This window comes from Sorghum bicolor, chromosome 2, assembly GCF_000003195.3.
Source record: "Sorghum bicolor cultivar BTx623 chromosome 2, Sorghum_bicolor_NCBIv3, whole genome shotgun sequence".
Lineage (NCBI taxonomy): Eukaryota > Viridiplantae > Streptophyta > Magnoliopsida > Poales > Poaceae > Sorghum > Sorghum bicolor.
Window position 1 is genome coordinate 61,676,028 of NC_012871.2, and position 71,203 is coordinate 61,747,230.

A 71,203-nucleotide genomic window follows, 5' to 3' on the forward strand; every position below is an offset into this window, starting at 1 on the left:
CCTGAGACAAACCCCTTCTTCTTCTTAGCCTCCTTATGTTTGCGGTTCTTTTCTTCACTGGAGATAGCAATGTTCACTGCCTCATGATAAGATATATTGCCACATGATGCCATCATCAGTTGAAGCTTTGTATTCAAGCCTCTCATGAAACAATCCTTCTTCTTTTCATCAGTGTTGACTTGCTCAATTGCATATTGGGACAGATGATTAAACTTTCCAATATACTGTATAACTGAGTCATCCCCCTGACGGAGAGCTAAGAACTCTTCGAGCTTCATTTTCATAACTCCCTTGGGAATGTAATGAGCCCTGAAGGCTTCCTTGAATTCTCCCCAAGTGATTCGGTGGCGGGCTGGTTGAACAGCCAGTAAGTTTTCCCACCAAACTCCTGCTGCTCCTCTCAGCTGCTGAGCGGCGAAAACTGGCTTCTGGGTTTCAGTACAGTTGATGAGACTGAACTTTTGCTCCATAGTACGAAGCCAATCCTCAGCTTCAAGAGGTTCATCAGCTTTTGTGAAAACTGGGGGACGAGTATCTGTGAAGTCAACATATGTGGTTTCCTCTCGGTTATGGCGACCACGGCCACGCTGACCAACATTCTGGTTTTGTGCTAACAGAGTTGTTGCATTGACCAATGCTGCAATTGCATCAGCCAAAGAGGGTGGAACTGGTGGTGCATTAGGAAAATCATCCCCACCCTGGGACGAACTAGCTCCATGGTTGTTAGCAGACATCTGTTTAAAAACACATCACACTTTAATTAACATACTTACTTAAACATCATACATCATGGCTTACATAGCACAAACAGTTCATCTTATTTATCATACAAGTCCGCTCCTGGGCAGGACTTCCGAAACCACTATCTTACACACTTCCCATACTAGAGGTTTTCTGACTAACTAAGTTACAAAGTCAGAAGATCACACTCGGTCATACTTCTTGCCTTCTCAACACCTAGTCGTCATCCATCTCCGACTCACTGGTGGTAACACCCTCATCTGGAGTGGGAGTTCCTGGTTCCTCTGCTTCATCCTCAGAAGTATCACTATCCACTTGGATGACAACTGGTCCTTCCTCTGCTGCTTCAGGAGCCTCGGGTGGATTGAGAGCATCCTGCAGCTGGTGCACTTCCTCATGGAGGGTGTTGGCATAGGCTTCCAGATTGACCACATACCCCGCCATATGGTACAGCTGAACTTCCATGTTGATGTTGTCAGTGAGCATCAGGCGCAGATCATTCTTCATAAGCCTGTAAGTCCTTGGCGAAGGAGGACCTCCGCTGGTGTCACTCCCGTTTCCGTCGCTGGAGTTATCAGTGCTGCTGTCGCTGCTGTCGGAGGGTGGCGGATCCCTTGATGCCAACTGGTGCCTGGGGACACGACCTCCGGTGGACTTGCGAGCGGTTAGGCGGGTACGAGCCATCTGCCAAAATATTTTTATTTTGAATATTAGAACTATATATGTTCCAAGGTTAAAGGATAGAGTTTTACAATTAGATGGACATATTACCTCTAATTATTAACAACTTTAAGGAGGAAAGTTAATTACATGTTATCAATAATGATGCATGAAACGTACTTACGAACCAAGCATACATCAAACAAATAATTAACTTTAAGTTAGGCACTTGATATAAAAGTGCATAAACGTTCTTTTCATAAATAGGGCAATATTATAACATTATAAGCATTGTTCCTTGTATATAAATATCACCATAATTATACTAAGAACATATCCATTTAGATAGAAGGATAAGTCTAAAGAATGAACTGAGACAAGTTAGAAGCATAAGACAAGCTTAGAAGCAATTTGGACTCAAACTAATTTGAAATTTGGTTTGACTCAAAAACTTTTGAAGTTTTCAAAACCGAATACTGCTATACTTTCTAAGGGAAACCTGCTCTGATACCAGCTGTGGCAGAACCTCCTGAATTAAGTGGCCCACATGCACACATCATTGTCCCAAGGACTTCTGATCGACGTGCACGAGTTCCAAATGACTCAAGAAGTCTGTCGGGTGTCCTCGGGAAACCCGAATCATCCACATAACAATCTTTTCAGGAATTCCCTCATCAAGCATCACAGTATTACAACATTTCATAGATAAGAGAAATCAGAGTAAAAGCGGAAAGGTTACATAACATAGATTGAAACTTAAGTTCATAGTTTACAAACCATAAATATTTGATACATAAAACTTCGGAACTTTATATTACATAAACCATAGATCACGCAACAAGTTTTTACTTGCCCAAGGTCACACATCAGGTTCATCATCACCACTCTCCTCCACAAGAGTAAAATTACCATGACCATCAAAAGGATAATCAAGAGGTTCACCTGCAACATGGGTTAATAAACCCTGAGTACAAAAGTACTCAACAAGACTTAACCGACTATAAAAGAGATGGAGACTCAGGTATGCAGGCTAAAAGGATTCAAGGTAAGGCTTAATCAAGATCAAGTATTTCTTTTGCATAAAAGCTTACTAAGAGTAAAGCCTACTTTCAAGTTTTAATTCAAGATTTTCACTTATAACTAACCAAGATCATTATCCTACTTTCATAAACAAAACATCTCTTTCTTATACCAAAGATTCACTTATTACTACGATGATGGTACGAGGATTGAGGCTCCATATCCGAGGAAACACGGCGATTCGAATCGATTAAACCCAGCTGGGGATTCAGTACCACACGACATATGTAGAACTTAATCTTGCATATGTCAACCTTTTCTATAGATCCTCCCATACAAGAACGGGTCCAGCGTCACCCGAGAGTACAGTACACCACCATCCTACAGCCAATCTAGATGTTTCCCGGTCATCTCAGATCCGTAAGGTGGGTACACGCTACTCTCGCCATCTTTCCACTCCCAGTACGCGGTTAGCCGTTCTCAAGTATCGGAATAGCTATAGGTAAGGCTTACCAGCGCATGTGGGCTGTACTCAAAGGTCTCAATCACAACAGGCCAATCAACGGTACGGTCCTTAATCGACTCAGTTGGAGACACTACTTTAAGACTCCATTCTTAAAGCAAGTCCACCGACCGGTCTCAAGTTCAAACATTATTAACCATAAAAGTATTCCACAACGACCCTTCAAACGTTCTCATTTGAAAACTTATCTAATAAGCAGGGCTAAGCATACTAAGCATTTTCATAAAGCAGGTATCAAGGTTAATATGGAAATCATCAAGGTAGATAATGCAGCAAATAGGATTCACTCAACTCCTATTCACCTAATGCATCATATTAACTCAAGTGATATAAATAACTTTATGAAAATACAAGAATAGGGTTTAATGTCCGGGGCTTGCCTTGGTCGGAGGGGACGTTCGGAAATTCAACAACACCCGAATGATCCACAAACTCGGAAGAAACCCACTGTGGATCAGATTCTTCCGGAGCGTATTCTATACGTAAAAGTGCATATGCATGATTATGATATACTCATGGCATGATAAAGACAGGTTACATGTTCTTGGATGATAACAACAAAATATGATTATCTCGAGTACACTTTACCTTCATGGTAGAGAAACAAACTAACTTAGTGAACAAAGCATAGATTACTACTAAGCAAATTTTATCATCTTCATTAAGCAAGGTGGTGAATCTATCATACCATAAAGATTATTTATATGAAAATAAACCATAACCAGGGAGCATATCATGCTAAGTAACCATGGTTGTCAAACAATCCAAAATATCACCCAAATCCTAAAGGGATTAATTATTTCTATTTCTTTTATAAGCATTTTAAATAGCTTTATCAAGAAACAGAGCATACTTGATCAAACAGAGCTGAAATTAATCATGAAGCTAAATAACAGTAACACAAGCTCACATATTAAATTTCATGATTTTTTGGATAAATCTATAAATTGTTAAAAATCATGGAATGTTTATTTATTATTAAATAGAGGCAATTTAAATATACATGCAAACTATCATAAAATAAAGTCTAACATTTTTCCTGTGTTCTAACAAATTTATGTAACTTACACAAAAATTTTCATCATTTTTGGACCAGCAATTAATTTATTACACAATTTCAAACATATATCATAAACTGCACAAAAAGAAAAAGAAAAAGAACTGCACAGTGGACAGCCAGAAAATGGGCCGCAGACCAGCCCACTCCCAAATCGGCCTGCGCGAACACTGCGCGCGCCCGCGCCTTCGCCCCCCCCCCCCCCTCAGGACGTCGCTGACAGCGGGCCCCCGCTGTCAACTTCGCCTTCAAGCTCCCGCCGGCCGATTCGACGGCGCGACCGAGCCCACCCGCGCCATCATCGTCCTTCGCGACTCGCTGGTCGCGTTCCCCACATCAAGGCGCACCTCTGGACCCCCTAAACACTCGCTCTCCCCTAGTCTAGCTTCCACGGCCACGGACGCGGCGGACGGCCACCTCGGCCGAGCCAACGCCAGCCACGTCGAGTAAGAAGAACGCGAAAAGGATGGCGCATAAGTATCGGTGGCTCACCGCGACTTCAGCGAAGCAAACGACGGCGGTAGAGGAGCTCGGAGCAGGCCTAGCCGCGGTGAGGTACTCGCGACGGAAGATGGCCGGAGCTGAGGAAGAAAGGCTCGACTGAGAGCTTCAAGGGGTTAGAGCGCGGGGTGAGGGATCCAGGAAGTAGCTAGGACGTGGGCGAAGCGGACACGGTACACTGGGGAGATGGGAAGGGCGTGCCGACGGCGAATTTCGCGGTGGCACGGTTGTCACTTATCGGCGCCCTCGGAGGTAAACGGAGACGCGTCGACCGGTGACGCGGCTTACAGCGCGAATGGAGGCAACGGCCGGCTTCCACGTCGCCTGGCGACACAGGCAGCCAAGCAGCTGCGTGCCCTCACGCACGCAGGCGGCGATGCACGGGCGGCGACCGCAATGGACAGGGCGCCGAGGTCCACATCGGCCACTGTAGCCAACCATATCCCCCTCCTTTTGTCTGTTTTGCAAAAATTTCGACCAAAAAGTGAACTGAAGCCAAATTTTTACCAAAAAGAAACTTGTGCAAAATTTTGTGAGCTACAAAACATATTTAGGTGTCCCAAGCTGATTTCAAATGGAAAGGGATGAATTTGAGCCAAACAGTTGGAAATTCAAGCTAAATTCCAAAATTTTGAATTGGGGCAAAACAGAATTTCTAAAATTACTTTTGATTTTGTATAACAACTTGAAAAACTTCCAACATGAAAGTTGTTCAACTTTTCAAGCCCTACAACTTTCATGTTGACCATTTTTCAAAACTCCAAACAGATTTTGAATTGGGGATTTAAGTTTGAAAAGGGGACACTTTCCGGAAATCTGTATTTTTAAAATTACTTTGGATTTTGTACTAAATCTTCAAAAACTCAAAACACCAAAGTTGTACATCTTGACAAGATCTACAACTTTGCTTTTGAACTCAACTTCAAATTTTGCTTGGTTTTTGAATTGCATAAAAGGGGACAAATCTAAGGTTTTGAAAACTAGGGTTTCCCCCCCTAAGCTTTTCGGAAAAACTTTCACCCAAGGTTTTTAAACTCCAAAACAAACATCCATACATAAAATAAACACACTTTACTTCCTAAACACATTCATCCAATTTAAACTTATTTTAAGTTAATGCATTAGTGTGTGCTTAACGAATTTACGATGCAATGCTCATGATGACATGTCATGTTTTAGTTCGCTTAACACGAGAGTGTTACAATATAACAAGGGTATTTTTTTCCAATACTTAAGAAATTTAGTTTTCATTGGCACAACAACATCACCAAGCTGGTTATCATTTTCATAATTTCCCAGGTGGGTAGCAATCTCAAGAATGTGATGCAGTACTAGTGGACTAGTGGGGTAGTACACACCAGAAAGTGCAACAGTTGAATCATAGAACAATTCAAGAAACTCCAATACCTTTTCAGCAATGTACCAGTGTTGTTCATTCAAGAGTGCATATCCCGATTGAGAGTTAATGAAAGCAGAAAAGACAAATCTATATGGCATCAGATGTTTAAGCATAAGATATGTGGAGTTCTATCTAACATCCATGTCCAAACAAAATTTACGTGGCCTCATATCCTTAGCAAGACAGTAGTTCTTGAATGGAGCAACACGATGATTAGATGAATTTAGAAAATTAATTGCAGTTCTAAAAACTTCTATGTAAGGTTTAAGCCTTTTCAAGCAAGATTTGACAATCAAATTAATTATGTGGCAAGCACAGCGCTGATGCACAACATGATATATTTTTTAGCAGGATCCCTAGGATCAACATCATAGCCCAAGTAACCATCTAGCATAGGTGTCAAACTACTCATAGCAGTTGTATTAGCAGAAGCATTATCAAGGCTAACAACAAACACTTTGTCAATTAGGCCCCAATCTCTAAGCACACAAGAGATAACTTCAGCAATGTTAATACCACTGTGAGTCACTTCAATCAATTTAAAACCAATGACAGATTTTTTAAGTTCCCAATCATTAGTTATATAGTGTGCAACAACAGTTATGTAATCTTCCTTAGAATTTCCAGACCAGATATCAGATGTCAAACAAACAGAGCTCACATCAGGAAATACTTCATTTTTAAGGTGCATTATTTTCTCATTAAAAATCTTAGACAGGTCTCTAGAAGTGGTATATCTAGACACTCTCTTATATCTAGGATTGTGAGCACGCTGGATATACTCATCCCAAGCATTATTATCAGCAACAGAAATAGGCAGATCTAGTCTAGCTATCAAACGACAAAGCTCAATCCTAGCAACTTCAGGTGAATACTCCCAATTCCTATAAGATCCATCAGGGTTTAAAGCAAGCCTAGTTTGAATCATACTAGCATGATCAGATTTCTTTTGGCATGATGTATGATGGCGTTTTAAGTGACCAGTTCCATTAGCAGAAGTAGCAGACAAACGAGACTTACAGAGTTTGCAAACAGCAAAACAATGATCCTCACCATCAACAGTATCATGAACTTCATCGTAATGTTCCCAGACAGGAGATCTACGCTTACTGTTGCTGGTAGATGATGCAAGAGAAGCAGCGTCGCTAAGAGAAGGGGCAGTAGAAGCAGGAGCACTAGGCGCTGCCACTGCAGGAGTGCCGGGCGCTGCCACTGTAGGAGCACCGGGCGCTGCCACTGCAGGAGCACCACGGCCTTGGCCAGCAGCACCAGCACCAGCCGCATTGCCACGGCCATGGCCGCGGCCACGTCCAGCACCAGTCGCAGTAGAAGCACGACCAGCACCAGAGGTAGCCGATGGCACTGCACCGAACAAAAGGTCAGCGACATCGGACATGTCGTCCTCGTCTTCTCCGGGCATCCCACAATCCCTGAGCTCATCGGCCAAGGTTGGCAAGTACGAGTAGCCGTCCTCACCATCGTTGTTCGCCATGTCCTCACCACTCGGCACCGTTCCTCAACGCCTCCGACGGCACCAGCTTCACGCTGACGACCTGCGAATAGAGAAAGTCAAGGTTAGATGGATGGATCTAGGGTTTACTCGAAGAAGGGTAACAAGAAGACGAGCGGTTGTGCTTACCTGCTCGGAGACGGAGCCCGGCGCCGAAGAAATGGAAAAGAAGAGCGGCAGATAGACGGGGAAGAGTTGAGGCAGAGCCCGGCGACGAAGAAATGGAGCAGACGAGAGCGGCAGAGACAGAAAACAATGCAAGACGAACGAGGAGCCGGAGTGCAGGAAGACGACCGGTGGCCGGTGGGGAGCGGCGGCGTAGGCGGAGATTAGGGTTTGGAGCAGGGTGCAGAGAAGCGGCGCGAGTGGGGAGGGGGAGCGGCGCGGGTGGGGATGGGGAGCGGCGCCGAATGAGATTAGGGTTAGGGCGTCCCCTCCCCCGGCCGCGACGCTCGGCTTATATACGGCACGGGCCGCTAACGGGCCGGCCGTTGTTTGCGGGCCGTACCGTGCCGCCCGTCGTGCCGAGGCATCGGCCCAGGCACGGCCTGCTACGTGCCGCGGGCCGGCACGCGCCTGTTTCCAACCGTGCCGGGCCAGGCCGAATTGCCGTGCCACGGGCCATGCCTCGGGCCCACGGGCTGCATGCACATCTTTAATGGTGAGGCGGACTCTTTCGTTGGCTGCCATGGCAAGCCCGCTGCAGCTGTTCGCGCTTATCAGTCCGGTCTCGCGCCATGGCTGCACGGGAGCTCCGGCCAGGCCTTTACCGACGTTCGTGTATACTTGCAATTGGGCCCAAGGCCTCTTCAAACGTATATAGTGGCATATTTCTAACGGAGGAAGAATTGTAATGATGTTCAACATAAGTGAATAGTAATGATATTTTCTAAACTTTGAAAATTGTAATGGTACTAATCTAAGAAACTCTAATTTTTTTTTTTTGAACTAAACAAGGCCAAAAAGTGGAAAGTGGCTGCAAGTGCCGACGCATTGACCACTCTAGACAGGCTTGACTTGACTGGTAGGCCATGCGCGGTTCAATGGGCTCAAGCCAGGTAGCCATGAGCCGCGGCACGCTCGCACAATGGCTAGCCTGTTTGCTTGTCTTCTAAGTCGTACTTTTCTGTCAACCTATAATATTTTTCTCTATTAATAAATCATTGAACAATATTTTCAGTCATAGCTTTTCAAACTAGCCAACCGGCTCGCCAGTGCCCAAGGGCCAGTGGCACGAGGGATACCGCAACATGTTTTTTTTCTTTCTTCTCTTGATTTGTCTCTTTTTAGTTGTTCAAAATTCGATGAAGGTTAAATTATAGATTGCTCAAAAATATATAAAAAAGAATATTTTTCACGTTTGTAAGAGTATATTTTGTTATGGAGGAAGGCAAGAAGCAATGATTGAGAGCCTTTGATAGCGCGGCACGTACGACCTCATATGTAACCAAAAGAGGTTGTAGGAACCTTCGTGTCTCCTGCGCGCAACAAACGGGATGCCGACGGCAAGAGATATCCCGAGTTCCATGACATGTTCGATGAACCGTACCAGTTCAAAAAAAAAAAATACGGCATCTGTCGGCAGGTTGCCCACGATGATAAAAACAAAAACAAAAGAAAAGAAAATGGCATTGTCCAAGCACCATGATCAGTGAACCTGACTGTAGGAATGGGGTGACCGTCTTGCCCAGTTGCCCACTCCAGGAAACAGGATCGCCATCGTCTGTTCGGAATCGCCCTGACGCTCTTAACCCGTCACGCCGTAACGGGGCGGCGACGTGGTCAGCGGCTCAGCGGGCAGGGGTTCAGGGTTCACGACCTCATGTCACGTCGAGTTTCCATGTGCGAGGCATTTTTTACCCGCAAACCGTAAACCGAACCGAATCGACTGAAATTGCGGTTTATTCGATTTTCGGGTGTGGGTTCGGTTATGTTTTTTTTGTGGTATTCGGTGTTCGGCCTCGGTTTTGGTTTTATACTGAAACCGAACCAAATAACCGAATAAACCGAAACTCCCTCCGTCACTCCTTCATCCCGGGTTAATAATGAAGAACTTTTGAAACTATATTTGCTGCCTTGTTGATTTGTGTATTGTGAGAATGTGAGATACTGAGATGCATTACTTTTAAATTTTCATGTTAAGATGTTGTTTTAATACGTTGTTGCTTGCAATCTGCTGCTGTTTAAATATGCTGATGCCATTATGTTCGGTTATTACGGTTAAAAGTCGAAAACCGAATTTATAAATTGAACCGAAATACTGCGGTTTTTATTTTTCTGGACAACCAATTAGTGCTTTTTTTGCTGGAAACCGAAATATTTTTAACCAAACCGAATCAAACCGAATTTGCGGTTATAACCGAAGGCCAAGGCGAGCTAGCGAGCAGCGGGTCGCTCAGAAAGTCCTGGGGCACACGGTGGCGCAGGCGCGGGGCCAGGGGCAGCCGGGCAGGGGGACCGCGCGCGCGTCGGCCTCTGCCCTCTGCCCTCTGCCTGCCACCGACTCCACCGCTCGGCCGTCGTCGTCTTGCGGCCTTGTCATCTGAAATATGACGACCATCGCTTGTCGAGGCTGGTGCAGGGTGGCAACTACCTTCCCAACCGTTTGAGATAAGAGCCCATGCGTCATCTTAATTAATCGAACTTTGTTTCACCAAAACTGCTATACTAACTCCATGCTTCAGCCCGATGCAGGCCCGGTAAAATAGATTCAGCCCGATGCAGGCCCGATAACACAGCCATACTGACTCAGCCATCCGCAGCTCCCCATTACCCAAACTTTGGTCAATTTTTTCCCCTACTGATTAAAAAAAAAATACGAGTTCCGAACTCCCGATTTCCCAGATCCCCTATGCGCCGCTCAGCATCGCGAGCCGATAGGCGAACGACCGCCGACTGCCTGCTCCCTCCTTCCCTCCGGCCGTGGCGCTCCATCCACGCGGCCGCGCGCGCCGCCTCCTCGGCCTCCCCACGCCGCGCTGCTCCGAGCTCCGTCCGACCGTCCCGCACGGCGCACGCGGTGACGCGGCCACGCCTCCGCTTCCTCTACGCCGCGCCGCCCTCCTCGACTTGGATCTTTCCTCCGCGCTGCTCCGTCTCCCGCGCTTCCAACCTCGCTCCTCGCGACTCCTCGGCTTCCCTCATGCCATGCTGCCTCTCCATCCCCGCGCCGTCGGTGCAGAGTGCTTCCATCCCCGTCGCTGTCGGCGCCGCCTCCTCGGCTTCCTCCTCTCTCCTGTTTTCGGGCTGCGGGCTGGCCCGACCCACGCCACGGACCGTGCTTTTCGGGCCAGCCCGGCCCGTCACTGTAGCCCGTTTGGACATCACGTACGTACCATGGCCACTGCAGAGCACCAGCACCGGCACGGACGTGGCGCCGCTCGAGGTCCAGACAAACCACCAAAATTAATCCGGAAGCTGTCAGTCGAGCGCATGGTCACGCGACATTCTTGAAGCTCAGTTCACCTCACCTCACCGCACCCCGTGTCAGTCTCCCTCCTCGAGATGCCGTTCCCGTTCCTGCCTCCACGTCGCAGTCCGCCCCAGCGACCTCTATTAAACGGCAACACCTCATGCTGCCCCCGTTGCCACACCCGCCGCTCATCATGCGCTGGCGAAGGCGATTGAGCGAGTTGAGCTCCTAAAAGATATTTTTTTTTCAGTATTTCCGGGAGAATATAATGCGGGGTGGCGGCGGTGCTTCCGGGCTTGCGTTTCGGGGCGTGGTGGAGGAGGAGGAAGAAGAGGCAGTGGTTTCGGCGCCGGAGAGGCCAATGCAGCGGCGGCGGCAGCGGCGGAGGTGGGGAGAGGAGGTGGACGACGGCTACTCGCCGAGCTCCACGGGCGGCGGCGGGAGCAGCTGCTGCGATTCCTTCGGCTGCGACTCGGTTGGTCCTGGACTCCTGGTCCTTCTTTGCTAAGCTTCTGCCCTTTCTTTCTGATGCTTTCATTTTGATGGCCGGACCCATGGACGAATCTACTTTTTTGCTAGCTGGTATCAAAATGATGCATGCATTGAGCGCCATGGGGGGAATGGGAACATTTTTGAGCTGGCATTCACCTTTTGGAGTGAAAAGATTGAACCTTCAGCACATGGACGTGATCGCAGATGGAAAAGATTTAGTTCTTCCCTAGCTTAGCTGGTGGCAATTACTAGCATCATGGCGCCATGCCGATCTAGGTTGCCTATGCTATGGCCTGTCTCAGCCTCTCAGGTGACCGCAACCCTTCCACAGAGAACGAATGGTACAGAACGAATTTGTTATCAGCGAAATAGACAAAGTAGGAGGGCCCGGAAAATTTTGACTTGATCTATAGGCATCATCATCACCATCTTAGATCCTTATAGCAACAAAAAGGAGGGTGGTTTTTTTTTCTGATGACAAGAAAAACGAGCGCCATTGGATTCTCTTAACCTTTTGTTCCCCTTTTTTTCTGAGATCTACTTTTAATCACTGAGGCTACGCTATGATGATGGTTGCCTGCAGCCTTTGGCCGGGTTCGTGCGCCCAGATGGTGACCCAGATACAGATCTGGAGACAGATGGGTTGGCCACTTCCTCCTCCAGTGGTAAGCACAACGCTGTGACCAGCTCACAGTTTGGAGTCTTACTAGTGTCTCAATCGGTCTGAGAGCAACCTGACCGCCCTTTAAAACGAGCTAGTGTTGTGTTAAGCTTCTGCAGCCTTTACCGAGCGGCAGGACGACGAAGCAGAGGAGGTGCTGTGCGGGGTGAAGGAAGAGGAGTGGGCTCAGGTACAAGAACCGGCCAAGAATCCGGCGGCAGGCCGTGCCACCGCAGGTACTGTATTAATTTTGAGTCTTGCAATCGGTTGAATTGTGCGGGGTTCCCAATTTTGTATGCTTGTATGTATGTTGTTCGACAGAATGCCATAACCAGCGGTACCGGACGGAGGCTGCTGTTCTTTTGCATGGTAGGAAGGGGTCGAAGCAGCGGCCAGCCTCACTTGACCTTGGTAGCCCTGGATTTCATGGAGCCACGTTTTCTCCAAGTTTCGTGATTGGTGGTGTGGGGTTGATGAACAAAGGACTTGGAGCATCACTCATCAGGTCAGACGTGTTTCATAGTCCTGGGACGCCGAACTATCCACGACACCGTGCATCAGTGTTGGGGTGCCAGAAAGGGTGGAGCTCTGAGAGAGTTCCACATCCTTCTAAAGGAAGTAGGAGATATCCAGGCAGCAGTATGGCATTTCCCTACAGCAATGGGAGGACATTGCCCTCGAAATGGGAGGATGCAGAGAGGTGGATCTTCAGTCCCAATTCCAGTGACGCGCTTGGAAGAACTACGGTTGCTCATGCTCGGCGACCAAAGTCTAAAAGTGGTCCCCTGGGGCCTCCAGGAAGACTTGGTGGACAGTATTCATCTGTTTCTTCAGTGTCATTGCTTGATAGTGGGAGAGCTGGACCTATTACAGCAAATTCACCTTTCATGGCAGGAGTACTAATGCCCGAACATGTTTGTGGAGGAAAAAATACAAATGGAACCTATTCAGGTAGACCAATTGGTGACGAAATCAGCATTGGAAGAGGAGTCAAAATTTGTCCACTGAATGGTGGATCTCATCCCATTCGAACTTCCAGAGTTCGCCAGCGATTAGATTATGCACTCGAATCATCTGCTTCATTGCCTAGCACGCGAGAATCTATCCAAGGTATTTAGAAATTGTTTCCTGTGCACAAAGTACCTATCCATCATTAGTTTTAGTTTTAGCCTATTGTTTAGTGTTGACATTTGGTTTCGTAGTAACTAACAAAGCACAGAACACTTTGTTTGAGTTATCATCTATGTTTGTTGAAGCATAGAAGGCATTGTAAAATCCCGCATGGATTGCATTATAAAACCAGTTTTTTTTTCAGTAATAAGTTGAAAGTTATTTACCTTAAGTTGTGCTGCAGATCTTCATAGAAAGTTATCATATTGTAGACTGCAAAGTCAGTAAATCTTGATCCGCTGCCTCTTTGTTGTTGTCTTGTTCAGACGAGCAGGTTGAAATTACTGAAGATTCAGCTTCTACTATTGCTTCTATAATTTCTAGGAAAGATGCTGCAACCCAGACCAGCCCAGAGCTAAGTAGGTCCTCTTCGCCCAACACTAGACCAACATTTAATCGTTCCCTGTCGACAGAACAAGTGAAAGAGAGCGGGAGCTGTTTCTCAGATCTTGATATCAGGGATGTTCAGATGGATGACCGAGTGACTTTGACTAGGTGGTCAAAGAAAAATGTAACACGGTCGTCTAACAAGAATTCAACAAACATAATAGAATGGAAGGAAAAGACAGTGGAGTCAAATTCTTCATCCTGGGGCTTTGCGGAAGCGAAGTGCATATCTAAGTAAGATATCAGATCACTACATATTCAATTATTTTGCTGCTTGAAGCCTAATTTCCTAATATTTGCTGTCTTATGCGTCATGAAACCTCCTGTCATGCTTATTTGTTTTAAATGTGTCAAAGACTTAACCATTTCTCAAGATTTTTTAAAAAATATTTCAATATATATTTACCCCAACAAATTGTGAAAGCTGACAAGTCTCTACAATTATAAGGATTGATAGAGAGGACACAAAAATTACTGCATGGGAGAATATTCAAAAAGCAAAAGCTGAGGCAGCAATTCAGAAGTTAGTGGTATGTTCTTTGCTCTAATTCGAACTATATTGCACTATTTTTAACTGAATTGATGCTAGGATTGTTTGCAGGACATTTTGTTTATATCTAATGCATCTAGTTGATCCTGAATTGTACCCACACTTCTATGATATCAGATTAAGCTCGAGAAGAAAAGATCATCTTCCCTGGATAAGATTTTGAACACCCTCAAGTCTGCTCAAAGAAAAGCCCAGGTGATGCGTGAGCGTGAGCGTGATGCAGTAACAGCAAACCAAGATGGAAAAGGCTCTAGGAAGGCAAAAAAGAGAGTGCAGCTTAGCAAGAATGGTCAAATCAGTTCACTGAGTGGCTGCTTCACTTGCCATGCTTTCTGATACATGTAATTCCAAAATTGAGTAAGTTGCCATCAGACTGTTAGGGCCTGTTTAGTTCGCACCCTGAAAAGTTTTTTTTTTGGGGGGGTACTGTAGCACATGTGTAACTATATTAATTAGTGTCTAATCATGGACCAACTAGACTCAAAAGGTTTGTCTCGCAAAATACATGTAAACTGTGCAATTGGTTATTTTTTTATCTATATTTAATGCTCCATGCATGTGTCCAAACATTCGATGAGATGGGGTGAAAAGTTTTTGAGTGGGAACTAAACAAGGCCTAATGTGCATTGAATGTATTTTTGTATTGAATTTTCAAGTAATTTGATGTTCTGTTCCTTGAAGCATCATCTATACCACACTCTTTCTATTACATCAGGCAATACAGTGCCATGCTGACAACAACGAAATTGCCAACCAACCTTTTGCCTATAATATGCTGACCACTTTAGTAGACTCATATTTGCATAGTGTTCAAAATTGTTGTAGCCGATGTGAACTCATCATGGTTATTTTCACATCTTACAGATTGTGCTAAAAGTTCTCTATTGATGTATACATAATTTTTATAATTATTCCCACATAAACCACCCAATTTTTTCACATTTGTGATTACATTGATGAGCTCCGTCAGATTTATATATTCTTTTAAGGATATACACTGTTCATTATATTTGCAATGCAGGTCTTGAGGTTGTAAAATTGCATTCAATAATATACTTTTTATCTGTTTCTCCATAAATATAAAGACAGATTTTAAGCCTGTTAGTGTTACTTGTGGTCAAAATGCCATGTATTTCAACACCAATTTCGTTTTGTAGAATTGCCGACTTGTTTATGCTTTAATATCAAGACATTTTATGTGCAGGAATAAGGATATGAGAAATTCCTTTGTATCCCCTACATCACCTTCATGTTCTCCACATCAAAATCTGGATGAAGGTCAGAGATCCATCACATGTCAGTACATAATATCGATAATCATTCAGCTGGAAATCACAGACTCAGATCTTTTGAAGATGCTTAGCTACAGGCTTCAGCTGCTATGATAGGAAAAGGAACAATGCAATATCTACAGTGCTTCTCTTTGTTAGTTTCGATTCTGCCAAGGGGACAAAGAAAATGGAGCACGAAGGAAAGGAGGAACGGTTCTGCCTACACCCCATGTGCCCAGTTGATGCCTCCTTTATCATTGTTCCATTGCCTGGCCTGCCTTGTAGCTAGGCACTGTGAGCCTGTGAGGCTCTGATGGCGATCTTGTTGCCAAAGCTGTATCGACCATACTATGTGCAATTCCGTTCCGAGAGACAGCAAAATCTTCAGGTACGAAGAGAAAGCATGGCCTGCTTGTGCAGTTGTGCGTGTGACTATGTGAGTACCATGCTGGCTACTGGAAGGGAACTACGCCCCTTTGTTCTTTTGTTTGGTACAGTGCTTTACGATAATGCCATGGTGCCATGCGGTGACTACTTTGCGTTCGCTTTTCCGCAGCGTCGGTTTGTGCCTCTTCTAGGAAACTGAGATGTTAGTTTGACCTGGAAAACTTCGGAATATCACATATATACAGATGGCCATATGGGGATGATGAAAATATGATCATCACTATGCCAGGCATTACATCCTTTTAAAAAATGATTTGTTGTGGGGTGTCATTTTACGGCAGTTATTCACATCTAGAATGTTAGGCCTTTTTAACATATTCTTCACTTGCTTGGCTTGCATATTTTACATTATCTTCGAGTGGACCATTTGGTCGGATAGGATAAGATGCTTTTGAGTCACTACGCTAGTTTGTTGTGCACTTAAGCATTTTTTTTTCGCTTGTGCTACGTGCATGTAGGTGTTGACGGCTGGCGTTTCCGTATTTGACGTGTGCATATATTGATCTGTATTTTTGTTCTCTTCAATTCCTGTTGCCTGGATCTGGTATTCTTTTGACATTCCATGCTATTATCTGATCTCTCTATCTAAATTGGACGCCGGACAGAAGATCAACATTGACCGACTTTGGAGTTTGGATAGAACTTATGGGTCCTTTTCGACGTGAAGTTTCAAACACGGTTTGGAAAAAAAGGGCATTAATCTTAATCTATGTGCTCTTACATGGGCTACCAAATTTAAGATCATTTACTTATGGTTAATCTTTTTTGAACAGGTTTCATGGATAAATTCGGGCCACCACTAATCAAAAGTTCTTATTTTTCCTTCTCTCATTTGCTTATAACACAATATCTACATAGATATCACATGTTCTGTCCAGTAGGAACATTTAGCTTGTATGTGTTTTTCTGGCTGAGACTACCAATTATTGTAAGTGTTTTTCTACACTAATTTATATATAGTTTTCTTCACCTCACAGCGCACCTTCGTATGTCTGAAATATGTTTAAAAGAAACATTTAGCTTGAGATATGTAAAATCTTGCTAGAATTTATCGGATTCTCAATCCTAATCTTACTTTGAGTTATTCATGTATAATATTATTAATAATGTATATGGGGTCCCCGTGTATACTTTAAGTTTTTCCATATAATAATAATAATAATAATAATAATAATAGCAAAGTTGGGTAAGTTCGATACTAAATTAATGATAGTCTTATTTTCAATAATGATGTGATTTAGAAAAAAAATAGAGGGGTATTTAGGTTACTTTTCATAGTAACATATATGGGTGTTATATTAGATTATTTTTATAATGGCAATGTTAATTTAGAAACAAATTAGATACAATGGTATTGCTACTAACAATGACCAAACCTACATAAACGACTTGTTCGTTTGGCTGATAAGACATGGTAGAAAGTATTGTTGGTTGTTTTATTGTGAGAGAAAAACAATGCTAAAAAGTTGCTTCTTTTTTAGGATTAGCTCGTCATGTGAGGATCAATGTGGGTGCTCTAAAAGTACCCTCTAATCAGTAAGAACTATTCCATCAAATCATGCTCATGCTCTTGAACGAGCTACTAATAATAGAAGACATAATAAAATCAATCAAAAAATTTGAGACCCATAGTTTATCAGAATTGCTTAATTATTTTGGTTCTCTCACATTTGTTCTACACAATAAAGTAGCCTCGTCTCTGGAATATCTGCACCATTGTCATCAATCTAGAAGAGATATTATTATTCTTAAATCGAATTTTGAAAAGACCTTTGATAAAGTTGAACATGATTTGATTAAGATAATGGAGCATAAAGGTTTTCCTGATAGATGGATTGCTTGGATGAGGCTGATTTTCAACTCTGGTATCAGCTGTCATGTTTAATGGTGTATCAGGGAAGATTGCTTGGATGAGACTGATTTGAGAGAGAACAATGTAGCAAGTACGGTAGCTACACAGTACTTTGAGAGAGAAGAATAAGCGTCTGCAGCAGGCGCAACCAACTATTCTTGCAGTATGGGTAGAATTTCTAGAGGTTATTGCATGACACAGATCGAGGCGCCCAATAACCTTGTGTGATAATATTATGAAGTCTCTTGTTCATACTATGGAGATTGATTGCCAGCATCACTCGCCCATTAGTTTGGGTCAAGGCACTCCCCATTCATTAGCTATACCTATGCTTATCCATTTTACTTTCTTTGAGAGACAAACTAGTCCTCATTGTGTTAAAGCGCACAGCGGTTCAGGAGAAAGTTTGCAGCATCTCCTGTGAATGCGATTAGAGTTCCATATGATACCTCTTTTTGTGAGTGGTATCCGCTAGGTCGCATGGTTATCCTAAGAGATGAATCTAGAACACTGTCTGTTCATTTGTCTTATATTTTTCTGTCAGATAGTAGTGTTTTCTTTCACAATAAATCAGCGAACAATATTTTCAGTCATGACTTTTCAAACAAGGCCTTGTTTAGTTCTAAAATATTTTGCAAAATTGATACTGTAGCTTTTTCGTTTGTATTTGACAAATATTGTCTAATCATGAACTAACTAGGCTCAAAAGATTCGTCTCGTCAATTCATACCAAACTGTGCAATTAGTTTTTATTTTTGTCTATATTTAATACTTCATGCATGTGTCTAAAGATTCGATGTGACGGAGAATCTGAAAAATTTTGCAAAATTTTTTGGAAACTAAACAAGGCCCAAGTGAATAAGAGTTGAGTGAGCCTCGGGGCTCTAGAATTGATTTTCTCTCCTCTTCCACGTAGTTTCACAGTTGATTTTTATAACCTTCTTCAAAATTATAGTGAGATATGCTGATTAAGCACTGCATTACTACTCTTTTTTTTCAAAGCTGTACCTGTCATACTTGAAGTGAAACCTACCACTCTGTTCCCATCGAGGAACCAGGAGAACTGACACCGGGTCCCACCTAACAGATAAGCCGGCAGAGGCCCCACATGGCAGCAACCCAGCACCAGCTGCTCCCGGGCTCGAGGATATTTTTGTCCGTATGCCCACCATCCCAGCAACTGACGGAGGCAAGGCCACCACGTGGCGACACATGGTTGGCTGCTCGGTCGCGTGCTGGGAGACCACGACCTGTGAGCGCGCCACGTCCTAACCACTCGACGGCGCACTCCCCGCTCCACTGCGCTGCGCTGCGCCCCCAATACCCTGGATCCCCTGCGCCGTCTTCCTCTGCTGCATCATTCGCAATCTCAGGTCACGGAACTCTACCCACTCGTCAGCACCAAGCTACAGCTAGCTAGTGCTCGTGCCTTTCCGACGAGAGGCGCATGTGACTCGGTAGCAGTCTTGAGGCTTTGAGCTCTCCTCACCTGGTGTCCATGTCTTTTTGGTGCTGAGCTGAGACTGAGAGACACGTAAGGAGGAGGACGAGGGAGGGAGGGAGGGGATGGAGTTCAAGAACTGGGGGTCGTCGTCGCAGCGCCGGCCGGCGGTGGTGGTGGACGAGGGGCAACCGTTGGCGAGACAGGGGTCAGTCTATTCGTTGACGTTCGACGAATTCCAGAGCGCGCTCGGCGGGGCCGCCACCGGCGGTGGCGGTGGCGGTAGCGGTGGCATCCCCAAGGATTTCGGCTCCATGAACATGGACGAGCTGCTCCGGAGCATCTGGACCGCGGAGGAGACCCAGGCCATGGCCTCCGCCTCTGCCGCAGGAGCGGGCGCGGGGATGCCGCTCACGCCGCTGCAGCGGCAGGGATCGTCGCTCACACTGCCCCGCACGCTCAGCGCCAAGACGGTCGACGAGGTGTGGCGCAATCTCGTGCGCGACGAGCCGCCGCAGGCGCAGGTGGCGGACGGCGGCGGACACCACCAGCAGCACCGCCAGTCGACGCTCGGGGAGATGACTCTGGAGGAGTTCTTGGTCAGAGCTGGCGTGGTCAGGGAAAACCCCGCTCCAGCTCCTCCAGCGCCACAGCCCTTGACCATGATGCCGCCGCGGCCGGTACCTGTTGCCCCTAAAAGCTCCGCCTTTTTCGGGAATTTACCGGGCGCCGACGACGCCGCAGCTGCGGCAGCGCTGGGGTTCGCACCGGTCGGCATGGGGGATCTGGCCCTGATACCGCCCAGGGCGGCGGCAGGCATGGGAGGCAGCGCCATGGCTGTGCAAACAGCGGTGAATCAGCAGCTTGATTCTGGCGGGAAGGGGTACAGCGACCTGTCGTCGCCAACGGAGCCGCTGCCTTTTTCATTTGAAGGGATGATTCGGGGGAGAAGGCATGGAGGCGGAGTGGAGAAAGTGGTGGAGAGGCGGCAGAGGAGGATGATCAAGAACAGGGAGTCCGCCGCGAGGTCCCGAGCGCGCAAACAGGTCTCAACCTTTTGTACTGAATTCATGCATGTCGATGTCTTACTAATCAAGCCATTCGTTAGTGAAAGACTTCAATCTTGTTGGGCCGAGAGTAACATGTTACGAAAATTTTATCCAAATTAACTCAGTGTGCTTCTTGACGCGTGACGTGGTGAACTATATCGATTATCAATTGCGGTTGTAATCAGAGTCATTGTACAACAGGCAACCTGAGCTTTCTACTTACTGTGTGTTTCTTTAAAGCAGACAATTTTTCGACTTTCCTGTTTCGGTAAAAGTTTCTTATTTTACTGCATAGGCTTATACAATGGAGTTAGAAGCTGAAGTTCAGAAACTCAAGGAGCTGAATCAGGAACTGGAGAGGAAACAGGTATCTTTTCTAATTTTCTCTGCACACCATGCCTAGATGTAAACTCAAAACGTCTTAGTAATTTATAATGGAGGGATACTTCTTCAGTGCATTGCCTCTCGAGATGCATTTATTTTTACTCATTCTAAAATGGGTGGTTTCAGCATGCACCATGTTGCTGGCATCAATAGAGTTCCTGTGTATCATTCATATCTAGTCTACTCCTGTATTCTTCAGCGTGACAGCTGCGGTACAGTGTCCATGTGTTGTGGCGCACCGAAACTGTGCATTTCCAAAAACAAAAAAGATGCACCCTGTACATGTCTGGTTATCAATAATATGAGCATCTTTCAGTACATCATGGACCATGTTTTGAAGTGAACATTACCAAAGAAGGAACACAGGAACAGTTTTTCAGCATATAAATAGGCTTGACATCCGGACCACATTTCACTTAGGTTATGCTGAAGACTTTTAAGAATAGGCACACATTCTTGCATCGCAGACTGTCCTTTGGATGTGCTCATACTACTGATCATTCATTTCTTTATAATGCAGGCAGAGATTATGGAAATGCAGAAGAACGAGGTAACTGTTAATTCCAAACTTCCTATGTTTGACTCCTGTACATTATCATGACGCTCTTTCCAGTTTGCTAAAAATTTGGCAGAGAAATATTCAGCCTGTAAGCATACTACTTCTATTACTTTGCCAATAACCAAATGAAAGGATGGGATGAAGAAAAATCCATATTATTCAAGTATACTCCATTAGTCTTGCATTGTGAGTTGCTAGCTGAGCAAACCAATCACTAAATAACTTGGTTGTAGGATTCAGTAAGGGACTCACACTTACAGAGTTTCTTTCTATTCTGCACATTTAGGCCTTGTTTACTTCCCAGAAAATTTTACAAAATTTTTCACATTCCCCGTCACATCGAATCTTTAGACGTATGCATGGAGTATTAAATATAGACGAAAATAAAAACTATGCACAGTTTGGTCGAAATTGACGAGACGAATCTTTTGAGCCTAGTTAGTCTATAATTGGACAATATTTGTCAAATACAAACGAAAGTGCTACAGTGTCGATTTCCCAAAAATTTTCGGAACTAAACAAGGCCTTAGTTCAACTTAACTTCAAATATACTACATTACCCTTGTACCCTACTCAGCCTGAGTTCATATCGATTATGATTCTCTGTTACTCAACAAATTATAATTTTCTTTATCCAAAGAAAAAATTTGAATAAAGCTTTTAAGACAGGTGGCTTTGATAGATGTGTGGCATCTTAATATTATGGGGGCTTCATGACATGATAGGATGAATGGCCACCCTTCTTTTCTGTTTCCCTCCTGTTTTTCCTCTCTGTATAGTGTGAGTGTTTTGTAACTATTTGGTTTTCGGAGTTTTCCTTTTACCTCCTAAAATATTTTACTGCAGATATTTGAAGCAGTTTACATTTTACAAATATACAACATGTTGCTACCAGCACGTATATAATTCTAACTTTTCATAATAACCCACCTGTTTTTGCATTTGGTAATGATGATTACAAATTTTGCCCGACAGACACCAGAAATGTTGAAGGATCCATTCGGACGGAAGAAACGGCTGTGCTTGCGAAGAACACTGACTGGCCCTTGGTGATGATTGTCTGAAACAGCCGATGACTTGCAGTTGCTACATACCTGCAGTGGTGCTTGGGATCTGTACATAATTTCTCCCCTATAGACTAGCGATGAACATAGTCGGAATGATTGTACTGTTAGCTCCCTTCCGCCGCTTATGTAGTGCAGCAGTACCATAGTGGCGGAATCGAAAACTGACATGTAGATTATGTTAGTAGAGTTGCCTAGCTTTGCATCTTGCCAGAACATCGTATTAGAGATTGGATGCTTTTAAAAGATCGGTGACTGGGTGTAAGTAGATTGATGGGATCCAAGCATGGCAGCGTTCAGGATGCAGCCCGGCTTGACGACTGTATATCTGATGGCTATAGAGCTGTAGTATATGCAAACTGTCCCGCCGCTGCTTGTGTGTAATGGTGAAATCAGAATCCATTATCTGTATACTTAGCAAATATACTCACAAGAACTTCTAATACCATTCATAAAAACTATTGATTCAAAATTCGGCCATAGCTGAAAACATTCATAAAAAATTAGTGCCCTGCTGTAGATGTGATGGCGCTTTTTATTGTGTACACAACCTCTATAGTCCATACAATATGAGTGTATAATAAAACCATCTGAGTGTATAATAAAACCATTGCATCCCATCTGTTGAGCTAGCAATCATTCTTTAGTGATATCACTTCTTCCACAGGTGCATCTACAACATGTTCCCTGTGAGTATACGAGCATGCTATAAAGGCCCCATTTGAATCTCTTATAACGACACCTGTTCCTCCATTCTAAACTTTCATTGATATTTATTAATATCTTTCTTACTATTGGTTTTTTTTTCTATCCCACTCTTTATCTGAGAGTCCTTTTTAGGCTGCTGGATCGCTATAAATGGGCCGACCTGACATTGCTCCAGATACCGCAAGCAGCGGACCGTCTTCGACAATCTCTCTTACAGCCTACATTTGTTCCGTTGTAATCTCGGCCCAACTTGCACCCCTCGCAGCGCCCAGTTGGTGATCGGACCAACGGAAACTTTGTCAGTCTCACAGAGAGCGCTTCACTGCTGGGACGGAGGGAGTATGCCCGTGAACACAGTTCACCGTCACGGTCATCATCCCGGCAAAATATTCAGTGCAAACCAATGCAATCTACAAAAACCCCATTAAAATCATAATTAGGAGTTTTCAAAAAAATTTAAACTTTGATCACCAATTGTGCATCCATAGATACACATTGTCACAAAAGTTAGGATTCAAACTCATTTTATACAAATTCATATGAAAATAACAAATTTCACTTGCATATGCACTAGAGGATAAAACTTTTAGAATTATTGTCCTCTAGTGCATATGTAAGTGAAATTTGTTATTTTCATATGAATTTGTATAAAACGAGTTTGAATCTCAAATTTTGTGACAATGTGTAAATAGATGCACTATCGATGTGCAAAATTTTAAATTTTTTAAAATTCGTAAGTATGATTTTACACATGGTTTTCACGATTGCAGCGAGTGTATGGTCCGCCGATGATCCACGCTAGCCTCGCCGGGATTCGATAGGTTTTGCATCGGATGCTTTCCTGCTACGTTACACGAGTACGGGTACGAGTATCGGATACAATACGTATTGGATACGTGGATACACACTTTCTAAAAACAAAACCCACTAAAATGGTGTATCCGAGTATCCGTATCCGCGTATCCGACGAGTATCGGATATGGATACGTCACCCCTCTTGGAGTATCCGTGTAACATAGCGCTTTCCTGAATGCAGCTGCTCCCTGTCCCAGTCACGACGATAAATGTTCAACATTGGCGTCGAGTGAACTTGGACTTGATGCCTCGATCTGAGCCGTATGCTATGCCATGCACTGGCGCTATGGGTGAGTGGGTCTATTCCCTCCGTGGCTCCGTCCCGTAGTTATTTGTGTAGAATGCTTTTATTTTCTAGGAAAAGAAAAAACGCTAGAGAAACTTATAGATTGCAGTAGTATAGTAAATATTGTTATAGGATTGTACAGGTAAAACTTACTCAAATTTAACTAGATTTATATATATTAGTAATATTGAATCTTCAAATATGCTTATTATAAAAAAACATATTTGACAAACGGTATTAATTATGTACCATAAATATTAATATTTTTATATATATTTAGTCAAAGTTTAAAATATGTGACTTTTGGAAGTAAGAATGACAACTTTTATGAGACAGAGAATATTTTACATTAGTAATTCGAGGCCAACAGAGACACCAAGTAAATTCTCGCTAGATGCGCTAAGAAAAAAGATAAATTCTAAAAATCTTCACATTAATTAGAAATATTTAGCCTTTAATTTAGTAGATTTTAATCATCATTGCTGACAATAGCCACTAGATTGATTGTAATTTATAGGAAAAAATTGCGCACCTGTATTATTACGAAAAACACATAAATAACCTCTAATTTTGCATCTAAATTATCCACCTCTTCCAATACAAAAGACAATTCAAAATAAACCTCCAAATTTATATATACATTATCATTATGAAAAACAATCCCTAAATTTGCATGTAAATAACTTACTTTGACATTATGAAACATTACTCAAAATGACCCCCTCACATTGCATCCAAATTACCAATCTTTACTATTACGATGAGAGATAATTAAAATAACTGTCCAACTTTGTATCTAAGTTACACACATTTGTCAGTATGAAAGATGATTTAAAACATACCATATGATTATCCACCTTTACAATTATGAAATATAATACAAAGTAACATCCTAAATTACTATAAATCATTGTGAAACATATTTTAATGTATTAGCTTATATTATGTAAGAAAAAACTTATTGTTATGGGCTTGTTCGGTAGCCCTTTTATCAGCGACTGTGGCTGGAGCTGCATCTCACTCTCACAAATTAATGTGCAAAACGGCCCATAGCTACTACAGCGAACGGGCATTTGTACTATTTGCACGGACAATCTTACTAGTAGTTAAAAAAGAACTTTAGTGTCAATTAGAGAGTGTTACCGTATAAAACTTTAGTGTCAATTAGAGAGTGCTTCCGCATATTACCATAGATAGGCGAGAGTACTAGTTTATTGGGCTCACGAAGACGATCCATAACTCATCATCAACGTAATCTGCAAAGCTACATCTACAACGGAGCTCCTATGTCTTCTGATGTCAATCACAACCAGAATCTGCACCAACGGCCTCAACCTGCTAGTGAATGAAACCACGGAGAAAACCGGGGTCAGCATCGCTGCCCAGCTCGCACGGATCCGGCCCCAACAAAGCAACCAGATCGAGCCGCCCCCAAAAGCTGGGACAGGGCCACGCTGTGACCGAATCATATCACACCTGTCGACCGTCCTGACGCGTCCTCGGCTCCTCCTTTGTCGTTGGTCGAGCGATCGATCAGGACCGCAGGCACGACGCGGGCGTTAACTTTATTGGCCACTGGCCCGGCCAGGACGCCTGGCATGTCCTGGGAGCACGTGCAGGCACGGGACAAGAAGCGAAGGCACCAGCACGGCCGAGCGTGCCGTGGTCGCAAAAACAACGCGGCCAGCCGGGCGCGCGCCCGCCCGCGTGGTGCCGGCGCACGGTGCTCTTTGCCTTTCTGGTACGAGAGGCAGGCTAGCTAGCGGTTGCCAAAGGCAGCGGCAGCCGTGGGCTGGCGCCCGTGTCGTGGCGCGGCGAGATCGTGTCTCGATCGTCTTGGGTTTTGGCCGGTCTAATGTGCGTGCTTGGCTGCCCGGTGCTTGTTCCCCGGCGGAAGCGAACCGCGGGCCGGAGAGCGCGCTTTACAGCGGCGCGCGCGGCATGGTTATCGCTGAAAACCGAATCAAAAGATCAGGCCGGCCGTTTGCTAGCTTTCGCTGCCGCCGCTCTGCGAGCAGATCAAGAGCGAGCGAGCGACGAGGAGTGGCGGCATGCGTCGTGCAGGATCCAGGATCCGATCTCGCGCTGGCCGGCAGGGCGTACGTTACGTACGTGCACGGTGGCCGTGTGTGGTGTGGTTCGGCATTATATCCACCGTACCGCAGGCGTATCATGGTCGTTCGTTAGGAAGGTGGCAGGGCGAATATTTGGCCGGCACGGGCGATCTGTCACTACTCACGAATGCTGGTATCGATCCGTCTGCTGTTTCGCGCACGCTTCGCTCACTTCCTTCCTCGGCCAATAACCGGACGATTAGGCGTACTCCAGTAGGCATTATTATTGCCACCCGATGGCGATTAGCTGCGGCACTAAAACAAATGGTGTGGTCCAATGCCTTTTTCGTTTCTGTGCGGAGTATAAACAAAACTCCCACCGCATCGTGTGCCCCCTAGGGAACAGATAATGCACGTACTACGTACGAACTGCATATGTATGTACATACATAATGCACGAATGTACATGATGCATGCTGGCAAGTGTGTACGCACCTCTGGCACTTTAATACTAGTCTAGTATAGTGCTCTACATGCTCCAGTTGGTTATCGTTAGTTACAGATAATGAGCATCTCTGCTCATCAGGATTGGTCCCCTCAAGTCTCAAGCAGGTACACAGAGCTAGCGTGCCAACTATAATTTGCCCATCTCGTGCAACATCTGTAGGCGTGCCAGTGTATATAAACTGTACATACATTGTTCGGTGCATGTTCCCTCGCGAAGCAAATGAGCCAAACTGGAACGTTACTTTACAGTCGGATCACAAATTGTTTCCAGTCATCCGCTCTTTTTGTCAAAAAAAAAAAAAACGGTCGTTACAAAACCGAGTGTGTGAACTGTCCATGTAGAACTTTAGCCAAACCGAAGAAGGCTACTGAAGGACCACAACAGAATACCATGTGGCCCGATGGACTTTCAGATAGATACAAGGTCAATTGTCGGTTGCATTTGCATTAAAGGTCCCCCAGGCAAGCAGATGTTTTAAACGGCCAAATTGTGGGTCAATTGTGGCTGCAGGTAGACTTCCTGCGTTTCTTAGGCATACCATATAAGCCAGGAGCTCACAGACAAGCTGTGTTCAGTAGTGTGTGTGACAGGGTAATAGTAGGTCCTGGATTTGTATGCAGAAAGGTACACAAACTTTATTTTAAAACGCATGGGCTCAAAGATCATCGTATCGACTATCCTGATACTTCCCCGAGGCTTTCTACTCCATCTATTCTAAATCGTGGGTCACTTCAGCCATGTGCTAAGTCAAAAAAAAATTTCTAATTTGTTCAACTTTATACATCAACATCTACCAAATTGGTTTCACTAAATTATCCATGGAACATGTTTTGTTATTGCATTTATGTTAAGCTGTGATGTTGATATATTTCTAAAAAGCCTTTTGAAGTTTGAACATTAAGGTAACCAAGGATTAGAAGGAGTATGTGTGATAAACTATCCTTGGAAAGTTGCAAGTAGATGAGAAGCGGTCAGCTTATTTGACATACCGTCCTACCTTGCCGCAGATCTTAGTATTTCTTGGCCCTTGTCCAACAAATATTGGCCCATCAGGTGCAGTTTTGCCCAACAGTCCATATGCTTACGTGAAGATCTGATAATGATAGCCGTATCTGTGAAAGTGAAAGGCAACACCGTGCCATTTGTGCACATTAATACTCAGCACTACTAGCCTTGTTTAGTTTCAAAATTTATTCCAAAATAGACACTATAACACCTTCGTTTGTATTTATCTAGGCTCAAAAGATTTGTTTTACAAATTACAGTTAAACTATATAATTAGTTATTTTTTTCATCTATATTTAATGTTCTATGCATGTACCGCAAAATTTCATGTGACGGAAAATATAAAAAATTTTGTAAAATTTTTTGCAACTAAACAAGGCCCGCAAGAACAAAATGCAAGCTGTGTCACAGTGTCAGTTCGTCAGCTGTAGACTGTAGAGCCAGCTGCCTCACAGTCGTACCAGACCCTTTTTCAGAACTGGGCATGGGCACTATCCTTGTCCATGACCATATCTACGCGCATGTCGGAGAACGGCGAGTGCGAGTCAGAGGAACACACGGGAGTGGGCAGGCGCCAACCGCAAGGCGACGCCGTGGGCTTCACCTTCCCAGCGGCAACGGCGCCGGTGCATGCATTAATGGCTGCCGCGCCACCGCTCGCTGGGATGCCTGCCTGCGTCGTCACACAGCTCACAAGTCACAAGCAATGCGACAGAGAGAGAGGGCGCCAGCCGTGTTCACGTAATAGTACGCCTCCACGGGCCGCTCGCGTCGCGCCGTGCCGCGCGCAACTGCGACGGACGGAGGGAGACATGGCCCCGCGAAAAGCAAGGGACAAAGCCTTTCTTTTTGGGCGGGTACACCGTGGCGCACGGAAAGTGGGCATGGCATGGAGTGCGCCCGGCCCGTCGTCGGTCCGTCTCCGTCCGTCCGTGCATGGGCTAGCTAACTACTTCCACGCACGATGTTCGTTTCCTTTCGGATACGAAAAGGGCAATTTGTGGTTAGGAAGGAGTTGTTAATCGGCGTAGCTTGTACCACAAATTAAAATGATCATGGACCGCGAAGCTTAATTAGTTCGCAGGGGAAGAGAAAAAGCTACAAGGCACAGCAGAGGATGTCGCGACCGGGAGGCAACTCCACGTATGCTCCTCGTGCATGCCGGGCACCCAAGCAAACACTTGCTCATGCTACATACAGCCTGTGAAAGCGTGATTGCAACTCGATTATGGACCTTTGCATTGTCTGATGATGAGCTGATCCATGGAGAGAGAGAGAGCGAGCCATGCTAGCTAGCTAGCTAGGTATCGTTGGATTCGACTATTGAAGGAAGGTTCGCATGATCTGTTTCTGGATATATCATAAACAAAGATGTAGCCAGTAGGAACACATCAGCACCCACCCACCGTGTCTGTTAAAAGCTTCGACGTACTAACGGTATCCAACAGTACACACTCAAAGAAACGTTAGTTTAAAAGATCACCAGTCCGTTGCAAAATATTGACGGAGCGTTTTTAACTACTGTGTGTGTGTGTGCGCGCGCAATTGTGCCTTTTCGGCGAATTTAGCTTGCATTTCTGGGACACTGTAGTATCTTACAACGAACACGGTGCTTGGCGCACATGAGCACGGGCATAATTTACTCGCGCGCTCATGCGCGCGAACATGGCCTAGTTTACTTCCTCACTTAATTATACTAGTGTACTTTGATTCGGACCGGAGATAACAAAGAATGAGAAGCGTCCGGGGTGGCGGAGATCGATCGAGGTCACGGGCGTGCCAGCGCTTGCGCCAGGCGCTGGACCTTGGCGGCGATCTCCGGCGGGATGCGCACGGCGGCCGACCGGGACCGCTCCTTGCCGCGCCGGAAGTCGAGCCCCAGCGCGTCCGACACGTCCTCTGAGGTCCATCCGGCGCGCCGGAGCGAGTCCGAGCACCGGTCGGTCTTGAGGACCAGCGCGTCGAGGATAGCCTCGGAATCGGGTGCTGGGGCCCCGGCCTCCTCGCCGTCGAAGAACCCGGAGGCGGTGACCTCGACCATCTCGTCCACTTCACGGTCCCTCCACCCGCCTTTCTTCAGCATTGATCCCAGCTCGTCGAGGTAGTTGTCGACCCACCGCGGGGTTGACCGCCGGGGTGGCGATGAGCAGCTTGAGGACGAGGAGGAGGATGAGGAGGCGGTGGAGGCTTCCGAGGACGATGAGTCGCGGCGGCGGCGGTCGGACGCGGCGTCGCTCCAGAACTCGATCCAGCGCGGGGCCTGGACGGCGTCGAGGCTCCGGCGCGTGCACGACGGCCTGCTGGTCGTCGCGCCGGCGGAGAGGAGCGGGGACGCGAGCGGAGAGGAGGAGGAGACGACGTGATCCATCGCCGTCGTCGGCTGGAACGAGGAGTCGCGGGTGAAGAAGTGGAGCAGGTCGAGGCCGCAGCAGAGGACGCGGTCGTCGGCGACGAAGAAGACGGGGTTCCCGGCGAGGCAGGGTCGGCAGGGCAGGTAGCAGCGGTCGAAGAGCGGCACGAGCAGCGGCGCGCGGCGGATGGCTGAGCGGGCCAGCCGCAGGGCGCGGTCCGGGTCGGCGGGCCTCCGTCCCCAGCACCGCGGCCACAGCGCGCCCCTCGCGACCTGGAGCGACGCCGCCGCGGCGGGGAGGTCGAACGCGGCGCGGAGACCCGCCCGGCCCCGGCCGCGCCAGTCGGGGAACCCGGGACCCGAGGGGACGCCGAGAGCGAGCACGGCGCGGAGGTCGGGAGGGAACGTGAACCCGAACTCGGCCTCCGCGCGGGCGAGCTCCGCGTCGGTGAGGCCCGGGAGGACGGTCACCCCGGCGGCGTCGCGGAGGTGGGAGAGCACCCCCGCCGCCACGGCGTGGAAGGAGTGCAGCCCGTGCCGCGGCGACGCGGACGCCGACGAGGCGCCCCCGGCGGCGCGCGTCGACAGGCGCCGTAGCGCCGCCGTGTGCGCCACCGACGGGGCTAGCCCCGCCATCCGGTGGTCCACGTCCACCATCGCTAGCTGCTGCTGCTGCCTCGGTTTCAAACGGAGTGTGTTGTGAGCGCTGTTGCGTCTCGGGTGCGGTGCGGGAGTCCTTTGAGATGCCGAAGCAACGGTTGCTGAGACTGAGAGGAGACGGGCGGAGGGGTGGGTTATATAGGGGAGGCGGCGGTGGGCGTCGGTAAGACAAGGGTGGGGTCGACGCCCGTGGACGTGGGGGCCCTGCGGAGATCTGAGCTGAGCGTGGGGCGAGAAAGCGACGGCGTCGCGGACATCATCGTGTGCTTCGTGGCTGCTGGTGGTGTTAACGTTGGGCGTCTCCACTTGTGAAACTCTTGTGGTCAGGTACTCCGGCGAGGGAGCATTAACTTCTCGTACTCGTATGATCCATCGTATCGCGCATGGTTACTGTTTCACAGCAAGACTTTCTTAATCTTGTACTCCCTCAGGCCTTGTTATTAAAAAAAATTTGCAAAATTTTTCAGATTCTCCATCATATTGAATCGTTCGGCATATACATGGAGCACTAAATATAGATAAAAAATAACTAATTATATAGTTTATTTGTAATTTGTAAGATGAATCTTTTGAGCCTAATTAATCTATGATTGAACAATATTTGTCAAATACAAATAAAATTGCTACAGTGTCTATTTGAAAAAAAAACTAAGCAAGACCTCAGCCTACACAGAAATACAATTCTCACATTGTGAGAAGTTTGACTAATTAAAAAGTACTAAAACTCATAAGATAAATTAGTACCATTATATTAGTTATATAATATATTTTTATAATACATTTATTTGAAGATATAAATGTTATAACTATGTATATACTATTTGATTAAATTTGAGTTTCTTTGACTGTCACAGTCCTCTTAATTGTATTCTTTTCGGATAGAGGTACTATTATTACTAATACCTTTTTTTTGAAATAAACAAATAAGAACGGGTGATATTCTATTTTAGCAGTGACAATACAAAATCAGAGATGGTGTAGCATCAATCGATGGAGCTACAGCCTACAAAATGTTTTTTTTCGTTCCATTATTCAGTGCCTGGGCCAAGGACACCTGTGTTCATGACCCCAGGAACGACGCACAAGTACATGCGGATAGGGAATCCCTTGGCTTGCCAGAGATGGAGGCCATAACTTGCTTGGGAGCACTCGGATCAGATGTCCCCCAGCCCCCAGGAAAGCGAAGGGGGGGATGCTTGCTTAGTTGGCTTGGGTGCTCATCTCTTATCATAGAACCCAATAATGCTGTCAGGGAAACAGAAACCCCAACTGGTGGCCATGATTTTGGTCCCCTGGAAACCGTGCATCCGTTCATGGCTCTCCTCTTGGAGTAGGTCCGTCCGTCCGGCGTCCGCTACCGCGCTGCACCATCCAGCCTCCTTCGTGTACTCCGTGTACGGGCATGTGTACGTCGTCAACGTAACTGATGATCTGACAAACTTCGCTGCAAGTTGCTCGTGGCTTAAGAGGCCTTGTTTAGTTCCAAAAAATTTTACAAAACTGACACTGTAGCACTTTCGTTTGTATTTGACAAATATTGTCCAATCATAGGCTAATTAGATTCAAAAGATTTGTCTCGTCAATTTCGATCAAACTGTGTAATTAGTTTTTATTTTTGTCTATATTTAATACTCCATGCATGCGTCTAAAGATTTGATGTGACGGAGAATTTGAAAAATTTTGCAAAATTTTTTTGAACTAAACGGGCCCAAGACCAATTGTGCATCGTGTAAACACAAGACATCCACGGCTGTTGAGACGAGACCGCACCGCACTCTGAATGACCGGCTGGTGTTCCTGCCTGGCGACTTGGCGTGGACAAGGCGGTAATATTGCCAGCTCACCTGCCGCGGTCACCTCATCAATCAAACCACCAAAGCGACGGCCGGGGCACCATCATCATCATCATCTCCGTTCTCCATTTCGCCGGCTCGCCGCACGGCTGCAGGAGGGAAGCTGCATCGCGATCGCGGCCGTTCCGACGTGAGATTGTCCTTGTCCGTGTCCGCAGCAATGTCACAGCAAACCCATCGCAAGTTTTTGGCATCTACGCGGTGGCAGCGCCATCTTGAGCCCGTCAAGTCGACGTGATCCCCGAGATCTCGGCCGTCGCCGCTTGCCTGGCTTTCCGACGGCCGTCTGGCGGCGAGTCACCGTCACAGTAGTCAGTTAGATGCTGACGGTGTGGCGCGACCGGTGGTGAGTGAGCCAGCGACTGGCATTTCTGGGCGAATGGCGGCGATTACTTGTTGCGATTGGATTTGGAAGCTGTATTATTATTGGGCGGATGGCTGTCTTGGGTAATTTCCGACCTACCATTTGTTCTTGTTCTTGTTGTCGCGTGGTTTGTCGCTGTCTGGATTCGTTGGTGAGATTTATGACAAAGCAGAGTGATAAACATCAGCAAGAGAATCACTAGCAGGGTCTAGTGTTATTTCTGGTATTCACAGTTGCACACACAAACCGTTTTTTTTTTTTCTTCTGGATCACAGGAGTCTGGTCGTGCTTGCTCAATGATTGAGGTGCGGTCTCCCTTTCGATCTTACTGTCTTTGTTACTGTGCTCTGGTTGTAGGTCGGCGTCAGGGCATAGGGAATGAGCAGCACCTAATGACCTAGTAATAGCGACGTGGTGCACGAAGCCTTGGCTTAATCCAGAGACACAACCGGCAGTAGCTTCAGACAGTGACCAGGCCTCCACGCATGCACTTCCACAATTACCTCTTCTCGTCTTCTGCACATGTGAAAACTGCAGGCTCGCTCGGCACTTTAGACAGAAACCAGTGGCGTGGCAACAAGCAAGCCAACACCACTGTCCAGATTCCAGAAGAGCTTCTTGTTTTATTACTGTGGCACGTTGCTTGATGATGCATGCTGCTGGAAACATATACGTAGAGTAATTACTGTGACCCTGTGAGTGCTGACACTGTCACACTGAGAGTCTCAGACGGTGAGCCCGTGTACACAGGCAATTGTTACTGTGATTGCTTCAGGATCCACGGCCTTTTGTCACTTGTGTACAAAAAAACTGCAGCCTTCCGCGCTAAAAAAATCGCCGACGGCAGCTGCCATCTTCTGAGAAAAACGCTGCAGCGACTCGTAACGGGCGATTATTCCTGCAACTTGCAGCCATGAAGATTAGTAAATCCATCGCACGCAACGCTTGCTGGTACGTGCAGTAAGAAGGGCAGGTGAAATCGTAGAGAGAGGAGACTGACTCGCATGTGCGGCGACGGCGAGACGACCGACTCCTGGTTCGTGCGGTGCGGGTGAGTTTGTCAACCCGAGCAGGTAGGCCGTGCACGTGCGACCATGTGCATCAGGGTTCGTACGTGCCTAGTATAGGGTATAATAATAACTACTCGGAGTCCGTCTCCACACGGGCGTGACTGAATTGCAAAAACAACAGTATACAGATTCATAGCTAGGTGCCCAAAATTCTGTAACTTAATTATCTTCTCGCGAAAAAACCGATTGGAATTAGTACAAAATCTAACAGCATCTCCAACGGTTTTGCAATTGAAATTTGCATTTGACTAATTTACCAAAAAGCTTAAATTGAGATATCCAATGGTTTTGCATTTAAGTTTTGTATTTTGGCAAAATTGGCAAATGAGAGAGGAAACTTGGCATTTTTGCGAAACCCCGAACGACTTGGCAAATGCTGATCGGTCTTTCCTCCCGCGCGGTTTCCGGTCTCCCGCGCATCTCCGACTCCTCTTCGTGCCATATAGGGGAAACTTCTATCGCGACACAAAGTCCTGATCGGCCTCCGACTCCTCTTCGCGACACAAAGTCTCACCACGCGCCGCCGTCCGCCTCGTGAAGAAACCCCTCCACACGTGCCGTCGTCCCGATTGTGACACAAAGTCAGCACGCGCCGCCGTCCGCCTTGCGACGGAAACACCTCCATACGCGCCGTCGTCTGCTGCCGTAGTCAGAGAATTGCGCCGCTTGAGGCAATGAGTTCAAGACCGCCCTCCTCTCCCACGTCGGGTGAACCACGATGCCCTGGCGGCCTACAGTACTCTGTCTCCCACTTTTTTTTCTTGAAGCGAACGCACCAGCGCGAACTGAAGGAGGCGGCAGCGCAACACAACGCGTGGGAGAACGCGCGAGACTTCCTGTGCGACGGAGTGGACGGCGCGAAGAGAAAAAGCGCGTGAAAAAATAACGACCAGGTCCACCATTTGGTTTTGCCAATTCAATTTTGCCAAAATTATTGGAGACACTCAATTTTATGACTTGGCATATTGATTTAAGACTTGGCAAACTTTTTATTTTGTAAAATAAAAATTGCAAAACCGTTGGAGATGCTCTAAACTCGGCAGCGAAACTTTCTTGAAGAAACAGGAAGCAATCGGGCCTGATTTCAAAGTATGTAGCTGGGCCAACCACAGCTACAGAAACCTCGCATACACAATGGGCTACAAAACGAAACATTTCAACTTCATCGTAGTTTCTAATTGGGCCTGAGGTCTCGTTTTAAAAAGGCTTGCTTCACTGATTTTTCTTGGGCCTTTCTACTCTATTAGCCTTGGTAGGGGGGTAGTATACGGCCCTTGGTCGATACTTTTGGTCCGTTAGCCTGTTATACACAAACACTCTGCGGGCCGCGACTTACAAGCTAGCGTCCGTTTTCGGTTTTTGACTGATATATAGTCTTGTTTAGTTCAAAATTTTTTTAAAGATTTTTCATCAAATTAAATCATTGAATGTATATATAGATAATTAAATATAGATAAAACACAAGTAATTATACAGTTTGTCTGTGATTTACGAGATAATTTTTTAAGTCTAGTTAGTCTATGGTTAGATAATAATTGTCAAATATGAATAAAAGTGCTATAGTAGTCAAATCTAAAAATTTTCGCGTACTGAACAGGGCATAGAGTACTGGCTTACGACAGCAGTAGCACACTGGCCTTGTTTAGATGTGAAAAGATTTTGGATTTCGATACTGTAGCATTTTCGTTTGTTTATGGCAAATATTATCCAATTATAGACTAACTAGGATCAAAAGATTCGTCTCGTGATTTACAGTTAAACTGTGCAATTAGTTTTTATTTTCGTCTATATTTAATGCTTCATATATGTGCCGAAAAATTCGATGTGACGGAGAATCTTGAATTTTTTTTAGTTTTCAGGGTGAACTAAACAAGGCAATAGTACTGAACAATGGAATCTATTCAACAACTTCCTCATCTGATTTTTTCTTTTTGACCATATATCTATTTATTTTTCAAAGTCGTGACTAGGGTACACATGCAGAATACGAGTAGCAGGAAGAGAACAAGGAAAAGGGTAGCGACCAGTTTGGATTTCCTGCAGGCCGCAGCCAAATTCCGGTCCTGGATCATCAAAAAGTCACGAACTTGAACCGTTCAGCAGAAGCCACATATTTCCACTTTTCCAGCTTAGCAGTCAAACGAATCACCTAGCAGAACCTTCTCCATCGCCATTAGCCCATTATCCATTACTCTCTTCGTGTCCGTTCTCGCGTGATATCAGCAAAGAGGAAGCATTCTCGGCTGCCTTCTCAGCCCGGAGGCAGAACCGCGTCCGATAGCGCCACTGGGCACTGACCGGCCTTCGGTTTGGACCGACCAGCCGGCCCGGCCTGCGACTGCAACCGAGCGGATCGGATCGGAGAGGGGTGGCTCCAAAACCAAAAGTCAGCAAACCTTTGTCGCGTGGCATACTACTGGCATGACATCAGTCAGCTACCTTCCCCCGGCCCGCCCGGCGCTGCCCTCATTTTCTCCACCCCGCTTTTGTTTCATCAGTTGTTGGTGAGGCGTTTACTTGGCGATCACCGAGTTGGACAAGCAACCAACCAAAACCAACCCCCTTCGGCTGGACTACTGGAGGGGAGAGAAAAACGCGCCCCGCTCACTTGCACGCCGGCAGCAGGTCCAAGTTGCCTCGCCATCTGTTTCTGCCTTTTGCAGTCTCGAGGTCGGGGCCAGGAGACGGGGTTTTGGAGCGGATCAACCTACGTGGAGGTACGACGATGGAGCTATGGTTATGGTTATCACGGCACTTCCAATGCTACAAACTACATATAGTTTCTATACATATTAATTTTTATAGACACTATATATATATATAGAAACTAGGGTCTCAATAGATAATTTTTTATAGAATATTTTTTTTATCTAATCACATTCATTCTCTTTCCATTCTCAGTCAATCATATTATTTCATGTCTTGGATTTTGTATAGACATGGTTTCTAACTTAGACCCAGTTTCTATGATTTTTGTTCTCTCTCTTTAATAACTACCTTGTTATATCAGTAAAATGCTTAGATGATATTACAATTAATATCTATAAAAATCATAATAGTTTCTGTATTGGAAGTGCCTTTAATAATACCCTCAATCGGTCCCTGCCCTGGTATAGTCTAAAGATGGATATTAGGAACTGCGTTTGTGAAGGGGAATGAAACTGCCATGAGATTTTTGTGGAGCCATACTATTGATTTATTTGGCATGTCTCTAATTTCCCCCTAAGATGGCTCTAGGTCCTTACATGGAGTAGTTTTTTCAATGGAGCTGAAGATATTTTGAAAAACATTTGGCAAAAACAACTCCAGTGATAATATTTGAATAATTTGTATTAAAACTGTGAGGAGGAACAAGGAGAAGTCGTATTTCTATAGCTCCTACTCTATAAAAATAGCTCTAATTCGGGCTCCTTGTAACGAGCTATTTTGTAGATGTCCGTTTAGCAAGGCTCGAAGAAGCCATGAGAAGCCAGAGCTAAAGCCCCGCCAAATAAAACCTAACACATAATACATGAAAGCAAAATTAGAGAACCATAATAATTTTAAGCTAATCCATCTCCCAAGTACAGTGTAGCAGAAAATTTGTACTCATTGAGTGGCTCTGTAGAGCTTCTCCTACTAATTAGCAAAGCAATTTGCTTGATGTGCTAGCCTAAAGAATGCATCGGTCCTCCTAGTTCCTTCTTTATTTTCCTTTTTCTTCACACGTGTACTCCACAACATGTAAATGTAGTGTAAGTATATTAGTATCACTAGGCATTGGTCGATGCCCAAAATGGCCAAAAACCTCGGCCTTTTTGTGGCCCGGGGTTAAAGACTCCTTTAGCACCGGCCAGAGCCACGGGCCGAGGCAAACCCTTTAGCACCGGTTTGACCCTTTAGCACCGGTTTTTGCTCTGAACCGGTGCTAAAGGTCCGGTTTATAGGCCGGCTCCCTCCTCCCCTCTGCCCATTTGAAACCGAGAGCACCATTGTTGTTCTTGGAGCTTCTTCTTGCTTGTTCTTCATTTGTTCTTCATCTCCAACGCCCATCGTTGATCTTCTTCGACTCCGTCATCATCTCTTCGTGCTTGGAGGTGACTAACTTCAGCCTTTCTTGTCTTTTTCATGTTGTTTTTGGCTTGTGATGTTCCCATCATTTTTTAGCTCAAATCCACTTTGTTATTTTGAATCATTCACATGAATTAGTATCCATATATATATATATATATATATATATATATCATATTTCATGGTTGACCTAGTTTTAATGTATTTTGCAAGAATGAATTATATTATTTTTATGATCATAGAAAGTAGGATAGTTCAAATTAATTGGTTTGTTAATATCACTTGATTTATTTTTATTACTACATATAATGTCCATTGTATCATACATGTTTACTAGTAAATGTGGAATTTATAATTGTTTTAAAATTGAGTATGGATAGTAGATGGCAACCGTGACCGGGTCTTCAGTCTCTCAACGGGTTCAAAAGCGATACCGTCCGGAACTCCCTCTCATTACTTGTGGCAAGTGTGGGCAGAAGATTTTGATGGAGTACAAAGTGTCGAAAGAGGGAGTAAACAAGGGTCGTATATTCTACAAGTGTCCAGATCGTAATGTGAGTTATTTCCAGACATTTGCTTATATATATGCATATTTTTTTAAATGATATTAATTAAACTTTTGATTCTCTCTTTTAATTTCAGTGGGACGGTACCGGCGGATGTACAGGTTGGTACTGGGAGGAAGAATACATTGAACACATTAAGAAATCTTTTGCACATGTGGTTGAGGCTGAAGGTAGTGAGGCAGCGAGCCGACGAAAGGAGTTCAATGATGTTGATCAAGCGAATGATCTATCTATTATAGTTGGGATCGGACGCGAACTAATTATGTTGCTTAAGTGCATTTTAGTTTTGTTTTTTTAATGCTAGTTGCGATTGTATTTGTTGTAGCCAAGCTTTCGTAAATTAATCAACTATGTATCTTAGACATGTTGTGCAATAAGATGAGAAACTATATGTGTGCATGGTTTTCATAATATATATGTTATCTTTAATGCAGATGGTAACACGTAATTGGATGTATAATGCCGATCGGCGCTCCGAAGAGTTCATTAATGGCGTGCACTATTTCTTAAGTGTGGCCGAGTCAAATAAGAGGGACGGTTTCATGTGCTGTCCATGTGCCGTGTGCAAGAATTTGACGGAATATTCTAACTCAAGAACTCTTCATTCACACTTATTAAAGTCTGGTTTCGTACCAAACTATATTTGTTGGACCAAACATGGAGAAAGCGGGATTATAATGGATGAAGGTGAAGAAGAAGAAGAAGAAGAAGAATTGGACCATGCCAATATTATTGCTCAGTACGGTGGCTTCAATGATGTTGCAATGGGGGGAGATAATGAAGAAGAGGTGGCGGCAGAAGATGATCGGGGCGATGATGCTTTTGGTGATGCCATCCGTGATGCACAAAGAGAATGTGAAAGTGATAAAGAGAAAGCCAAGTTCGAGCGCATGCTAGAGGACCACAGGAAATCGCTATATCCCACCGCTGAAGAGGGGCAAAAAAAGCTGGGTACCACACTAGAATTGCTGCAATGGAAGGCAAAGAATGGTACATCTGACAAGACATTTGGGCAGTTATTGAAGATCATAAAAAAGATGCTTCCGAAAGGCAACGAATTGCCCACCACTACGTATGAAGCAAAAGAGGTTGTCTGCCCTTCGGGATTGGAAATCCAGAAGATACACGCATGTCCTAATGACTGCATCCTCTACCGTGGGAAGGAATACGAGAATTTGGATGCATGTCCAGTATGTAAGGCATCACGGTATAAGATTAGACGAGATGATCCTGGCGATGTTGAGGGTGAAGAACGTCATAGGAAGAAAATTCCAGCCAAGGTTATGTGGTATGCTCCTATAATACCACGATTAAAACGTCTGTTCAGAAATAAGGACAATGCAAAGTTGTTGCGGTGGCATAAAGAAGACCGTAAGATAGACAATATGCTGAGACACCCTGCCGATGGATCCCAGTGGAGAGCGATAGACAGAGAATTCCCAGATTTTGCAAATGATGCTAGAAACTTGCGGTTCGCCTTAAGTACAGATGGTATGAATCCTTTCGGTGAGCAGAGCAGTAGTCACAGCACTTGGCCAGTTACTCTATGTATCTACAACCTTCCTCCATGGCTATGCATGAAGCGGAAGTTTATTATGATGCCGGTGCTTATCCAAGGACCGAAGCAACCTGGCAATGACATAGATGTCTACCTTAGGCCATTAGTTGAGGAACTTCAACTTTTATGGAGCAAACCAGGAGTTCGCGTGTGGGATGAGTACAAACAAGAGCACTTTGACCTGCGAGCATTGCTGTTTGTAACAATCAATGATTGGCCAGCTCTGAGTAATCTTTCAGGCCAGTCAAACAAGGGATATAATGCATGCACACATTGTTATGAAGACCTTGACTGTGTATTTTGGAAAAATGTCGAAAGGTCGTGTACCTTGGCCACCGTCGGTTTCTTCCTGTGAACCACCCAGTACGAAAGAAAGGCAAGCATTTTAAAGGCAAGGCAGACCACCGGACCAAACCTCTCAATCGAACCGGGGATGATGTACTCGAAATGGTCAAGGATATAAAAGTAGTATTTGGAAAGGGACGAGGCAGCAAACCTATTCCCAAGGATGCTAAGGGACACGTACCCATGTGGAAGAAGAAATCCATATTTTGGGAGCTACCTTACTGGAATGTCCTAGAGGTCCGCAACGCGATCGACGTGATGCACCTGACAAAGAATCTTTGTGTGAACTTGCTCGGATTCATGGGTGTCTACGGGAAGTCTAAGGATTCACTTGAAGCACGACAAGACTTGCAGCGCATGAAAGAACGAGACAACCTGCATCCAGAAAAGACAGATGATGGACGTCATTACTTAAGCCCTGCTAGCTACACTCTGAGCAAAGAAGAGAAGGAAAGCATGTTTGAATGTCTTAGCAGCATCAAGGTCCCATCTGGATTCTCCTCCAATATCAAGGGAATAATTAATGTGCCAGAGAAGAAATTCCTGAACTTGAAGTCCCATGACTGTCACGTTCTAATGACGCAATTGCTGCCGGTCGTTTTAAGAGGAATTCTACCTCCACACGTACGTCTAGCCACCGTAAAGCTATGTGCATTCCTCAATGCAATTTCTCAGAAGGCAATCAATCCAGAGCAACTAGCTACTCTGCAGAATGATGTCGTTCAATGTCTCGTCAGCTTTGAGTTGGTGTTCCCTCCATCCTTCTTCGATATCATGACACACCTCCTAGTTCATCTGGTCAAAGAGATTCGTATTCTCGGTCCTGTGTTCCTACACAACATGTTCCCCTTCGAGAGATTCATGGGTGTCCTAAAGAAATATGTCCATAGTCGTTCCCAGCCAGAAGGAAGCATTGCCAAGGGCTACGGAACAGAGGAGGTCATAGAGTTCTGTGTTGACTTTATTCCAGACCTTGACCCAATTGGCATTCCTGAATCTCGACACGAGGGCAGACTCAGCGGAAAGGGAACACTTGGGAAGAAAACATATATTGGTACGGGAAACGATTACTTCAATAAAGCACACTACACAGTTCTCCAGAACTCCTCATTGGTGGAACCATATGTTGAGGTACACAAAGATTTCCTACGGTCCCAGTGGCCCGGGAAGAATGAAGCTTGGATAATGCGTCAGCACATGGAAACTTTTGGCGATTGGTTGCGCAAAAAATGTCAAGGTGATGAAAACATTGATGAGCAGCTTTATTTGTTGGCCAGGCAACCATCATGGCATGTCCTCACATACAAAGGGTACGAGATAAATGGTAACACATTTTACACAGTTGGCCAAGATAAAAGGAGCACCAACCAAAATAGTGGTGTACGCGTGGATGCCACGGATCCAAATGGGAACAGACAAACATATTATGGACGCATAGAAGACATATGGGAACTAGTCTATGCAGCTAATTTTAAAGTTCCTTTGTTCCGGTGCCAATGGGTGAAGATGACCGGAGGTGGGGTAACAGTCGACAAGGAGTATGGGAGGACAACCGTGGACCTTAACAATAGTGGGTTCAAAGACGAACCATTCGTCCTTGCTGCAGACGTGAGTCAGGTGTTGTCAAAGATATGTCTACGAAACCAAAGAGAGGAAAAAATGATGACCACTCAATCATCAATGAGCCAAAGCGCCACATTGTCCTTTCTGGGAAAAGAAACATTGTCGGAATTGAGGACAAGTCAGACATGTCAGGCGATTACGAAAGGGATGATCGAATTCCGCCCTTCATAGTCAACAAAGACCCAAGCATTCTGTTAAACAATGAGGATACTCCATGGTTACGGCAGGATCATAACCAAGGGTCATACGTCAAGAAGAAGTTCACTGTTGTGTCGGCTTGACTTTGTATGAAACTATATTTGAGAATTGTGAATTTTGATGTGTGTAACAAACTTTGTATTCATGACTTTTCCAATTGTTAGAGATCATCAAATGCAAAATTTGTCATGACTATATGTGTCAATTGTGGATTTTCAACTACACCTTCCCAAAACTTTGTCAAATGCAAAAATGGTCTATATATGAAATGTAGATTTTGATGAGTGGAACAATATTGGTATTCATGAACTTTCCATTCGAGACCATCTAGGGTTCCGAAACCGCTGCGTGGCTATGAGTTCTATGAAAATTCAAAATTTAGTGGTTCAAACTTTTCCAAATGAAAAGTTGACCATTAGATAAAATGTAGAACTTGATGAGTGTAGCAAAATTTGTAGTCATGACTTTTCCATTTGGGACAATCTAGGGTTCGGTCAAAGGGTGTGTTTGTAAAAACCAATGCTTTGACTTTGGTCAAACTTGGTCAAATAACCCATTTGATGACTTGAAATGAAAAAAGTTTGAATACAAAGTTGTTAGAGATCATCAAGATCTATTTTTTATATATTGTCCATTTTTCCATTTGGATAATTTTGAGCCAATCCTAATTACATTTCTATAAAATCCAAGACGGGTTTTGGTCAAACTTGGTCAAACTTGGTCAAATGACAAACTAAATTACTTCAAATGAAAATATTTTGAATACCAAGTTGTTAGATATCTTCAAGATCTAAACTTTTTATATACATAACTTTTCCATTTGAGAAAGTCTAAGTTAACAATACCCACCAATTCTTGAATCTCACACAAACTATATGAAACTATATGGGTCAATTGTGGATTTTCAACTACACCTTCCCAAAACTTTGTCAAATACAAAAATGGTCTATATATGAAATGTAGATTTGGATGAGTGGAACAATATTGGTATTCATGACTTTTCCATTCGAGACCATCTAGGGTTCCGAAACCGCTGCGTGGCTATGAGTTCTATGAAAATTCAAAATTCAGTGGTTCAAACTTTTCCAAATGAAAAGTTGACCATTAGACAAAATGTATAACTTGATGAGTGTAGCAAAATTTGTATTCATGACTTTTCCATTTGGGACAATCTAGGGTTCGGTCAAAGGGTGTGTTTGTAAAAACCAATGCTTTGACTTTGGTCAAACTTGGTCAAATAACCCATTTGATGACTTCAAATGAAAAAAGTTTGAATACAAAGTTGTTAGAGATCATCAAGATCTATATTTTACATATTTTCCATTTTTCCATTTGGATAATTTTGAGCCAATCCTAATTACATTTCTATAAAATCCAAGACGGGTTTTGGTCAAACTTGGTCAAATGACAAACTAAATTACTTCAAATGAAAATATTTTGAATACCAAGTTGTTAGATATCTTCAAGATCTAAACTTTTTATATACACAACTTTTCCATTTGAGAAAGTCTAAGTTAACAATACCCACCAATTCTTGAATCTCACACAAACTATATGAAACTATATGTGTCAATTGTGGATTTTCAACTACACCTTCCCAAAACTTTGTCAAATGCAAAAATAGTCTATATATGAAATGTAGATTTTGATGAGTGGAACAATATTGGTATTCATGACTTTTCCATTCGAGACCATCTAGGGTTCCGAAACCGCTGCGTGGCTATGAGTTCTATGAAAATTCAAAATTTAGTGGTTCAAACTTTTCCAAATGAAAAGTTGACCATTAGACAAAATGTAGAACTTGATGAGTGTAGCAAACTTTGTATTCATGACTTTTCCTTTTGGGACAATCTAGGGTTCGGTCAAAGGGTGTGTTCATCAAGATATATATTTTTATATGATTTTTTATTTGATGAAAATTATACCCAACTAGCATTCCTAGTAATAAATAACAAAAATAAAAAGTTTTACGTCAATATGATGTGAAAATAAATTTCCAGTTCATTGGATATAGTTTTTGTAAATTTATTGGAATAATATATTTTTGCATTAACAAAATACTAAACATTTCTTACAAAATCATTGCAAATTATAAAAATACAATAAGATATTTAAGTTTAAAAATTTTCATGTGTACATTAAAACAAATTACAATATATGTCACTGTTTTAAAAACATTATGCAAAATATTTAATTTACTATACAATTTATAATATAAACTGTATATATAAAACAATTGAAAAACCCTAAACTAAAAAATGGGCCTTTAGCACCGGCCCATAGTGGGAACCGGTGCTAAAGGGTCCTGAAATTTTCAGGAGCCCGCCCTAGCGCGCGCTGGACCCTTTAGCACCGGTCCGTGGCTGGAACCGGTGCTAAAGGGTCCGCCCCTATATAAGCCGCCGGCGCCCTGGATCTGGGCAGTTCCCTTCGTCTTCGTCTTCGTCGAGCAGAGATCTCCGCGCCGCCATCGTCCAGCGCCGCCCGTTCGTCTCCCCAGCGCCGCCGTTCGTCTCCAGCGCCGCCGCCGCCATCTACAGCGCCGCCCGTTTGTCTCCCCAGCGCCGCCGTTCATCTCCAGCGTCGCGCAGCGGCTCTCCACAGATCTACGTATATTTCTTCATGTATCGATCGCTCGTGTGTATATATATATATATGGATGAATGTCAAAATAGTTTATATGTATAGACTAAAGTTGTATATATGAATTGTATAGATATATATGAATACCAACAATTTATATATATATATATATATACATATACATACATACACATATATATATATATATATCTTATATATATATATAAGATATATATATATATATGTGTATGTATGTATATATATATATATACTATTATTCTTGTATCATTTTGTTCTTGTATCATTATTTTATATTATTAATATATTTTATATCATTATGTATATATACTATTATTTTATATGCACTTAATTATGTACTATTATTTTGTATCATTATATATGCACTTATATTTCATACCGAACAGTTTATATACTATTATTTTGTATTATTATGTATATATATGCACTTATATTATTCTTGTATCATTTTGTAGTAGTATTAATTTTTTAGTACATTATTCTATGTGCAAGTGTGTATTACTTGGCTTAAAACATATACTATTAGTTTATACTATTATTTTAGTATTATTTTTTAGTATTATATTTTTGTATATTATTCTAGTATATTACTTGGCTTAAAAGACTTTGTAGTATGTTATTCTAGTATATTATGAATTGTAGTGTTTTGAATTGTTATGAAATATATTTTGTGCTAGTGTTTTGAATTGTTATGAAATATATTGTGTGCTAGTATATTATTCTAGTGTTATTGTCCGTATTATTTTTTTAGTATTACTTTTTAGTTTGGAGCACTCTAGCACTTATATTATTCTAGTGTATTTCTTATTATGTATATATATGCACTTATATTATTCTTGTATCAATTTGTAGTAGTATGAATTTTTTAATACATTATTCTATGTGCAAGTGTATTACTTGGCTTAAAACATATACTATTAGTTTATACTATTATTATAGTATTATTTTTTAGTATTATATTTTAGTATATTATTCTAGTATATTACTTGGCTTAAAAGACTTTTTAGTATGTTATTCTAGTATATTATGAATTGTAGTGTTTTGAATTGTAGTGTATTATGAATTGTAGTGTATTTCTTATTAATGTATTACTTGGCTTAAAAGATCCTAGTATTATTTTTAGAGCACTCCAACACTTTCATTTGTAGTAGTATTAGTGTATTTCTTATCTTATATAGAATATATATATATGTATGGTTGCAGACATAGAAATGGCTGACCGTCCTCATGATGATCCTGATTATATGGAAGCTGCCATTCAAAATATGATCGACGACGGTAGTCAGTACTTTGTTGATTACCACGACATCATGCAAGGCAATCCTACTGAGCAACAAGAGGGCAATGCCCCTAAGCAACAAGAGGGCAATGCCCCTGAGCAACAACTTGTCGTGCAACAAGAAGAAAATACTGGCGAGGTATGTAAATGTAAACATATATAAATAATGCATCTCTTACATTAGGTTTTAGACTTATTACTTGGTTATTAATTTAGTATTTTTGTTTCTATATGTACGTGTAGCCTTCTGGATCGACCTCTACGGGGAGAAGCGTACCTCCACGAGGGCCAAAGAAGCCGTTGGAGGGCCGCTATGTAATCTCTGAGTTTGAGATAGCTACAGGCAGACCACTTGGTGAGCATGCAAATAAATATGTTAGTCACTGTGGATATCTTGTAAGAGATCAAATACCGATCAGTTGTCGTGAATGGAGAGAGAAGCGAGGTGCTCCTGAGATCAGTTTTGTCTCTGATCGTGACAAGGAGTTAGTTTGGAAAGCCGTCACACCAACGATGAAGAGTTGAAGGTGCGAATTTATGACTGGACTATGAAGAAGATGGCAGTACTCTTCCAGAATTGGAAGAAGTCTTTGTACAATAAATATGTCAAGAAAAACGAGACTCCAGATTTCAACCTCAAGCAATATGTAAAGCTGAGGGCCTTCTGGGATGACTTTGTGCAGTACAAAACATCAGAAGAGGGCGAGGAACGAGCCAATAGAAACAAAGAGAATGCCAGTAAAAAGGCATACCACCATCATATGGGATCAGGTGGTTATAAGAGTGCTGTTCCCAAGTGGGACCGAATGGAACAGGAGATGCTTGCTAGGGGGTCACACCCGAGACAATAGCAAAGAATTGGAGCGAGCGCTCCAAGCATTGGTTCTACGGTCATGGGGGAAGCGTGGACCCAGACACCGGGGCGCTAGTTTGGGGCCAAGAAATCTCTAGAGCAGCAGAGAGACTAGTCCGTGCACGAGAGGCGGTTCAGTCTAGTGAGTTCAGGCCTAACAGGGAGAAGGATGAACTCACCTATGTGCTTGAAAATCCTGAGCACGGTGGGCGTACGAGAGGCTATGGGGCAGTTCCGTGGCTGCAATCATTCCAAGCCGATCAAGATACCTACAGAAGCCGCCAGAGAAAGAAGGATGAGGAGGCAGAGCGGATCCGCCGCCTAGAAGCTTTTGTTCTGCAGTCACAAGAGCGCGAGAAAGCTCGTGAAGAGTGGATGCAGGCAGAGATTCAAAGGCAAGTGCAAGCAACACTTAGTCAAATGACGAAAGGGCAAGGTACATCACAGCCTGAGGTCAATGTTAGCCCCCCAGGCCAGTTGAAAAGCAGCTGCGCATCCACGGAAGTACCAACCATTCAGGATGACACGAAGCTACACTTCCCCGTGGATGATGTCACAGAGGCTTTTACTACCTGTGAGCTGCATGTACCAGATGGGAATGCCACCAAAAAGGTGGCTATCGCTGTTGTCAACCCTATCGACCGAACGGGCACTCCAAGAATCCATAATCGACCAGTACCTGGTGGATATGCTAGCGTCTCGGTTGATAGGGTTGAGAAAGGTTGTGGCAATGTGCCACTAGACATAGAAGGGGGAGACGGAGAGAAGACCTTAGGTGAAGCTGAGAAGACATTTATTTGTTGGCGCAAGCGCTTCATAATTATTCCTCAGCATAGGTTTGTGTGTGATTTTACTTCTTATATTATTTATTATGTATTGAAATTTAAAAAAAGTTTACTCACAAAACTTGTAATTGTTTTCTTTGCAGGGACTCCTCCAACCTAAGTCCAGTTCTCTCCCCAGCGCATCATAGTGCTGCGGGCGGTGACAATGCTGGATCTCCTCCAACACCTGCGGCGGCCACACCGACCCCGCCACCGCCTCCACCACGGTCTCCACCTCCTCCACCGAGGTCTCCAACTCCTCCACCGCGTTCTCCAACTCCTCCACCGTGTTCTCCAACGCCAAAAAGATCGGCCCCACCCCCTCCACCGCCTGCACCGCCCTCTCCAAAGAGTGCACGGTCGGTCCCCTCGCCTCCAAAGCGAGGTAGTAAGAAGCGGTCCGCCCAAGAAGGACCGAAGTCATCGGTCCCACCTCCAAAGAAGGCTGCCTCAGCAAAGAGAGCTAAGACGCCAGAAAAATTACCTTACGAAAAGAGTGAAGAGGAGGTAATTGCTACATCTAAAGCTGAGGTCCAACAATTTTTTGATAAAATAAAGGAGGAAAGGAAAAAATGGCTTAACCTAGAAAAGCCGTACTTTTATGTGAAGCCATCGGAACTGAGGCAGAAGGTGGCGGACCATCAAAAGAAGCAACGCGAAGCTCAGAAAAAGCCAGCACTTTCGGACTATGAGCGGTCTCTGGTCAAGTCTTCATAGCCTACTAAGAAGAGAGTAGGAAAGGGGGTCCCACAGCTCGGAGAAGTATCAAAACCGGTGCCCCCTTTGATTGTTCCAAATCAATACGGCTCAAATGAAGACTTGATGCCAAAGAAATCCTTAGCGTTGTCTGAGCTAGACTCGCTTGAGCGTTACTTTGGACAGAGCGGTTTAAATATGGAAGAAATTGCCGCCATTCTTGGATGCCAAACATTTGAAAAAGCCGAGGTAGTTGATCAATGGAGGGCAAGATATGAACCGGGCAGGAGTTTATTCGATCCTAAGCGTTTACACGAGCTCGACACACAAATGTTTGCAATAAACAAATGGTGCATTGAGGCGTCTAAAAGGGGAGATAATTGGATTTCTGTTCGTATTAGACAACATCACTACTTCCGTGGAGATGACCTCATATACGTGCAGTTCGAAGAATTGCACCAATTATGCCACCTCGACGCTCTTGACAAATCTCTTGTCAGCTGCTTTTGTCTGTAAGTATTTTTTTCTTTTTATTATACTTCTAACTTCTTTAATTACATGTATATAATCCTTACACACTTAGGATTTGTATGTATATATGCAGGCACCAAATGAGAGAGCTCAGAATGAGAAATGACAATAGTATTGGGTTCGTTGACCCTTATATTGTTTTCAAGGCTCCGCAGGCAGTGTGGACAGCAGATCATGAGACAGAAGTCTGCACCAATCTTATGAGGTTCTTTGTGAACCAAAAAGAAAAACAAAAAATACTCTTCCCCTTCAACTTCGAGTGAGTTATATAGTTATTAAGTGTATGCATATTTTATTTTACATTATAGGACTGACTATATATATATATATGTAAACAGCTTTCACTGGATACTCATGGTCATTGAAATTCCCAAGAACCGGTTGATAATCTTTGACTCAATGAGAAAACCACAAGAAAATTATCAACAAATGGTAAACATTATTCAAAGGTACGTAATGTCGATCTCAGCTACAAAAATATCATAATATGACTCTGTAATTATTAGTTCACAATATACAATGGTTGTGTATAGGGTTTGGGAAAGATTCATTGACCGTGAACATCTCAGTGGATGTAAAGCGCCGCTTAACATAATACATCCACAAGTAAGTTCTACTAGCTAACAAAATTTCGCTAACTTTTAGCCTTCTTATTGTCGTGGTCGTGAATATTTTTATATATATATCGTACAATGGTGTTTAAGACAAGAAGGGGGGAACAATCTATGTGCATATTACGTGTGCAAATTCATGATGGCACAAGTCAATCAAACACCCACAGAGACGCTCAGAGTACGTTACATGTCTCTTTTCATTATCTCCTAAATTATATTGAATAACTTAGATAACTAATACCTTTTTTATTTATTTCAAATTAAAGACGGAATGGCTGAGGGAAAAGGTCCTACAACAAGACCGAATCAAAGCTATCCAAGAGACGATAGCAGGATTTCTCCGCGACCAAGTGATCAATCCAAACGGCGAGTTTCACTTCAACGGCAACGAAACTCTTATTCCAAACAACGATGATCATTTGTATTGTTTGTAGACATTGGGAGAAAAAACTCTATGTATATATGTGTTACGAATTTTATACATATAAAACTATATATATATATATAAAGCTTTTTACATATCTATTTAATTTTTGATGTGGTCTATTCATTTTATTATAGGCAAAGCTTAATTATTAAGCTAAGCCTATAATTTTCATTTATATATGCTTAATATGCGTGTAATATAAATATAATATTGTATCAGCAAAACATGTATTGAAAAACCTATTATTATATATTATATATAAACAATAAACAGAACCGAAGAAGTGAACCAAAAAAAAAAAGAAAAAGAAACCCTTTAACACCGGTACCAACCGGTGTTAAAGGGTCCTGCAACGTGGCAGCCCTGGCAGGACCCTTTAACACCGGTTGGTGTTACCAACCGGTGTTAAAGGGGGTTGCTTTAGCCCCGGTTTCCCGAACCGGGACTAAAGGGGGGGCCTTTAGTCCCGGAAGGGCAGTACCGGCTCGGGAACCGGAGCAACAGGCCCTTCCCGACCGGTGCTAATGCCCGAACGTGTGGCAGTGTATATGTAGTTTAGTAGTGTACTAGTGTATGTATGAGATTACCATGACACCATGAGCTGGCACCGGCCCCTGGTGGCCGGGCCTTGGCTCCGCGAGTGCAAGGAGGGAAAGTAGATAGAGCAAAAGGAAGTATTTATGAGCATTATGTAAATAAAGTGAACAATTACGAATAAGAATTGAAAAGTACACAGGGCAATTTGTAGGAGCTGAACTCAAACACAATCGAGTATGAATAAAGAAAGCATCCACATGACTATTATGCTAAAATATGAGCAAACGTGAAAAAAGACAAAAATAAGCTATTTTTATTAGTAGTGAACTCTAAATTTATATATACACCTCTGATGATACTTATATAGACAGGTTGATATACTCGACAGACCAGTACTAAGTCAAGTCTGTTAGGCGGAATTTAGTTGTGTAACTAGCCAACTAGGTAACACACCGAGAAGAAATTACGCATCCAGTCCACCTATAATCCGCGTCGTCAGTGTGACGGCACAGTCGACGCCACGGCCGGGCTGCGTGTCCGTGTCAAGCTCGGCCGATGATTTTTTTTTCCTTGCATGCGGCCGTAACGATCGTTGGTTCCGGCCTCACATTCCTTGTGCGCCGTTTCGTGTCGTGTGGCGACGGGAAAAGTCCAAGCTTTGATGATCGTGGACCGAAACATCTTGTTCGCACCTACCTCGAATCCTTTTTTCACGGAGAAGCCAGTACGCTCAATCGAAGTAGTACATACGTACATCATCAGCTTGACTGCAAGCATCATCGATCGACGGCGGCGTGCATACAGTAGTTTCAATTCTTCCCCTTTTTTTTTCGTTTTCAAAGTCCACGAAATTTTGCAGCAGGGCACAATGGAGTTTCGCGCACGTACGTACTGCGTGTAGGGATGAGTGAGGAGAGGACCCAACTTTTGGGTTGGGGTGACGTCCGTGCACGCGAGGGATGTGGACAAATCGGAGGCGCCGCAGTGGAGTGCAACGAGCGCGCAAGCCATCGGTGCGGTGGGTCTGCGCAGCGCAGCACAAAGTCCGCGCTCGTACCTTTTCCACGCGCCTTTGGGTTTTACTTTCTCCCTTTCTCTCCCGCCCGGCCCGGCGAGGACGAGAGGCGGCAGACAGACAGGTGTGCCAAGGAATTCCGTCCGGTCATGAGGTTTCTGGAACGTGCGGGGTGGTGGCGCGCGGACCCAAAGGACATTCAATTCGTCCTGGCGCGGTCCGAGCCGGGTCGGCGGGGATGCGTGCACCCGTCCCACCGCGAAGGCGACCAAGCCAGGGAACAGCAGGCCCCGCTCGCGCGCGACGATTTTGACTCGGTTCACGGTGGGAAGAGTGCACGTACTCATCACGCGGTCGGAGTGGAGCGCGGCGCGGGCGCCCACGGCTCCTCCTGGACAAGCGGTGGAAGCTTCTTAGTATTTGGACCGGCACCGGCACCGGCCCGGCTGCAAGAAGAAAGAGCGGCTGAAAGAGTTGGCGAGCATACGTATAGTACGTAACGTAACGTACTACCCACACAACACACACCACACCACTGATGACTGCTGACCCCGCGCGAAGAAATAGACGCAGCTCTCGGAGGAAAGCAAAGAAACCCAACGCCGAAAGCAACCGCCGCGCTGGTCTATCGCCTCGCCTCGCGCGCGACGGCGTGACGAGCCAGCCACGAACAACAAAGCCCCAGCCATCCTGATCCGCCCGCCCTTTAAATCGCCCGAGGAGGCGACGAGCTGACTCTCTCTCTCCCCAGACGAGCGACGCCAGGGCGCGCGGAGAGCAAGTGTAGCCGGAGCCCAAGCAGCAGAGACCCGAGCGGGGGGCCGCGGCGGCGGCGCAGGCGCTTACATGGGAGTAGAGGCGGCCGGGTGCGGGCGGAGGGCGGTCGTCACCGGGTTCTACGTCTGGGGCTGGGAGTTCCTCACCGCCCTCCTGCTTTTCTCGGCCGCCGCCTTCGCCGCCGCAGCCTCCTCCTCCTCCTCCTCCTCCTAGCTTTAGCTTGCTGCTACCTTCTTTAGATAGCTCAGCCGTACACACAACCCACCAGTGATCATTCATCAGTTACTAGTTACTAGTAGGCTAGACAACACATACTATATATATATACTAGCTTGTGAGTCCGTGTAATTAAGCAACCAGTCGCCGAGAGATGGAAGAAGCCGGCGTGGCCGTGGTGGCGTCGAAGCAGAGCGGCGGCGGGGTCAGGGGAGGCGGCGGGCCGGCGCCGTTCCTGACCAAGACGCACCAGATGGTGGAGGAGCGGGCGACGGACGAGGTGATCTCGTGGGCGGAGCAGGGCCGGTCCTTCGTGGTGTGGAAGCCCGTGGAGCTGGCGCGCGACCTCCTCCCGCTCCACTTCAAGCACTGCAACTTCTCCTCCTTCGTCCGACAGCTCAACACCTACGTGAGTACACTACACTACACCGCTTGCTTTCTGGTTATTACTGTACTTGCTAGCTAGTACGATACGAGTACCATTTAATACGTACGTAATAATACTCGTCCATCTATTCCGTGCATGATCTTGTATATATATCATCTGTTTGTGAGTGAGTTTATTGTTGCAAAATACTGGATATCCTGATGATATGATCTTGGGTTGCCGTACTAATTAAACAATTAATCAGCTTGTTGCTAGATAGTATTATCTCGTTTTTCTACTGTAATTGATCTGTTAATAGTTCTCGCCTGGGCCGGCGCGCTATCGTTGTCGCGGCCAGGCTACTTCTTCTGTGTTCCGATTTCTATAGCTCATTTGTCAACAAAAAAAAAATCTTGCTTGGGTTGCGAAAAGTCCTCCATCCGTTGCTTTGCTTCTCTGATTCGACAGCCGCCGGCCCGTTCTTTCCAGAATTGCTGCCGCCGCACGACTGTTCTGTGTGGGGGCACCGCACGTCTTTGTTTATAAAGCCGCGGTGCACATGCATGTCCAGTACCAGCTCAACCCAAATTGATGAAGAAGAAGCCTCTCGACGCACACCATGACGTACGTGTGGAGTTGACGAGTCCAGAAACCCTTCCAAGGCACCTACCGTACGTCTTTCCAATCCAGCGATCGAGTGTATATATACGTAAGGCCAGTTGAAACGTATAGAAAGTGATCAAGGCCGGGTTTCCTTTGTACTTTTGTAGCGTTGCGGAACTGTTAGACAGTTGAGTATTGTATTTCCCGGTGTGTAGCTAGTGTAGTACGTGCGCGAGTCAATCTCTACCACCCTTTTAATTTTTTTTAGGAACTCTACCTCCCTTTTAATTCCTCCTTTTCCCACGCAAAGCATGCTTATCATCGGTTACTATGGTCCAAATGACGCGGGTCATCCAGCCAGAATGCATGCTTTTTATAAGAAAATAACAAAGGCAAAAAGAGATCGTGGCGGAGAAAGATGTAGTATATATATAGAGACGAAAAACATGAAAAGGGTGGCTGAACCTCCTGCTGATGTACGCCTCATTCCCCCCTTTAATTTATTCTGGAACTCTCACGGTGGTGGTTGCTGTTGTGATAAGTTACTTTCAGGGGGTCCAGGCCGCTTCCTTCTAAATTACTGAACCTAATACGTACGTGAGATTATTTAACTTTCTTGCAAGCACGTATATCTTTGCATGTCGTTTCAGTGTCACTCAGAGATAGCTGAAGAGAGGAATGACCTGCGATGAGACTAGAGGGTATATATCCATATCTTTGTGCTGTACTACTCCTATATAGCTGAAGAACATGTGGTATGAAGGAGAAGTGGTTGCTTCATTTGGCCTCGCAAGACACGTAGCAGCAACACACAAAAGGTGCATGCATGCTAGCTGCGAGCTGGCAGTTCCATGGAATAAGCAAAGCAGATTAGGCGCGCTAATGTCTTGATCAGGTCGCTTCACACGCCACGGTATTATATACTAGTGGCGACAGAACCATGACATGATATTTTAGTAGTGCACCCGGGCCCTGCGATCGATCGATTATCCAGCACAGATGGATTATCTATGGAACAGTTGGGAATCTTAAGGAAGCTTCGGATGGATGAGCTTTTCTGGGCTCTTCTGCATGGCCTACAAGAAGAGGTTAATTTTAGCTGGGATTTTTTTATTGATTGGACGACGTGTGTAGTACGCATGCTAGCTGAACAAGCAATAACCATCCAAGGCAAGGCAGAAGGCACCCAACAAATATGCTAATATTTCGTTCCCAACAATTTGTTAGTTGGGAACGGAAATCGCACAAGAAATTAATTTGGAAGGTATATTACAATGAAGATTTATTTTAGTCAACAACTGAATATGATGCCCTGTGATTGAGTCTTGTACCTTGTACGGAGATGCATGATGACTTGCCCACTAGCGCAGTCAAAAGCTTCACACTGAAAGCGGGTTTTATTTGTTCTCACTGATCCTAGAACTATTCTAATTAGAGGGCTAGCTTTTCTATAAATGTGTGAACAGCTAAGGCGTTATCTGACTATGTGCGCAACATATGCTAGTCAAACTGTCAAAGTAGACAGGCTTGACGTGTAGCGTGAAATATATCCAACGAAATGGCTATTGGCCTTTTCCTCATCAGCAACTTATTCCACGTTTGGTGGTGATAGGAATTTGACATTCACAGTAGTAGGCACGCTTGTCGTGATAAGCTGGTACCTGGTAGTGATGATACGCTTCTAGATTCCTACTAGTTTTTTTATATCTCTCAAATAAAAATTCATATTTACTCATACAGATTAGCACACGATTGATTACGCCTCACGTAGATCACGAATTGTTTAGGGGCTGTCTGAATGGGACCCTGATGAATGCAGCACATTTGATCAGCCGGTGTTTTTTAAGCATCGACCAGCAATGGATACTTACGTCGATGGCGACCATGCATCCATCTATGCAGGGTTTCCGGAAGGTGGTGCCGGACCGGTGGGAGTTCGCGAACGACAACTTCCGTCGAGGCGAGCAAGGCCTCCTGTCGGGCATCCGTCGCCGCAAGCCAACCACGCCGCAGTCATCCAACAAGTCCGGCGGCAGCGGCGGCGTGAACGTGGCGTTCCCTCCGCCGTTACCCCCTCCCCCGGCGCCTCCCGCGTCGGGCACCACGTCTGGTGGTGGCGGCAACGAGCGCAGCTCCTCGTCGGCGTCGTCGCCGCCACGGGCCGACCAGCTGACCAGCGAGAACGAGCAGCTCAAGAAGGACAACCACACGCTGTCCACCGAGCTGGCGCAGGCGCGCCGGCACTGCGAGGAGCTCCTGGGATTCCTCTCGCGCTTCCTCGACGTCCGGCAGCTCGACCTTGGCCTGCTCATGCAGGGAGAGGAAGACGTGCGAGCGGCGGGGGCCGCCGGTGACGGCGCACTACAGGCACAGCGCCGCGCCGTGGTCAACCACCAGCTGGAGCGCGGCCGCGGCGGCGAGGAGGGGAAGAGCGTGAAGCTGTTCGGCGTACTCCTCAAGGACGCCGCCGCAAGGAAGAGGGGACGGTGCGAGGAGGCGGTGGCGAGCGAGCGGCCCATCAAGATGATCAGGGTCGGCGAGCCGTGGGTCGGCGTGCCGTCGTCGGGCCCGGGGCGGTGCGGCGGCGAGAATTAAGGTAATGGTTGGAACTGATCAATGCGCCATCGCTGGCCGTGACATGCATGCTTTTGTGCGTGTTTGCATTTATCGTCCAAGGAGGTGAGGTTGATGGCAAGGATAATTCCATCGATCAAGCAAGTAGCCGAAGCCAGTGCTGTGGTAAAACTGTGAAGACAGAACACAGGACGCAGGAGATAGGCGTAACGCATGTTAAAAATTAATTATGGGGGTGCTTTGGAGGTAGGAAGATTAAAAGTAGAGTTGAGTAAAACGGGCTAGAAGGAGCCCATGTGTTCAGAATGGAACATAACCGTTTTCCAAGTGTTTTTTTATAAGAACTTGTATGCTGTTTGCATCTCCGGTTGATTCTGGTGACAGAAAAATGAAAGGGTGTGTTACTTTTACCACCCTAGCTATTTTAATAGACTTGTACAGTTTAATTAAAGCATCATGACATGCCTAATATAATACTAATACAATGGTAAACACTCCATTTTTCTAATTACGTATTAATAAAGATACTATTCATTGATTAGAAAAACAGATGAGGTTAGCACATACCAAAGATAGCTATGATCTCCTGTCCTTTAAGATGCTTTTAGGGTAAACAATTGTCATTAAGCTTAAATATAATATCCTTGTGAAGTTAGTATGCATGGTTGACTATTCGTATATCTGTTTATGAAGTTCCACCGTGTGTTTTTAGTGGATGATGAGAAGGGCCAACCATACAGACTAACTTCATAAGAATATTACGAGAAGGGCTAACTATGCATACTAACTTCATAAGGATATTAATTATGAAGTTCCGCGGTGTCCGGCTCAGGCTATGATCTCCTGTCCTTATGGGGTTAGCACATACCAAAGATAGCTATGATCTCCTGTCCTTATGAAGTCAGTATCCTTACCTTTACAGTCAGGGGATACGAAATCTGCTTGAATTCACACTCTTATTTTCCTCCTCAAACCAAACAAGTGAGATTATGACTAAAAACCAAATTCACAACTTAATTCCCTTCATCAACTTAGTAAAAATCATCAAATTCCCACAACTCAATTTCCGTGCTCCTTCCCCATATCTTCCGAACGAACCACAAATGTATTTTGATCAACATACAACAACTCAACAAAATTAGAAAATTATTAAACACCTGCACCGCTAATATGTAGAGCTATCAACAATCAGGAATCCCAACGACCGGACTTTGAAGACTGCGCACATAAAAGGGAACAGAAATTACGCTTGAATTTTGCTTCTTTTTTTTTTTTGTTAATCACTAAGATCTATGGAAAGTGGCAGAAGGCGTTACCGTCGTCTCAGGCTCCGGCGTGTCGCCGCCTTGCCGTGAAACCACGTCGGCGTTCGCGAATTGGGGATCGGTGTCGCGTGAGAAAAGGCCCCTTTGTTTTGAGCCCAGGGATGATGGCACAGCTCCACCCTGTCAGGTTGGGCCCTGGATGCTTTCTAAGCCCACGAGGTTTGGCTCAAAGCTTGACCTCGTCTCATCTGTAGTTTGGGCTGACACTACTCATGGGCCTGGATGTTAGTTAGACCGATATGTGCATGTGCATGGACATGCCATCTGATTATTTGAATGAATGCGTTCCGGACCACACGACACATCCGAATGCGGGCGCTGCGTGCCCAGCAGCAATTTTTCCAGTACCCATGCATTCAACTGGCTACAGGGTCTGCAAAGACAGATGGCGGCCAAACCGTCAAGGGCGCCGGGAGATTGTTTGGCCCCTGTCGTCCTGGTCCTGGCGCGTCGTCGTCCTTGGCTAGCTGGCCGCCCTTGGAGCCGAGTGCAGCGCCGGCCCCCCGCGACCACTGCGGACCACCCGCAGCGCGAAAACGAATCGGCGAACTGCACGTACGGGCGGATCGGACCCTTGTGCGCGCGGATCGCGATGTCTGCCAGGCCAGGCCAGGCCAGTCTGCGCGACGTGGGACGGACGGGGAATGTGGCTGAAAAGGGAAGCCGAACCGCCGGCTCCGGCGCCACGCGTCCGGCGTGTGCGGTCGAGGGAGGGGCAGGGCACTGTGCGCATGTACGGCGCCCGGTCAGCCTGAGCTGGACTCCAATTAACGGCCTTTGTCGCGAGACGGCGAGGTGTGGACGGCCGCCAACTCTCACTCCACGTCATCAGCTTTGTACTCCTACCGTGCATGGGCATGGCGCTGATGAGGCTCTCATCGTCTCACGCTTGACATTGCCTGCGACTGCGAGTAGACACACGGATGTCAATGCATGGATTTGAATTACCAAATGTCTGAATGAATTCAACTCATGCACTTTGATATATAGATCTTGTTTTAGACGTGCATATTCGTTCTCCGGTGGTGAACCAAACGCATTTGGATTTGGAAGGCGGAAGGAAACTATATATCCACAAATCGATGGGAGTTCCTTGCACACACCGGTGGAGGCAGCGTCAAGCCGTCAACTCATTGCCAGGAAGCGGCGGCGGACGGCATCCACACATACGTTTTGTGTGCCGCTTCCCCTGCACGCCGGGGCTCGTTGCCATCTACCGCGCTTCTTCTACGACGCCTAGGCCTGAAAACCAAAAAGTTTTCAAGATTCCCCGTCACATCGAATCTTCAATCTTGTGGCACATGCATAAAACATTAAATATAGACGAAAATAAAAACTAATTACACAGTTTAGCTGTAAATCACGATACGAATCTTTTGATCCTAGTTAGTTCATAATTGGATAATATTTGTCACAAAGAAACGAAAGTGCTACCGTACCGAAAACTTTTCACTTTTCGGAACTAAACAACGCCCTACTCGTGGACTCTCGTGGTGCATCAAGGGGGAGCATCTTCATCGGTCTCCACGTGAACCTTGTGTACTTCGCGGAGCTCAACCACAGAATTTTCAATTTCTTCCAGTGACATAGAGTTCACTAGTATTAATATTTAAAATTTAGCATAAACTGTTCTTACTAAATACCTCATATAGTGAGGATTGCTTAATGCCGTTACTAGTAATAGTATTTTATTACTAATTTAAAATACTAGAAAAGCTCTACTGTTTTAAATAGTGTATTGTGGACAAGTACTATGACGACCAACGCATCGGCATAGGCATCCTCGTCAATGTGGCCACGAGTCCGCCTCATAAGGACATGACATCTATTAATCTAGGAAAGAATATAAATCTCGTTTTCTGAGGAGTCAAACAGTTTGAATTTTGACTAAATTTATATAAAAAACTATCATTCATGGTATATAATAAGTATCATTAGGTTAGTTATAAATTAAGTTTTATAAAAAAAATTATGTTTGAAGAAATAAATACTAATATTATTAATTTACTATAAACTCGGTCAAACTTGAGTTATTTTGGCTGACACGGATCCTATAATTGCATTCTTTCCTGGACGGAGGTAGTACGTTCATTGAATATGAGACGAGCTCATTCCTATATTTACGTAATATATAATATGATTTAAATCATGTTTCTAAGCATGTTTATTTGTAAAATTGAGAATGCTTTGTGATTTGTGATTATATATCAATTTGATTGTATGCAATATTTATATGCCAATTTGATTATATGATCTATGATCATTTGTTTATTCGATGATATGCATTGTGAATCTATGCCATGATGAATTTCAATTCATAAATTAAGGAGTGCATGTTATTACAAGACAACTAAAAGGACATCTCATTGGTAATAACTAATAAGTTGTCTATCCAGCAGACTCATGATTACATGAAACTAGAAGCACACTCCGCGCGTTGTTGTGTGGAATTTTATTCAAAATAAATATATATATTGTGCATATAAATTAATTTGATTTGTATGTTACTTTATTATATCAGATCTGGTAAAAAAGTTACTAAGCTAATAGAAGAAAAACCAATAGAATATTTGATCACATTATAGAAGAATAGTTGATGAAATAGATATCATATGTAAATGAATAATATATATTAGAGATTAAAAGTATTGCACATAATAGAGATGTTGTGGGCATTTCTATTATAACTAATAAGGGATGATGTGGCTAATAGAAGAAAAATCAATAGAATATTTGATCATATTATAAAAGATAGGTGATAAAACAAATAGCATTTGTAAATGACTTTACGTTAATAGATTAGAGATTGAAAGTATTGCACATAATAGGATGATGTTGATATTTTTTAATTAATAAGGGATGACGTGGATAGCTTACATGAAAGGATTACAAATTAGTGGGACACTTAGTGGTGGAATGATGTGGACACCTTGCTTGAAGAGAGAAAAGATTTAGTGAGATTTAGCTTTATAAGATAAGACTATGTGGACTCAATGGTGTCGTTAGGCTCTTAGCAGATCGCTCCAAGTCATGAAAGCATTGTGGTGTATAAAATTATACTATACCAAAAAAACTATAGATCCATAATAGAAGAAGCAAGATCATCTTAGATTAAATCTATGTAAGAGACCTAATAAGGAACTAGATAAAGACTTCAAAAGTCGTTTCATGGCTAATAGAGCTCACTAAGATGAGACCAAAGGCTACTTGATTTGGCATCTGCTGAAACTGCGCAATCATGGGATAATAATAGAAAAAAAAGAACAATTAAGATGAGAAAGATTACAATAGCTCTTTACTTAGAGTTGAAGCCCATGCCAATAAAGGTGCATCGAAAGAAATTATAATCAAATAAATAAAGAGAACTATTAAAAAAATATTTGAAATAAAAAATCTAAATACCATAATAAGCAAACTAGCTCCTCGCACTATTACAGGCCAACTTGATTGTTTTACAAATTGCAGAAACAATCATACATTATTAAACTTGATAGCAACACATACTATTCGTTTTAAATCCAGTTTTGCTACCATCTAATGGTGGGTTTTGTGCAGCAAAATATTAATTTTGGAACCCCAAAATTGTTTAGTTCAACATGTTTATTAATTAAGATGGCAACACAAAATCGTAGATCAAAAGGGGGGCAATACCGCTCCCCCTGTTTCGGGTGATGAATACTATATATAGCAACGACGATACTGGACCACTGATGTCCAGACAGCTTAATTACATTCTCATCATTATCGGGGAAAGCCAAAGAAAACGAAAAGAGAACGCTGCCGTTTCTTCTCCTTCAAAATATTTTTGATTGAGGAGAAGGGCGAGCAAAGAAAAAAAAACAAGAAATAAAGAAAAAACATCTCTAGCTAGCTTGGTTAAATTAATGCCTAAGTCAAACTATTATATCCTCCACATCATCGTCATCGGTCTGACGCCCCTTTCTGTCCACCGTACTGTTCTCCCTCCATAGTTTGACAGGCAAGCCATGCTTGGGCACAGGGAATGGGCTGTACTCGACCTCATCACTGGATCCAACAATCTCCCACCTGCAAATTAAACAAAAGCATGCACACGCCAATCAGTATCTCAGTGTATGTAAGTAAGATCGATCAACATATATATAAACAACTCAAACTGTCGTTATGAAAACTCATCAGTATATATCTCCCACGTGCTGATGACGATGATGCTCATATAGGAGGAGAGGTGCAGTGGGCGATGGATCGAGTGGCACCAGCCATATGTGTCGTCCTGGTGCACAAGGGTATGTACAAGCGGAAATATAGGGAGAAGCTGCGAGGAGATGAACGCACCTGTAGGCGGTGACCAGGTGGTGGATGAGGACCAGCATCTCGAGCTTGGCCAGCTCGTTCCCGGGGCACGCGTGCACGCCGTTCCCAAATGGCAGGAACGTGTTCGGCCGCGGCGCCACCTGCATCATGTGCAACGTCGTCGTTCCACAAACGACCACAGAAAAAAAAAACGAGGCTGAGATCAGCAACGTATTGCGAGCATCAACGTCAACTACAGCAACGGTGAGGATCGAGACCGGATACTGTACCTGGAATCTAGAAGGGTCGAACTTGTGTGGATCCTGGAAGTAGTCCGGGCTGTGATGGATGCTCCTGAAGAGCGGCATCACCTTCCACCCCTTGGGGATAAGGAACCCTAGAACACGCCAAGGGAAATACAAGGAAGAATCCGAGTCAGAATTAAACCCCTCTTGCTAGCTAGTTGCTGCTACGTGCAGAAAAAAAGGAGTGCCAAGCAGCGCCTCTACGGTGACGTAGCTCCACGCCGACCACAGACGACAGGCTAGCTGCAGAAGCATGCGTGTACGCGCACGTGCGTACCTTTGTACTCCACGTCGGCCACGGCCTCCCTGAATGTGAAGGAGATGATGCTCGCCATCCTTAAGCTCTCCAAAATCACCTGAACAGAATAACGGCGCCATCAGTAACCACAAGATATCCGAAAACACACGCTGTCAGAGGTTTTGTTTGCGTTTTTTCCAGCACGCGCGTACGTACCCTATGCGTCAGCGCCATGCTCCTCGTGTGCGCCCACGTCAGCGGCAGCCTACCGCCGTCGGTGGCCTCGCGGACGGCCGCCTGCTCCGCCCGGACGGCCTCCAGGAGCTTGGGGTGGTCGTGGAGGTACTTGACGATCCAGGTGAGCACGCTGGCCGTCGTGTCCTGCGCCGCGAACAGCACGCCGATGATGTTGTCCGCGACCTGCTCGTCGCTCAGGAGCGGCGCGCCGTCGTCGCCCTGGGACTGCATCAGGCAGCCCAGCAGGTCGGTGCCCGGCTCGCCGCGCTCCCGCCGCTCGCGCATGATGTCGCTCAGCACGCCCTGCAGCCGCCGCCGCGCCTACAGTGTTTCCACGGTTTCACATCATGCATGCATGTCAGGGCACTGCCGTTGCCAAGGCGTACGGTACGGGGACGCCAGAAGGTACTAGAGATCAGCTGTGCTGTAAATGCATGCCGTTGCGTTGCGTGTGCTCACCTGCATCGCCTTGTAATAGAGCGTCCCCGGTAGGCTGTTGGGGAAGGAGTTGTACCCCTTCTCCACGATGGAGTAGTTCTTCCTTAGCTCCGCCTTGCGCCGCTCGTCCAGCCGGCCGCCGCCGAAGATCATCACGATGCCCACATCAAACGACAGCTGAAACGTAACAAGAGGTTCTCAGACATCCGATTCATTCGACATTACGGACATCACCATTGGCGATGCAAGCTTGCTTGCTTACCGTCTTCATGGCGTGGAACGTGCTCCTGACATGGCCGTCCCAGGAAGCGAGAGTGGAGCGCACGGCGGCCTCGACCTCAGGGACGAGCGCGCGGAGCGCGTCGGGGCCGAGCGCGCCCTGGACGAGCTTGCGGATGCGGAGGTGGTAGTCGCCCTGGTGGAAGAAGAGCGCCGACGGCCCGATCATGCGCTCCTTGCTCCGAGGGTAGGTCGGCTTGAACAGGTGCGCCTGCGTCACCAGGACGAACCGCGCCGCCTCCGGGCTCGCCAGCATCACGCAGGGGTAACCCAGGAGGTGCGTCTTGAAGATCTCGCCGTACCTCTTCTGTTTGGAGGCGAAGAAGATGTTGGGGTCCTGGGAGTAGAGCTGGAGGGTCTCGCCGAGGTAAGGCCAGCCCATGGAGCCAGGAGGCAGCGACTTCAAGGAAGAAGAAGCCTGCTTCTCATGGCCGCCGCCGGAGCGGCCTCTCCCCTTCTGCCAGCGTGCGTACTGGAAGTAGTAGGCGATGGCTAGAAAAATGAGGGTGCAAGCAAGGATGAAGAAGAAGGCCATCCAATAACTGATATGCTTAGAAGCAGATCAGCTGCTGCGATTGCAGACTGTCGTTCCGCTGAGTTTTGGTTTGAGCTTGTGGGTTCTGTGTGTGTGTGAGAGCTTGCTTTATATGTTGGTGGCTAGGAGGAGAAGAGATCGAGACTGTCTTGTGTGTGTTGTGAGGAGAGCGCGCGCGCGAGAGAGGGACAGAGAAGAAAAATCTTGGATGGACGGATCTTTCGAATGGTGGAGGTCGAGGCAACGCCTTGCGTGGTATTTATAGAAGGAGCGCTGCTGGCAAGTCTCAAGAGCATAGGTTAAAGTCAAGACCGGTATGTGGAGGATAAGGATCTCTTTGGTAGGACTCCTCATGATGACTTTGGCTCTTTTGAAAGAGCCTTACTAAATATTTTGTAAAGAAGCTGTTTTTACGACCGAAGCCGCATCTTTCTGGAGAAGCCTTACTAAGTACCCCCTAAGTTCTAGCTCGGCTTGAGCAATTAAGCATGTGCTTGTCCAAAAGCGCATCAATTGAAGCGAACACTCCTTGATATGATGTTTTAGTTTTGTTTAATGTAAAACATTTCTGTTTCAGCCATCAATTTGTACAAATTTGTATACTTTATTACTATCATAAGATTTATTTTTTTAGGTTAACTAGAAATACTTTCATAATATATAATTCAGATGTTAAATTACATGAGTTTATAGGAACCGATGATAGAAAATAGCAATATTTTTTTGACTCAGAAAATAGCAATATTTAACTCAAGACAAAACTAGAATTACAACCTTTATGGAACGGAGGGAATATTTTGGAATCGGCTAGATCTTCCTTGTGTCCCCACATAGTCCTTAGGTTTCTAAACATTTTTGTTTAATAAATCACATATGTGCTTTTATACTGACCACAAATATGAAAAAAATGTTGTTTGATAAGTCATCCGAAAATGATATGGGATACGCATAAAAGGTCCATTTTGACAACCCTTATGATTCATGGTTTTAATTATTTTCATTTTGATAAATTTAAAAAACAACCCATTGTTGTTTATCAAAGAGTATGACTGGAAACTCATCAAAAATAAATTTCATGCCTCACTACCTATATTTACTTGCTCATCGGTTGAGATATGGAAATCCACATTGTTAAGATCTGTGGAAATTAAAACGCCATTGTTGTTTACCAAAGAGTATTACTGGAAACTTATCGCTTTTCTCTTTTATTTGAAAGATGTGGATAATCAAGGATTCACAGAATAAGAAACAGTGAATTGCTCCAAAGCTATCACTAGCTGCGCCTATGTTATTTATGTTGAACACCATATATAGAACTTGTTGAGATATATACCTTCTAAATTACCATAGAACTTGTTCTCTCCTTCACCAAGCTCTAGACAGTAGTCGCCTATACTATATCTAGCATTATTTGTAATCAGGTTTAGATCTCTGCATCTTACTCTCCACCTTCTAATATACAAGCTCAAGACACAGAGTATATTACTCCGTCTTATATGTCTTAACTAGTATAAAACTATGTGAGCTTCGTGTTTATGATCTGTGTGATCTATCCATACTTGAGGTCCTTGGAGATTTAGTCGATTTTAGGCCTTTGACAATGTTATACATAACAACATTCTCATGTTTATAATAGTGCATTAGAAATGTTAATTATCATTGGGTAGTGTACAGTTGCGCTCTATTCGGGCAAAAATAGCGATTTAGGTGTAATTTTTTTTATCTAAATGTTGTTATATAATATTCAATATATAGATACTACCCCATCCATTTAGATTATATGTCGTTCTGATTTTTTTAGATATATAGTTTTATTATACATCTAGATACAACATATCAAGATACATATCAAATGCTCTGCACCTAAAAGGACAGAAGAGCTTAAAATTTGGAACGGATGAAGTATGAGACAACAAAAGCACTTATATAAAGAAAAATCTACATTATACGTTTCTATAAATTAAATGCTTTAGAAGTTGTTCATGGGCGAAACTCTAAAAGTTTGATCAGATTTTGGTGAAAATTTCGAGTAGTTTTATTGCCGAGGGTAAGTTTGCTTGATATTGGTACAACATCAAGGCCTTGTTTAGTTCCCGATGGGAAATATTTCGCGACACTGTAGCACTTTCGTTTGTTTGTGGTAATTATTGTCCAATAATAGACTAACTAGGCTCAAAAGATTCGTCTTTGTCAATTTCGACCAAACTGTGTAATTAGTTTTTATTTTCATCTATATTTAATACTCCATGTATACGTCTAAAGATTCGATGTAATGGGGAATCTTGAAAATTTTTGAGTTTTTGGGTGGCCCAAGTGTACCCGAAATCACCATCTGATGTCTTCGCAAAAATACAATTTGAACAGTGCGCAAGCAATGCAAACAATGTGTTGTATCGCAAGATCACGTGTTCCGTGCACGAAGGATCCAACGGTGTCAGATTAGTATTTGATGACAAGGGTCGCACCAACGACGACACCCCGGCCGGGGGCCCGTTTAATTGGCCGACCCGCACCCACGCGCGGCCGTCCTCGGCGCCAGGACGGACGGACGGCCAAGCGGCATGTGCCACGAGATCGCAGCCATGCAAGCATGCGCGCGCGACCTCGCCGGTGCCCGCGGGGCGCCAGCTGGGGCTGTGTCGTGTGGTCTCTATCCTCTACCTCCGCCGGGGGGGGCGGGGGGCGGGGGCAATCATGAGGACGAGCAAAGGCAGGGCCATCATCCCCGTACGCATCAGCGGCGCGGCCTCGCGTCGTATCTGCGCGAGATCGGGTCGGCCAGGTGGAGGCTCCCGAGAGTTCCAGCTGCCCGACGGGGGCCCCCGGGCGAACCTGGTGGTGTGTGCGTCGACGTCGCCGTCGCGGCCAGGTCGGACTCGGACGGGGCTAGCTTCGAGACGGTTCTCGGCAGCCGCGCCCACCCCTTTTGCGTTGCGCTAGCCTTGCGCCTCCCGCACGGCCGGGAACTGCACTGCACGGTTGCCTCCCCGCGCGGGCGCGGCCCCCTCCTGTTCCAGGACGTGAACAGCTCGCGACTTGGCTGCCAGAGCCCATTTGCATGCAACTCGCGTCAGTGATGTGCACGCAAACGCAACAAATTGACTAGGAACACCGTGCCGCGAGCGACCTGCAGGCTGCAGCTGCCAATCGGCGGCTGCAGTGATAGTACTGGTAGCTACAGTATATGCGAATGCCATTGTATTGGTCTGAATGATATTTTTATCGTTTTCACGGCGGCGAAACAAAGGAAATATCAAGAACATACCAGTGGCTTCCGCTCCACAGTTGCAGAGCAGATTGACCTCGGTGAGAAGCCATGCATGGCTTCTTTGTGGCCGGGCCGCAATGCTGACGAGGATGATGTGGCACTGGTACGACGTCCTAACATCTGATGAGGGTGCGTAGCACTTGCATTGTTTTGCATGACTGTATACACGATAGCTCAGCAGGCCAATGCATATCTGTTTCTTCTCACTACGAACGTGTGTTCTGGAACTCTGACGCAACTTGCATTGAGCTATAATTCGCCGCGGTTTCGATTTGTTGTTCTTTCTTGTTGGATGGATGTTGTGGAAGGAAAGAAACACGAGAACCTTCAATGAGACGTCAAGGTTGGTGGTGCAGCTGCTCTAGGGCATTGAAGATGAGATTACCATGTGGACTGCGGCAAGGGTACCGGCACTTAGATGTGTTGGACTCGCTTTCGCTGGGGCAGATTGAGGTAATTTGTCGTCTTAGTTTTAACAATAATCTTTGGATTACTGTTTTGGTGTATTGGCTATAACAAAACTCTTTTTCTTTGCTTAATGAAATATGTGCCAAGCGTGTTTTTGAAAAAAAAAAAACTTGCATTGAGCTACAGCATATAAGGATAGATACTTAGCTCACGAAGACAGTAATGTTGCACGATTTACTTAGCTTGGATTCCACGATATATATTTCATTTTCCATGGAATTAATTATAAGGGAACATCGGCTACTACATCTGTGGTGCATCTTGAAGCAGGGAACAGAAGGAACCAAATCATGCAATGCATGACATGGTGATGATTTGTATCCCGGCTTCCACTGTTCCATTCCCTGCACGATTCTTCAGTTTAGCGAACGTATATACGTGTCTCGGGCATCACCACATGATAGGATCAAGGATATATAGTTTGTGCACACAGTGTTCCTGTCAAAGATAGTTCTCGTGTCTTTCTTATTTAAAAAAAGTCTTCCGTCTTGTGACGGGTATACATTGCATTCTCGGGTAAGTTATAATATTAGCAGCTCGAACGTCGAAAGGAACTGCTTCATGATCACGTGAACCAAGCTAGCTTTAATTCTGAAAAGCTATGTATAGGTGATAGTCTTGCAAAACAATCAACAGGGTCTTGCCTGCATCTCTTCGAATTCTAAAGTTTCTAAGAAACATGTGAAAATCCATTTTTCTTCGCTTATATTAACAGTTTTGATGTATCTATATATCTATACTTAGAGTAGTCCAGCCTCTTCTGAAGTCATTCGTATCGATCAAGTTCTAGTCTCTTATCTATGTACCAATGCTCTCGATTAGACAGGAAACTAGCTAGTACGCTCGAGCTTGGTCAGCTTTGATGTGATGATCCTTCTGCTTATGATCTCGCATTGCATGCTACGAATAAACGTAACAAAAAACTGTATAAGCTCTCGGCATCGATCAAGTAGAATATAGATTGATCAAGATCACTCTCGGGCCCGGCCAACTTTTGGCCGCTAGCTAGCTAATGGCACAGTAACTACTTTCTCCTGAAAGCTCAGTGCACAGCACCTGAGATTCGACCGTGGCGTGGACACGGCTGTGACTTGTGAGATGAGATGATATTACGTGCGCTGATCGGCGTACGTAACCGACCTCGACGTGACCCGGCCCGGCCTTTCTCTGGCCGTTGGCCCTTAGCTGGAAGCAGTGCCCGCCCATGCAAGTAGCGCGCGTTCGATCGCGCGCCATAGCCAACAGTGGCTCGGATGTTCGCACCTGCATGCGCCGGCCACGGCCATCCTGCTGGCCCTGGGCCAGCACAGCATGCAGTGGTGTGGTGTTCCACCGGCCAGTCGCTCCCGATCGACGACGTCGCTGTCGCCGAGATCCGCTCTAGAACCGGCCGGCCGCCGTGGGTTGGGTACGTCTCGGAATTTATTGCGTCCCGCGGCACGGCAGGGCCTCCCTGGCCACACCTCAGCGGCGTAATCGCCATGGCAACTGGGTGATCGATCCCGCTCGCCTCGGCGTCAGCTTGGCCAGCCAGCCGGCACATGAACGACCGCGACAACACCAGACGGCGTCCACATCAGCCGGAGCACACGCTCTCATGAGTCATGTCACGCTGACGCGCGCCGGGATCGCCCCGGATCGGTCGATCCGCCATCTGCTGGGTCCCCGGAGCGCTATCCGATCCGTTCCGCGACGTGCAACTTGAAGCCGCGCCCGGCCGGAGAGGAGTGGCCACGGCCGCGCTACGGTCCACCGACCCAGCCGTGGGGGTTGCGGACGTCAAGCTGCGCGACGGCAGCCAGGGCCCCATGTCGGCGCCTGGCCGGACGACCGCCGGGATGGGCCTCGCCGTCGCCGTCCGCGTGTTGCCGCGGGCGCCGGCCGTGTCCCCGGTCGCGGCGCGGGCCACACATATGCATGGCTCCGTCGCTCCGAAATAGCCCTTTTCGCGCGCGCGCCTCGTGCTCGTCAGGTGATGACACGCGCACTGCGACTGTGTGCAAGCTGACGATGGCGTGAACGTGATGGTGACCCAACAGTTTCGTGATCGGGGATCAGCATCCGGCGGGCACCGACCTCTTTGCAACTTGGTACGGATCAAACTGTGCATGATTGTCGATGCAAGGGATACTGGGATAGGGATTATTTTGCTGCCGGTGAACGCTTGTGCACAGCGCATCCATGTCACCCTAGGTTGGAAGGAGTACAGTCTTGTTTGAATGTCTTGTGTGTTGGTGTGGATTGGGATGGAATTTAGTTTAAATTTCACTCCAATCCACCTCAATACATGTGGATTGATGTAAATACGACTACATCCAAACAAGGTCTTAAAAACGACGCGTTGTGTATTTGGACAAAATTAAACATGATATACTGCCAACTTTTATTTCTAAAGTTTCAGGGTATACACAAGCATGCGCGTTCGGTGGTTATACACATTTCCTACGCACTGAAGGTCAGGAGCCTTCCAATCCCTTTCTTTGTGTGTGTAGGGATGCACAGAAATGTGTACATGTAGTGTAAATGTGGAGTGTGTGGGCGTGTGCGTCGAAGTTGTACCTAATTTAAACAAAAAGAAACAAAATATCTGTAATTTAGTACTATCTCTATCTTGAAAAGAATGTAACTATGAGTTCCATGCCACGAAAATTAGTTCAAGTTTGATCAAGTTTCTAGTGAATAATATTTATATTTATGGCCTTAATAATTTATCATAAAAATATATTTCTTGATTAATTTAATGGTGTTTATTTGGTATCATAAACATAATTCTTTTTATTTATAATTGGTCAAATCTAAGGTACTAAAACAAGACACTGTGCTAGAATTGTATTTTTTCTTGAACTGAGGTAGTAGACTTTAAGCATCTCACCAATAATAGACAGGATAATAACAGCTTGAATTTGCATCTAAATTAATAAATTATCATCCCTACCATTACAAAATATAATTTAAAACAACCCTATAAATTACATATAAATTAGTCACCTATGTTATTATAAAAATAATTTTAAATAAGACACTAGTTTTTTAATCTAAACTACCGACATATGTTCCTATGAATAACGCAAAGTAACAATAAGTTTGTATCAAACAATTCACGTCTGCCATTGAAAAATAACATAAAATAATTCCATACCTCCAATAAAAATAAACTAAAATATTTCTATTTATGCCTAATATTAAAGTACGAAGCCTTGATGTGGTCCTTAACTCTCTCCCATGCCTATAAGAGTTAGAACAAAGTGTCTAGACATGCAAGGTGCACAGGCTGGTCCAAGATAAATTAGATATGTAGCATTTCTATGGTCTATCACTCTCTTCAGGGACCGTACTGAGTTGGAGCAACTTGTTCAAGCATGGTGCAAAGTCTAATTCCAATATGAATTAGAATACATGACACGATCATTAGATAAATCTTCTCCGATTCTAAAATGAATGACATGATCACTAATAAATCTCTTGAGCCACATGTCATCAAAGTGATTGCGCAATAAGTTGTACGTCTAGTTAAAATGCATGGGCTTGTTTTCTAAGCCACAAAGGATGCTATCTAAATTACACACCACCATTCAATTAAAAAGTAGCTAGAATGCTATATGTCACCGTTTAGATCAAGCAACATGGATAAATTAGGATAAATATATATTTTAATAGTTGATCATGCCTGAATAAATGTTTCTTTAATCAAACCAACAAA

General features: G+C 44.9%; 5 protein-coding genes across 14 annotated transcripts; 3 read left to right on the forward strand and 2 right to left on the reverse strand.

Annotated features, from left to right (window-relative positions):
* LOC110432818 lies at positions 10,918 to 16,770 on the forward strand. 8 transcript variants are annotated; one of them, XR_002450082.1, is made up of 10 exons: positions 10,918 to 11,298; positions 11,899 to 11,980; positions 12,087 to 12,212; positions 12,298 to 13,086; positions 13,413 to 13,767; positions 13,982 to 14,063; positions 14,201 to 14,440; positions 15,288 to 15,742; positions 16,407 to 16,479; positions 16,575 to 16,770. XR_002450082.1 is itself a non-coding variant. In XM_021453687.1 (8 exons), the coding sequence occupies exons 1-7, from the start codon at positions 11,092 to 11,094 to the stop codon at positions 14,417 to 14,419; spliced, it is 1,860 nt and encodes a 619-aa protein (XP_021309362.1). In that variant the 5' UTR covers positions 10,918 to 11,091; the 3' UTR covers positions 14,420 to 14,440; positions 15,288 to 15,888. The 8 variants fall into 8 exon arrangements, 4 of the variants coding, with proteins under 4 accessions (XP_021309362.1, XP_021309363.1, XP_021309365.1 ...); XR_002450083.1 differs by having other exon boundaries at positions 16,410 to 16,479; XR_002450080.1 differs by having other exon boundaries at positions 16,407 to 16,770.
* LOC8063702 (bZIP transcription factor TRAB1) lies at positions 18,497 to 22,622 on the forward strand. Its single transcript, XM_021454381.1, has 4 exons — positions 18,497 to 20,140; positions 20,439 to 20,510; positions 21,048 to 21,077; positions 22,062 to 22,622. Exons 1-4 carry the CDS (start codon positions 19,220 to 19,222, stop codon positions 22,137 to 22,139), a joined length of 1,101 nt encoding a protein of 366 aa, XP_021310056.1. The 5' UTR covers positions 18,497 to 19,219; the 3' UTR covers positions 22,140 to 22,622.
* Positions 29,022 to 30,672, reverse strand: LOC8081052. Its single transcript, XM_002462443.2, has one exon. The coding sequence runs from the start codon at positions 30,571 to 30,573 to the stop codon at positions 29,335 to 29,337; it is 1,239 nt and encodes a 412-aa protein (XP_002462488.1). The 5' UTR covers positions 30,574 to 30,672; the 3' UTR covers positions 29,022 to 29,334.
* LOC8063703 (heat stress transcription factor B-1) lies at positions 52,092 to 56,566 on the forward strand. Its single transcript, XM_002460285.2, has 2 exons — positions 52,092 to 53,003; positions 55,467 to 56,566. The coding sequence occupies exons 1-2, from the start codon at positions 52,749 to 52,751 to the stop codon at positions 56,157 to 56,159; spliced, it is 948 nt and encodes a 315-aa protein (XP_002460330.1). The 5' UTR covers positions 52,092 to 52,748; the 3' UTR covers positions 56,160 to 56,566.
* Positions 61,093 to 63,995, reverse strand: LOC8083090 (abscisic acid 8'-hydroxylase 3). Of its 3 annotated transcripts, none has more exons than XM_002462444.2 (7): positions 63,216 to 63,995; positions 62,975 to 63,130; positions 62,495 to 62,836; positions 62,318 to 62,396; positions 62,026 to 62,132; positions 61,778 to 61,896; positions 61,093 to 61,510 (listed from the first exon to the last, which is right to left on the reverse strand). In XM_002462444.2, the coding sequence occupies exons 1-7, from the start codon at positions 63,765 to 63,767 to the stop codon at positions 61,357 to 61,359; spliced, it is 1,509 nt and encodes a 502-aa protein (XP_002462489.1). In that variant the 5' UTR covers positions 63,768 to 63,995; the 3' UTR covers positions 61,093 to 61,356. The 3 variants fall into 3 exon arrangements, with proteins under 3 accessions (XP_002462489.1, XP_021308019.1, XP_021308020.1); XM_021452344.1 differs by having other exon boundaries at positions 61,619 to 61,896; XM_021452345.1 differs by having other exon boundaries at positions 61,369 to 61,896.

Excerpts from the sequence above, each read along its gene's own strand:
- LOC8081052 (XM_002462443.2), bottom strand. The coding sequence starts at position 30,573 with ATGGTGGACGTGGACCACCGGATGGCGGGGCTAGCCCCGTCGGTGGCG.
- LOC8063702 (XM_021454381.1), top strand. The coding sequence starts at position 19,220 with ATGGAGTTCAAGAACTGGGGGTCGTCGTCGCAGCGCCGGCCGGCGGTG. Across the intron at positions 20,141-20,438 it reads GGTCCCGAGCGCGCAAACAG|GCTTATACAATGGAGTTAGA; the intron begins GTCTCAACCTTT and ends TTTACTGCATAG. Across the intron at positions 20,511-21,047 it reads AGGAACTGGAGAGGAAACAG|GCAGAGATTATGGAAATGCA; the intron begins GTATCTTTTCTA and ends TTTATAATGCAG.
- LOC8083090 (XM_021452344.1), bottom strand. The coding sequence starts at position 63,767 with ATGGCCTTCTTCTTCATCCTTGCTTGCACCCTCATTTTTCTAGCCATC. Across the intron at positions 62,397-62,494 it reads GCATGGCGCTGACGCATAGG|GTGATTTTGGAGAGCTTAAG; the intron begins GTACGTACGCGC and ends TATTCTGTTCAG. Across the intron at positions 62,133-62,317 it reads GGCCGACGTGGAGTACAAAG|GGTTCCTTATCCCCAAGGGG; the intron begins GTACGCACGTGC and ends GGCGTGTTCTAG.
- LOC110432818 (XM_021453687.1), top strand. The coding sequence starts at position 11,092 with ATGCGGGGTGGCGGCGGTGCTTCCGGGCTTGCGTTTCGGGGCGTGGTG. Across the intron at positions 13,768-13,981 it reads GAAGCGAAGTGCATATCTAA|GATTGATAGAGAGGACACAA; the intron begins GTAAGATATCAG and ends TACAATTATAAG. Across the intron at positions 14,064-14,200 it reads CAGCAATTCAGAAGTTAGTG|ATTAAGCTCGAGAAGAAAAG; the intron begins GTATGTTCTTTG and ends CTATGATATCAG.
- LOC8063703 (XM_002460285.2), top strand. The coding sequence starts at position 52,749 with ATGGAAGAAGCCGGCGTGGCCGTGGTGGCGTCGAAGCAGAGCGGCGGC. Across the intron at positions 53,004-55,466 it reads TCCGACAGCTCAACACCTAC|GGTTTCCGGAAGGTGGTGCC; the intron begins GTGAGTACACTA and ends CCATCTATGCAG.